This window comes from Procambarus clarkii, chromosome 55 (assembly GCF_040958095.1).
Source record: "Procambarus clarkii isolate CNS0578487 chromosome 55, FALCON_Pclarkii_2.0, whole genome shotgun sequence".
Taxonomy (NCBI): domain Eukaryota; kingdom Metazoa; phylum Arthropoda; class Malacostraca; order Decapoda; family Cambaridae; genus Procambarus; species Procambarus clarkii.
This window is the reverse complement of record NC_091204.1, coordinates 21,993,865-22,065,953: the sequence shown is the minus strand read 5'-3', so window position 1 is coordinate 22,065,953 and position 72,089 is coordinate 21,993,865. Positions and strand designations below refer to the sequence as shown.

At 42.8% G+C, this 72,089-nt stretch overlaps 1 protein-coding gene across 1 annotated transcript; it reads right to left on the bottom strand.

Moving 5' to 3' along the window:
* Positions 1 to 12,898: 12,898 nt before the first annotated feature.
* Positions 12,899 to 56,840, bottom strand: LOC123756248 (galactoside 2-alpha-L-fucosyltransferase SEC1-like). The gene is made up of 5 exons (XM_045739330.2): positions 56,757 to 56,840; positions 36,683 to 36,786; positions 32,439 to 32,920; positions 24,771 to 24,856; positions 12,899 to 13,962 (listed from the first exon to the last, which is right to left on the bottom strand). Exons 2-5 carry the CDS (start codon positions 36,761 to 36,763, stop codon positions 13,694 to 13,696), a joined length of 918 nt encoding a protein of 305 aa, XP_045595286.2. The 5' UTR covers positions 36,764 to 36,786; positions 56,757 to 56,840; the 3' UTR covers positions 12,899 to 13,693.
* Positions 56,841 to 72,089: the final 15,249 nt, after the last annotated feature.

Here is a 72,089-nt window from a genome sequence, read left to right as displayed (position 1 = left end):
AGCCTAACGTCTATTGTGGGAAAGTTACTCGAATCTATAATAGCAAATAAAATTCGTCTTCATCTTGAAAAACATAAATTAATAATTGAGTCGCAACATGGTTTTATAAATGGCCGTTCATGTTTAACAAATTTGTTATCTTTTTATTCTAGCATTGTTGAGGCAGTTGATAGTGGTAAGGATTGCGATGTTGTATACCTTGACTTTAGCAAAGCTTTTGATACAGTGCCACATGAAAGACTGATTAAAAAAATAGAGTCTCATGGTATTGGGGGTGCTATATTAAGCTGGATTAGGGCATGGCTATACCAAGGAAACAGAGAGTTAGTATAAATGGAATCAAGTCAGAGTGGGAAAATGTTGTAAGTGGAGTGCCTCAAGGCTCTGTCCTGGGACCTCTGTTGTTTATAATATATATAAATGATTTAGATTCAGGTTTGAGTAGCAACATTTGCAAGTTTGCCGATGATACGAAAATCGGTAGGGAAATTAATTCGGAGGAGGACTCACTATCACTTCAAGTTGATCTAGATAGGGTTTTGAAATGGTCAAAGGATTGGCAGATGCAGTTTAATGCTGATAAATGTAAAGTTCTGAGGTTAGGTAATGATGATAGAGTTACAAGATACGAGCTAGATGGTGTTGTGATTGCGAAGTCGGATTGCGAAAGGGATCTGGGAGTTATGATTAGTAAGAATTTAAAACAAAAGGATCAATGCATAAATGTTCGTAATAAGGCAAATCGGACACTTGGATTTATTAATCGCAGCGTTAGTAACAAGACACTGGTGTGGTTCTCAAGCTATATCTTGCTCTAGTTAGGCCCCATTTAGATTATGCAGTTCAGTTTTGGTCGCCATATTATAGAATGGATATAAATTCACTTGAACGTGTCCAGCGTAGGATGACTAAGTTAATTCCCCAAATTAGAAATCTTTCATATGAAGAAAGATTAACAAAGCTTAAGTTGCATTCACTGGAAAGGCGAAGAGTTAGGGGTGACATGATAGAGGTTTACAAGTGGATGAATGGACATAACCGGGGGGATATTAATAGGGTATTAAAAGTATCAACACAGGACAGAACACGAAACAATGGATATAAATTGGATAAGTTTAGATTTAGGAAAGACTTGGGTAAATACTGGTTCAGTAACAGGGTTGTTGATTTGTGGAACCAATTGCCGCGTAACATTGTGGAGGTGGGGTCCCTCGATTGTTTCAAGCACGGGTTGGACAAGTATATGAGTGGGATTGGGTGGTTATAGAATAGGAGCTGCCTCGTATGGGCCAATAGGCCTTCTGCAGTTACCTTTGTCCTTATGTTCTTATGTTGATAGAGAGGTGATCATCCACACCCAAATTACACTCCTTCCGCGCCGTGGGAAGAGCCTACTTTCAAAATAGTAATAGAAAGTCTCCCAATGAAAAAGGCTGCCTATGATCCGACAATCCTAAGGCGCATAATAGAAGAGCAAATGTATAGCAGTAGCAGGAGCCACCCACATCTTCACAGACGGATCGGTGGACACAGAATATGAGAGTGCTGGCGCTGCTCTTTGCACGGCCAGCGTACAGGCATATTGGAGACTGGGAGGACTTGTATCATCAACCCAAACTGAGCTGTTTGCCATACAACAGGCATTCGCATATGTGATTGCACAAAACACTCAAAATGCAATCATACACACAGACTCAAAAGCTGCACTTCAAATACTAGGACAAAAACAGTGGAAAGATAATGTGGAAATAATTACCACCATTTTGTATCTTGGAGCAGTCGCTAAAGGCAAAGGACTCAACATAACATTAAACTGGATCCCATCCCATATTGGAATCCCATTAAATGAAAAAGCTGATGAAATTGCTAAATTGGCAACTCGTCATCCAGTAATACATAAAACAATTCAACCCAGCCTAGAGAACATAAAAAACATCATCACCAAAAAACTCTCACATCTCAACAAAGCCTACCTACACCAGAGAATAGCTGATGATTCGCCATCTGCAACATGTTATCTTCAGGCAACCAAATTAGAAAGGTTAAATATCCACAGGGAAATAGCAGTTAGGTTATAAAGACTACGTCTAGGTTACAGATGCAACTGGGAGATTGGTGAACCCTGACAGAGAGAGTGCATCTTCTGCCAAACTGTCACAGAAAAGCCATTACTTCACTATCTTCTGGAATGTGAAGCAACCAATGACCTTAGAAGAGCTTTAAGAGTTCCTGAATCATGCAGTGGCAACCCTGAAGCCATCAACACAGCCACTCTCCTGGTCAACAAAGATGTTCAGCAGCTGGACACCCTCATAAAGACTGTGAAGCAGTATCCTCCCCCGCGATAACACCTTGATGGTTAAATGCAAACTCAGAATACTGAGAAATTTTTTTTTGCCACTTACGTGCTATTCATGCCCGTGCCACCTCTTGGGTGGCTTAATCTTCATCAATCAAGACGTGAACCCAGTGATATGTGATGTAAAGGTGGATTTCGATGTGGATTCAAAATATAACTTATTTATAAATATTCTAAGCAAAGCACAGGAAAGTAGTATACCTTACAAATTGGGAAGATCAAATACAAATGACCCGAAATGGATAACAAAGGATCTATAAAACCTTTTAGGTAGAAAGAGAGCTTGGTACAAAAGGATTAAGAATGGGGAAATCAGTTTAGAACATGAATTCGTACAACTTTTAATTCGTACAGTCAGTCAGGTGCTGTCACAGTGAGAGGTTGTGTTAGCTGGAGCTCTGGAGTAACATTATTATTGCAATAATGGAAGGATTAGTGAAGGATTTGGTGAGTCTGGTTGGAGCTCTGAGAGCAGAGATGGATTCCCTGTGGGAGGAGGTACGACGGCTGAGACTTCGGGAGGAGACCAGTGTTGACGAGTCCTCATCGTGGAGAGTCGTGAAGGACAGGGGTCTTAAGAAGACCTTGACAAGGCCGCCTACAGACGCCCTAAGGACAGCAAATTCATTTGCCGTGTTGGAGGGCGAGTGCTGTGGTGCGCCTGCAGCGAGGAGCGGCGGAGCGCAGGCCCCTCAAGTTGCTCAGAAAGTTAAGGAGGTACCGAAGCGAATTTTGGTTGTGGGAGATTCCCAGGTGAGGTATTTAGACAGAACGTTTTGTGCCAGAGATAGGGGGAACAGATTAAGGGTTTCCTATCCGGGAGCTGGAATTGGTGATATTGTTGGAAACATGAATGATATTATGACGGGAAATGGGAACAAACCCATTATTTGTATTAGTGCTGGGGGTAATGATGATGGGCGAGTTAGGAGTGAGGAACTAATACAGAGATTCAGGACAGCCATTGAATTAGTTAGGAGCAAGGGAGGAATGCCGATCATATGTGGTATTCTTCCAAGAAAGGGAGTGGGAAATGAATGGATGTCGAGGGCACTTGGTGTCAATTGCCGGCTGGAATGATATTGCAAATCAAATGCAATATCTTTCATAGACAACTGGGAACACTTCTATGGAAGAAATGAAATGTATGCTCGTGATGGGGTGCATCTATCGAGGGCTGGGGTTGTTGCTGTTGCGAACTCGTTGGAAGAAGTGGTTTGAGGTGTTTGTTTGGGTTTAAACTGTTAGTAGATAGTGGTATGGGAATTGGTTTGGAGGAAGGAGGTAATAAAAGTATGTGTTCGTGGGAGAAAAGAAGTGGCAAAATGATCAGGGAAAGAAAAGGGCCTCAAAATAACAATTCACTTAGGATATATTACACTAACAGTAGAAGTCTAAGAAATAAAATTATTGAATTAAACGCTCTTGTCTGCACAGAAAAAATAGATATTATTGCACTTACCGAAACGTGGATGAATGTAGAAAATAGAGAACTATTAGCTGAATATCAGATAAATGGATTTAAACTATTTCACACAGATATATTAGACGAGGAGGGGGAGTAGCCATATATGTTAGGGACAATTTGAAATGTAGTTTCAAAGAGGGAATCAAAACTGAGCCACACGCAGAAACTATTTGGATAGAATTAAACGAAAAAGCATAAAATATTATAATAGGAGTTATATATAGGCCACCAAATTTAGACAGAATGGAAGCAAAGCATCTATGGGATGAAATATCTAGAGCATCTAGATCTAACAGTATTTATGTCATGGGTGACTTTAATTTTAGTGGAATAAACTGGGTGAACAAAACAGGGAATAGTGAAGCAGAAGATTTTCTAGAATTAATTGACGATTGCTTTCTTACGCAACACATTAAGGAACCAACGCGGGAAAATAATATTTTAGATTTAGTGTTAACTAACAGGGAAACACAAATTAATGACATCGAAATAGGGAGTGAGCTAGGGAACAGTGATCACAAAGTAATCAGATTTAGCATAGAATGGAACAGACCTGTAGGAGAAAATTCTGTTAAAGTGCCAGATTTTCGAAAAGCTGATTTTAATAGCCTAAGAAATTTTTTGGGTCAAATAGATTGGAAAGTCTTGGGTATGGGGTGTGGGCCGGTCTTAGAGCGAGACATGAACCCAGCGATAGGTGACGTAAAAGGGGATTTCGATGTGGATTTAATATATAACGTATTTAAGAATATTCTAAACAAAGCATAGGAACTTAGTATACCATACAAATTGAATAGATCGAATACTAATGACCCAAAGTGGATAACAAATAATTTAAAGAACCTTATAGGTAAAAAGAGAGCTTGGCACAAAAGGATTAAGAATGGGGAAGTCAGTTTAGAACAGGAATTCATACAACTGGTTAGAAATGTTAAAAAAGAGATTAGGAAAGCAAAAAGAAACTATGAAGTTCGCATAGCAGAGCAAGCAAAGTCAAATCCTAAAGGTTTTTTTCAGTTATATCGAACTAAGACTAGGGAAAGGATAGGTCCATTAAAATCTGAGACAGGTCAAATAACGGATAATGACAAGGAGATGAGTAGTATTTTTAACAAATATTTTATATCTGTATTTACTAAAGAAGAACTTAACAATATGCCTTCAGCCGAACGAGTCTATGTGGGTGGGGATGAGGACAGGTTGACTAGTTTAGCAGTTACCAGGGAGGATGTAATTAAACAATTAGAAAAACTAAAACCAAACAAATCCCCAGGGCCGGATGAAGTGTTTGCTAGGGTGCCTAAAGAATGCAAAGAGGAGCTTTCCGAGCCACTGTCTACCATATTTAATAAATCAATAGAGTCAGGCAGGATGCCTGAGTCATGGAAGGTAGCTAATGTGGCACCAATTTTTAAGAATGGAGATAGATCACTTGCATCAAACTATCGGCCAATTAGCCTAACGTCTATTGTGGGAAAGTTACTTGAATCAATAATTGCAAATACAATTCGTCTCCATCTTGAAAAACATAAATTAATAAATGAGTCGCAACATGGTTTTACAAATGGCCGTTCATGTTTAACAAATTTGCTAACTTTTTATTCCAGCATAATTGAGGCAGTTGATAGTGGTAAGAATTGTGATCTTGTGTACTTTGGGTTTAGCAAAGCTTTTGATACAGTGCCACATGAAAGACTAATTAAAAAAATAGAAGCTCATGGTATTGGGGGTGCTATATTAACTTGGATTAGGGCATGGCTATTCCAAAGGAAACAGAGAGGTAATATAAATGGGGTTAAGTCCGAGTGGGAAAATGTTGTTAGTGGAGTACCTCAGGGCTCTGTCCTGGGACCTCTGTTTTATATAACATATATAAATAATTTATATGCAGGTTTGAGTAGCAACATTTGTAAATTTTCTGATGATGCAAAAATCGGTTGGGAAAAAAACACGGAAGAAGACTCGCTATCACTTCAAGTCCATCTAAATAGGGTTTTGAAATGGTCAAAAGACTGGCAGATGATGTTTAAGGCTAACAAATGTATGGTTTTGAGGCTAGGTAATGATGATAAAGTTAAAAAATACGAGCTAGAGGGTGTTCAGATTGCGAAGTCGGAATTCGATAAGGACCTGGGAGTTATGATTAATAAGAATTTAAAGCCAAAATATGAATGCAAAAATGTTCGTAATCAGGTAAATAGGACACTGGGATTTGTTAATCGAATCGTAACTTGTGGATAACAAAGGATCTGAAGAACCTTATAGGTAAAAAGAGAGCGTGGTACAAAAGGATTATGAATGGGGAAGTCTGTTTAGAACAAGAATTCGTAGAACTGGTTAGAAATAAGAGATAAGGAGGGCAAAAAGAAACTATGAAGTTCACATAGCAGGGCAAGCAAATACTAATCCTAATTTTTTTTTTTCAGTTACATCGAACAAAGATTAGGGAAAGGATAGGTCCATGAAAAACTGAGACATGTCAGATAACCTGTCTCAGTAATCTTACGTAACACATTAAGGAATTAACGCAGGAAAATTTTTTTTTAGATTTAGTGTTAACTAACAGGGAAACACAGATTAATGACATCGGAAGAGGAAGTGAGCTAGGGAACAGTGATCACAAAGAAATCAGATTTAGCATAGAATGGAATAGATCTGTAGGAGAAAATTCTGTTTTAAAGTGCCAGATTTTCGAAAAGTTGATTTTAATAGCCTAAGAAATATTTTGGGTCAAACAGATTGGAAAGTCTTGGGCATTGGGGATGGGCCGGTCATGGAGCGAGACGTGAACTCAGCGATAGGTGACGTAATAAGGGATTTCGAGTAGTATTTTTAATTAATTTTTTATCTCTATATTCACTAAAGAGGAACATAATAATATGCCTTCAGCCGAACAATTCTATGTTGGTTGGGACTAGGACAGGTTGACTAGTTTAGTACCAGGACCCTGGGTACAGTCTTGACTGTACCCAGGGTCCTGGCACAGTCCATAACCCAGGGTCCTGGCACAGTAAAGAACCCTGGGTCCTGGTACAATGTTACAATATCAACGCTTTGTATGGAGCGAGGTGTGGTGATATCAACGCCATCCATGGACCAGCACGCCAACTCTAAAGCATTACATGAGACGAAAGCAACACCACCTGTTAGCGGAGGTGTTGCATCTGTGAAAGGCTCATGTTTCACACCTCAGTTTGATGAAGTCAATAATGATGACCTCTTGTGAGTGAAGTAACGATATCAACGCCATCTAGTTTGTGCATTCGATTACAATTTTAGTTTTCCGGTGAAAAATTGGCATCCAATATTCTCCCTGTATAGCTTCTGTCTGGCTAATGGCTTTTATGTCTACAGAGGTGTCATGGAGAGTCTATTGCGCGTTGGAAATCAGTTCACCTCGGGCAGTCCAGAACTCTTAACTTAGTCCTGTGAGAGAACAAGTGGCCGCCATAGGTAGTAAGCAGTGTTAGCTGTTGTAATTATGTGGTGATTGTGTGCACCAACGTATCCGGGATTTGGCCATGAGGAATTACAAGACGTCAGTAGTGGCTGTCTGTTGAGAAGTGCTGCTAGTTTCTTGCTAGAGACTTCTGCCAGGGTGTTAGAGACCCCTGGAAGAGATTATTTGTTACCACTGTCAGCGTGTTGCTGATGTCCGTTGCTAGTGTGTTTCTGGAGAACAAATGTGGGGTATTGGGACATCATGACAATACAATGTATGTGGACTGGCTTGTGTTGAAAAAGGTGAACTTGTCGGTGATTACCATTGAGCGTGGACGATGTACATTTGATGATAGTGGACTCAATGAGATTTGTAGAACACTGCAGATATATTAAGTGTCCTGTGTGATAGAGACACTGTGTACATAAGTGTAGTAATACTCCAATAGATAATATATTTTGGTGAAGGTGTTATTTGCGTCTTGTTTGACACCCCTCCCCTTTATTCCTTACACTATTATTTGCTATCGCCAATTCATGAGAACTTACCATTGACGTGGGGTGGGATCATAGAAGAGGAGGCTCTAAGGCACATTACGCAGAAAAAACCTGGTAACTAGCTCAAGCAGGCTGTAACACCAGGGTCCTTGGTACAGTCAGGTGCTCAGGGTCCTCGTTGTGAGATTCTACATTCGGCTAGTGGAAAATTTACTTTACAGAGTAAACCCACGTTCTAATCCAGAGTTGATATTATGTCTCCACCGGGTTATGGGAAATTACTTTGCTGTTAACTGCCTTTGTCCCTGATTAAGCCAGAAGTGAGATTCTACTTCCGGGTTGAATGCTAACTCACAACCAGGCTCCATGCCGGGAGGCCACATGTGGACTGAGCAATCCGAATGGAGAGATAAGCGAGAACAAACGCCAAAGATCCAGTAGTAAAGGAAAAGGATGAAGACCAAGATGGTCTTCCCCCTCTACAATGCACCACACGACCTTCTCTCACTAGGTCGTTCTCTCTGCAACTCCCTTGTAGCGAATTGAGCATGTAAAGGACGGGTTCTCATACTAATAATGTATAATTATTATAAGGTGATTGGAGCTATAATTATAAGGTGATTGGAGCTATGGGCTGGGATCTGAGCCAACTCAATCCACATAGAATGATTAAGTAGCAAATTGAATAAGGGGGCGGGGCAGAACCGGAGAATGGGGAATGACATAAAAGCCTGTGTAAACAAAATAACAATTTATTCAACAAACTTATTGTCTAATACATAGCTCCTATACTTTACGTTAAACCAAGAGTGTCACTTAAGATCTGTCAAACACGACGGTTGCTGTAAGTCTCCTGACCCACCACCTGACAGGTGTATCGAGACACAAGGTCTCGACCCACTGGACAGATCATCAACAACAATGAACTAACTTAAAACATTTCGTGTACACTCTTGTCAAATCAACTACCAAATCATGACATGAACACGTGAAATGGAACACAACAATGTCACAAGGACAATTAGTACAATTTTAACACTAAAAGTAATTTACTCCAGCAAATGCTATAATAATCCATGTCACTAAGACATTCAACTATGTTAACGCACGTCACTTGGACGGCACTCAAAGATAATTACAAATTACTCTTATAATTTACGTTACTGACACACTGACCTCACAGTTGTCAAAGAGTTATGCAAATACCCTGTCTCACTGACAATTAGCAATCACTTCAATACATTAAATTCAAGTTTATCACTTGACACATCAATTAAGAACTAGATACACTGTCAAACTGACAACTAGCAATCAACGACAATAATGACTTTACTAATTACATTACTGATTTCACTAAATACGTTAGATGTCTTTAAATATCGTGTAACCAGAGAAATCTCTAACAAGGCTATCACTCTATACCACAACACAACTTACACACATACATGAGAAATAATCCAAAGAGTAACAATCAATGACTGACTCTTACCGGTCCTCTGGAATGAGATAGAACACTGTATCATACAGACATGTACTCATTAAACACCTAATACAAACAAACCTGAATGGTCCCCAGGACTATATGCAACTGAAAACTCTCACCCCAGAAGTGACTCGAACCCATACTGCCAGAAGCAACGCAACTGGTATGTACAGGACACCTTAATCCACTCGACCATCACGAGTGATCGAGTGGACCTAAAACACTGAATAGATGTTAATAGCCTAATTGTCAATGTGTTATAAAACACTTGTACTCGCACACAACACGTCACCTGTCACTCTCACTAGTGACAGGTCAAGGAAGGTTAAGAGCTGTCACCAGAAAGATAAACACCCCCATTATCCCTCTTTACTTCTGACACAGTGGTCTCGTTGCGAGCACACGCTGATAAATCAGAGATTGAGTGGTTTACTGTACCACCAAAATGACTGTACACAATACAATAACCCGAGATGTATTTAGTCAGTCACGCCTTACACGCTTGATGTAGAGCTGCTCCTGAATGACGTCTTTGGCTGCCGGATCGACTGTAGGATAGCGAGGGGACTTGGCATTTAATCCTTCAATGGTAGATTAAGTCCACACCTCCAGCTATCAGGTGATAAATGTAAGTGCTAGGGGTTGCAATACGCAGGGCTGATCAATCACAGAGATCAGATCATCAGAGCCCCAGCGCAAGTTGCAACAGTCACTCAGTCACTGTTCTACTGCTTCTTGCGATATAATTTAACCTCTTCTTTAGTACATAACTAGTATGACGAAGTACTCCCGTTAATGACTCCCGTTATCTGTTCGTTAACGCACCAGATACATACAGCTCCTCACAGTCCCCGTTTCCTATAGGTGGCACGCGCGGCTCGTGAACACGCGCACCCACACAGGAACGCACGACCACACCCACAGCCTCAGGCGTAGTGAGGGAAGATATACTACACTCCCTTATCACACACCCGCGAAATACCACAATCTCGCTATGCCCAAAGCTATATACACTTTTGGGAATATTCCACACTTGATTGTTTCACAGATGACTGGACAATCACTCCCAGTCAGACTCACAATGACAGTCTTTCAACACTTGGCTTAGTACATGATCACACAGGACATAGTCTTCCTACAAGCTGTTTAATCATCAAATGGGCGCCGGTGGCCGTGTGGACAGTGCGCTGGACATGTAATCTTGTGGCCCGGGTTCAATTCCTGGCGCCAACAAGAAACAAAAATGGGGCTGAGTTTCTTTCAGCCTTATGCCCCAGTTACCGTGCAGTAAATAGGTACTTGTGAGTTAGACAGCTGTTACTGGTTGCTTTCTCGGTGTGTGTGTGTGTGTGCAAATAAAAATAGTAGTAACAGTTGATTGGCAGTTGAGAGGTGGGCCAAAAGAACAGAACTCTACCCCCGCAAGCACAACTAGATGAATACAACTAGATGGAATACATTTCGTGTTGCACCTGCCACCTTCCTTAAGTGATCCTGACACAGTCCACTACTATGCGACACACGTGGTCTCCACGTCTCTGGAACTGGTGTTAATCTCCTCAGATTCTTCATAATGATATAAATTTCACCCTCAGGCTACCTGCAATTATCCAGTGATCCGGTAGCTGGTGTAATTACTGGCGTCAGGAATATAATGATACTTAGGAAACACAGAACAATGGGCTTGATCTCACAGCTCACGATATAGTTCCCTCCACCCACTAGTGCTCCTTCCCGTGTAACACCTCCTTTTTGTACCCGTGATCAACCCCCAGCTTAACACAGCTGGGGGGTTGATCAGCCCACTTTGACCCTGAGGTGGACTTACCAGCTCTGTTAAACTGAACTAATTAAAACACAACTGGTGTTATGACTTAATAATTACAGCTACCACCACCCTCTTGTCTATTGAACGAATGAGACTGCATTTACCGATCTTCCAGGGACGAAGAAAGACTAATAATTATGAACTGGAAGGACATAGGAATCTTGGAAATTAATTACTGGAAGTGCTTTATAACAACTCTTTAGTTTAATTACTTAGAATCAAGGGACAACTTTAATACCGAATGGCATGGTCCCAACACAGCATCTAATGAAGAATTAAGGACTCAAATTAATAAGAAGGGGAAATTAGCTAAACACCAAAATAAATCAATATGAATTTTTATTTAATAAATTGATATATATATCCTAACTGTAATTAAATGCTAACGAAGCAATGGAAAATAATGATATAACATGAAAACTCAAGAAGCACATTACCAAATCCTGCAATATCCAGCCTTTTGATGTTGAAGGCTCCACCCCTAAGGCTATCTAAGCTCCTTAAGTCACGCCCCTTAACAGAGGCCTAATCCAGTCATTTCAAACCTTGCCAGAGGTCTGGCACCCTGACGTTTCAGTGCTCGGCCACTCTTTGGTCCTCCACTAATACGCGGCTCCTAGCTGGAACACTCTTATATGTAGTTAATCATAACCCTGGGTCATTTTGGCTAGAAATTCGAAGAGGTACATTTTACTCCGGCAGATTGTGTCACTTATACACTGGTTGAGTTTTGAACAAGCTTCCTCTGTACGCAGGAACACAAGCCAGACCTTGGCAGGTTCGCCTGGCCTCGTGGTAACATGAGAACCCGCATGACTGGAACGGATGATTAATGTTCCAGCCTGGCATAGCCAAGGTACGGCACGGAGAGGGATGGGGGAGTGGAGATGTGAAAAGTGAGAGAGGAGAGGGGCTGGTATTGAGAGTGGAAGAGTGGGGAGGAACTTTCACAGATTATGAACAAATCAAATATCAAATATCAAGTCAAATCAAGAAGAAAATACTCCCAACTATCAAAAGTCGCCACAGAGCCAAAGTAGTGGAAGGAAGATCCACTGCGATATGGTACAAACAAGCCACTAGGTATTGCAGTAGCCATACACAGACTCAGACTTGGTTACAAGTGCTGCTGGGAGGTAATAAACCCAATAGTTAAAGAGAGTCATATCTGTGGAACAGAAACAGAGGCGCCATTATTGCAAAACTTACTGGAATGTGAAGCTACTGAAGCCCTGTGCATCAAACTAAACATTAATCCAACGACAGCAGCTGCATTAGATGCACATTCCACAGCCACTACAATGATTAGAAACGCCGTTAAAGAATGGAACTCACTAGTGAACATTCTGCATCTACATCTGTCACCAAGATAATATTATTAAAACACGACTAAAACAGAAGCGAAAAAGAAACGGAAAAAGGAGGGAACCCCCATCTCCATTTAAAACTTTGACCCAAATAAGGTTATCGCGAATAATCAAACTCAATTACGAGTTCACCATAGCCCGTGCTACATGGACATTTCGTTCTGAGTAGCTAAATCTAAAACAACAACAACAACAATGGGGAGGAACGCAAATATAGACGGTCTTAGCAACCTCACTTGAAGAGGTTATGATATGGAGGGGAAGAGGAGCAATGGGTGAGGGGGGGAAGATGAAACAAGGGGGAGGGGGGAAGATGAAACAAGGGGGAGGGGGGAAGATGAAACAAGGGGGAGGGGGAAAGATGAAACAAGGGGGAGGGGGAAAGATGAAACAAGGGGGAGGGGGAAAGGTGAAACAAGGGGGAGGGGGAAAGATGAAACAAGGGGGAGGGGGAAAGATGAAACAAGAGGGAGGGGGAAAGATGAAACAAGGGGGAGGGGGGAAGATGAAACAAGGGGGAGGGGAGGGAGAAGTTAGGCCTGTACAGCAGGCCGTTACAACTCTCTCTCTGGAATTAAGAAATGCGTATGTAAATTGCTTTAAAGAACGAATTTCTTATCCTGCCCTACTATAACCATGAACTAAAAACAAAATTTTGTAACAGATGCCTCGAAACAAAATTATTTAATCCTATCAAATTCCATTACAATCATTAACATTAATGACACTCAATAATGTTTAAATACATAATAACAATACGAAATAACAAATGGTACATAGGAAAAAAAGAAGGACGAAGGAGACAGTCCCTATGATCCACTCGCTCCTAGTGGCATAACATCTGGTGCCATCAGCTCCCAGAACAATGCCCCACTGTTTCTAAGGAGGTTTGTTGGGGAGGGGGGAGCTGGTAATAACAAATGCAACGACTTTGTGATGGGAAGGCTGTTTCTCCCCCCCTTACCCATCTCACTTCAACAATTTCTCCCCCTGGTAGGATGTACCCTACTTCCTAGAGTCCTGCATTCTGCATTGCAGCTGACCCAGGTGACCCAGGTCATAACTGTTGACCTCATTGTACTTCTCTCGATGTACCGAGAGTTTTGATATTCAACTTGATAAACTTCGTTTAACAAATTACGGAATTGCCTCTTTCAAGCATCACCTCCTTAGCATCACTCAATAAGTTTTTGCTCTGAGAGTGCACACTCTCACACTGGTACAGGTTGGTGTGGGATAACTGGATATATTAACAACATTGTACCTGCTGTAGTAGCATATAAAGTGTGACAGAGTGTACCAATACTGACACATGAGGGGTTACGAAGGTCGCATTGTTCCTGGTGATGGGTTGAAGGATAGAGGAGTTGAAGCAAGGGTAGAGAGGCCAGCCATTGGGGTAAGGGTAGACGATGATGCCTCTCCCAAGGAAGGCGCCGATGAAGCCAAAGGTTCCATCAGTAATGATATGGTGGTCGCCCAGGGACTGCAAGGCCAGGTCCACTACAGGGTCCGTCCCTCCTGTGAATTAAACAGCAGCCTCTGCAGTCATCATAAGTTTCAAAACAACACGTTATTAAGGGAGTGTCAATTTAGAAATCCCTGGCAAGAAACTTTGTATATATAGGACAGTGAACTCTACGGCCCATGGCTTCTAAACTAAGGTATATTTGATCTAAGGTTTCGCATCAAGGAATGCAAGGTCAATTATGACGTCTTATTCTGTAAAGTCTGAGGTCACAAGTCTATGATCGAGAAGTCTGAGGTCACAAATTTAAGAACGAAAAGTAAGAGGTCACAAGACTATGATCGAGAAGTCTAAGGTCACAAGTCTAAGACCGAGAAATCAGAGATCACAAGTCTTAGACCGTGAAGTCTGACGTCACAAGACTAAGACCGAGAGGTCTGAGGTCATAAATCTAAGATTGAGAGGTCTGAGGTCAGGCCTCAGACCAAAATGTTAAGGCGATAATGTACCATTTATAAATAATACAATTATTTTCATAATTTTAATGAAAGTATATTCAATGACATTTATTACATCTTTAGAAGTGAACAAAGTTTATTACTAAACAGTTGAAGGAAATGTAAAGTAAATACAATTAGATGGCATGATAAATAAACAAATATTGGGAAGAACAGGCACGAGACGAGAACCTTCAGGAACCCAAAGAAAACATCAACGAGGTCAACCTCCAGTGTTCTGCTGGGGGAACAAAGATATCAACCGGAAGTGAAGTCTTTCAGTCAAGAAGAAGAATTCAGTAGTCAGCATCAAGAAAATTCAGTAATTCTTCAAGAAAAGCCATCAACGGGGTGTAATAAACCGTTTGTGATCTGATGGTCAGATAAAGATATCAACTAGAGGTTGGGTAAACCATCACAGGTATTATGGCCAAGTAAAGACATCAACTGGAGGTGAAGTAAACCATCAGTGGTCTTCTGACCAGGTAAGAACATCAACAAGACGGGAAGTAAACCAGGTGAAGTAAACCATCAGTGGTCTTCCGGTCATGGAATTACATCATCTGGAGGTGAAGCAAATCATCAGAGGTCTTCTTGTCACAGAATGACATCAACTGCAGGTGAAGTAAACCATCAGAGGTCGTTGGGTCATGGGGAGACATCATCTGGAGGTGAAATAAACCATCGGAGGTCTTCTGGTCAGGTAAAGAGGACGGGAAGTAAACGTTCACTAGTTTTCTGGCCAGGTAAAGATAAAAAAGTTGATGTCATGGAAAGACATCAACTGGAGGTGAAGTAAGCCATCATAGTCTGGTCAAACAAAGACACGAGGGTACGAATTCCATTTTTAGATTCCAGCACCAAAATCATTGTAACTAAACTTTATTGGTAAAATAACATTTTGTGGAATAATATATTTCACTATTTTTCATGGGTGTTTTTGGGGCAATTTTTCTTGGCCTACAATAGCCTGTGTAGAACCTTGATTTCTTCCTAACTCAGCTAATATTTGTTGAATACATTCCGGATAACAATTTTTTTTAGTGTAGAGTCGTAGGCTACTAACGAGGATCTTCATATCACCCTCCTGCAGGATCACCTGCACCATAGTCAGAGTGTAACAACTATCACCCACTACCACTACCTGCACCGTAGTCAGAGTGTCACCACGATCATCCACTACCACCACCTGCACCTTAGTCAGGGTGTCACCACTACCACCACCTGCACCATAATCAAAGGGTCACCACAAACACAACCAGCACGATAGTCAAAGTGTCACATTAAAACCACCTCCAACATAGTCAGTGTGTCACCATTACCAACACCGGCACCATAGTCAGAGTGTCACAACTACCACCACCTGCACCATAGGCAAAGTGTCACCACAACCACAACCTGCACAATAGTCAGGGTGTAACTACTACCACCACCTGCACCATATTCAGGGTGGCACCCTAACCTCAACCTGCACCATAGTCAAAGTGTCACCATTATAACCACTTGCATCATAGTCAAAGTGTCACAACTATTACCACCTGCACCATAGTCAGGGTGTCACCACTATCACCACCTGCACCATAGTCAAAGTGTTATTGTTACGGTATCGACACTATCATCGGAGTGTGGAGTGGCAATGTCAACGCCATCTATGAGTCTGCCCTCCAACTCCCCTAGTATTAGGCGCTATGCAGGCAACGCCATCTGTTGGTGGTAACGTAGCAGCGAATGGCTTCAGTTTCTTGCCCCAGTCAGAAGAGGAGATCGATGTGGATGACCTCTGGTGGGTGGCTTATCAAGATAAGCACCATCTTAGTTGTGGCTACAAGTCACAATGTCAAACCCCCCAGTCAATGAGTGTTATTCCAGGTTTACCCAGTGTACTGTGCATCTGGCTAATGGCGTTTTTATGTGCACAGAGGTTACATATGGAGGCGATTGAGCTGAGAAGGGCAGTTTACCTTGGGCAGTACACAAGCTCTAAATTAAAAGTTGTTCAATGTCAACAAATATTTTTTGACTAGTCGTATATGAAAAGTGCTGCAATTGTTCCAAGTTTCAGTACTGTAGCCTAAATAGAAAGAGAGATTTAATTGTTTTTTTGTTCGACGAATATTACACAATTCAAGTGTGTATATACAACCACACGTTTCAGATATAATAATTCTATGACACTTTTCTGACACATTAGCATATAATAAAGGATTTGAGGCCGGGGATTTTCCAAAACATGTTAATTTTTCTAATACAAATAGTCAAAGTTCCCCCCCCCCCCCAAAAAAAAAAAAAAATTAAAATGTAACATGTTTATTGCTATTATAAAATCAATAAATGAACTTAGGAAAGAACGCTTGATCTATATTTTAGAGACATAAACTATACATATAAGGTGTAAATTTCATGTAAATTTAATAAAAAATGAAAAAGTTATATGAACATTTATGTAACTTGAAATAAATAAGTAAAAAATAAAGTCCATGGTGTTGCCATCTGTGGCTGAAGTTGACATCAACCAATTTCTTCCAAAATTGGCACCCTTACAGATAGGCTTACGTGCTGTCAGGTGTATAAGTTTCACGCAAATCGTCCGATAAACAAATAAGAAAAAATAGAAAATTTTAACTTATTTTTTAATAAACATAGTTATAATTTTTTATACATGCGATTGTGATAGCTGAGAGTCATAGACATGATTTCAGTTGACACTTGTGTTTGATAATATCTTTTGACCATTTTAGAAAATGTTTGAAACCTACTTCAATATTTTTTCTCCCTTCCTATTTATGCTACGCTGCTGAGACTTGGACCAGATGGAACCCTTTTCATATACAACTCGTCAAAAAAGTTTGATTGAAATCGAGCAATTTTAAACAAACTACCTATTGGCCCCTTAACTTGGTCCTGCGAGAAGACTAAGTCGTTGTTGATCCGAGCAGCGTGTGTTAGCTGCTCATATATGGTCAAATCCACAAGGGCCGTGACGAGGATTCGAACCTGCGGTTGGGAGCATCCCCAGACACTGCCTTATTCGACTGAGCATTATTGTTCATTTGATGCGTCACGTTAGTGTGATCTCTGTGTGTGATCATATATGGTGTTGTTGAAGATCGACGTACCCGGGATTGACTTCTGAGAGTTAAGGAAGACAGTGATGTGTCTATTTGTGAAGTGCTGCTAGCAGGCTGCTAGAGGCATCTGCCAGGGAGTTTGCTACTCCTGTGTATGGTTGTTTGAGACCCCTGTCAACGTGTTGCTGAAGCCCTCTGCCAGTGAGTATCTGGAGAGCAAAGAATGGGTGTAGACACATTATTATACTGTCTGGGTGGACTTGCCCATGTAGAAGGTGAACTCGCCAATGTTTGCCAGTAGACAAAGTACACTTGGAAAGTGGGTTCACTGGGCTTGACGAACACTGGTATTGTGTTGTGCCCTGAGTGAAAGAGGCAGATGTACATAATTGATAATCAGTAGGCTGAGAAGTGCGTTCTGGCTACTAGGTACGACATATGTATATATATAAATATAAATATATATATATATATATATATATATATATATATATATATATATATATATATATATATATATATATATATATATATATATATATATATATATATGCGAACAAGCCTGAATGGTCCCCAGGACAATATGCAACTGAAAACTCACACCCCAGAAGTGACTCGAACCCATACTCCCAGAAGCAACGCAACTGGTATGTACAAGACGCCTTAATCCACTTGACCATCACGACCGGACAAAATGAGGTGATAGCCGAGGCTATTTGAACCACCCCACCGCCGGCACTCGGATAGTTATCTTGGGCATAGCATTTTACCAAATCACCTCATTCTTTGGGGCACACGTGAGGAACACAAATGCGAACAAGCCTGAATGGTCCCCAGGACAATATGCAACTGAAAACTCACACCCCAGAAGTGACTCGAACCCATACTCCCAGAAGCAACGCAACTGGTATGTACAAGACGCCTTAATCCACTTGACCATCCCGACCGGACAAAATGAGGTGATAGCCGAGGCTATTTGAACCACCCCACCGCCGGCACTCGGATAGTTATCTTGGGCATAGCATTTTACCAAATCACCTCATTCTTTGGGGCACACGTGAGGAACACAAATGCGAACAAGCCTGAATGGTCCCCAGGACAATATGCAACTGAAAACTCACACCCCAGAAGTGACTCGAACCCATACTCCCAGAAGCAACGCAACTGGTATGTACAAGACGCCTTAATCCACTTGACCATCACGACCGGACAAAATGAGGTGATAGCCGAGGCTATTTGAACCACCCCACCGCCGGCACTCGGATAGTTATCTTGGGCATAGCATTTTACCAAATCACCTCATTCTTTGGGGCACACGTGAGGAACACAAATGCGAACAAGCCTGAATGGTCCCCAGGACAATATGCAACTGAAGTTTTCAGTTGCATATTGTCCTGGGGACCATTCAGGCTTGTTCGCATTTGTGTTCCTCACGTGTGCCCCAAAGAATGAGGTGATTTGGTAAAATGCTATGCCCAAGATAACTATCCGAGTGCCGGCGGTGGGGTGGTTCAAATAGCCTCGGCTATCACCTCATTTTGTCCGGTCGTGATGGTCAAGTGGATTAAGGCGTCTTGTACATACCAGTTGCGTTGCTTCTGGGAGTATGGGTTCGAGTCACTTCTGGGGTGTGAGTTTTCAGTTGCATATTGTCCTGGGGACCATTCAGGCTTGTTCGCATTTGTGTTCCTCACGTGTGCCCCAAAGAATGAGGTGATTTGGTAAAATGCTATGCCCAAGATAACTATCCGAGTGCCGGCGGTGGGGTGGTTCAAATAGCCTCGGCTATCACCTCATTTTGTCCGGTCGTGATGGTCAAGTGGATTAAGGCGTCTTGTACATACCAGTTGCGTTGCTTCTGGGAGTATGGGTTCGAGTCACTTCTGGGGTGTGAGTTTTCAGTTATATATATATATATATATATATATATATATATATATATATATATATATATATATATATATATATATATATATATATATATATATATATATATATATATAAAGGTGAAGGTGTGAATATATTGGTGAAGGGAATTGTGTCTTGCTTATTCCGCCATTATTTATGCATTGCACTACTGCTTGAAATAACCAGTTTCATGAAAGCTTACTACCGACTTGGGGTCGGATATAGAAAAAGAGGTTATACCATCAAGAACCCGGTAACTGGCCCATAGTGGCCGTAACAGTCATAACTACCACCACCTGCACCATAGTCAAAAATTCACTACTATCACCACCCGCACCATAGTCAAAGAGTAAACACAACCACCACCTGGACCATAGTCAGTGTGTTACCACTATACCCACCTGCACCATAATCAAGGATTCACCACTACTACCACCTGCACTTTAGTCAAAGAGTCACCACTACCACCACCTGCACCATAGAAGTAGTGACACCACTAACACCACATACACCATAGTCAAGGTGGCACTGCTAAATCTACCTGCACCATGGTCAAAGTGTCACCAGTACCACCACTTGCACCACAGTCGGAGTGCCACCACTACCTCAACTTGTCCAATAGTCGAAATGTCACCACTACCACCACCTGCACCATAGTCAAAGACTCACCACAAACACAACCTGCATCATAGTCAGAGTGTCACTGCTACCAACAACTACACCATAGTTAAAGTGTCGCAAATACCACCACCTGCACCATAGTCATGGTGTCACCACTACCACCACCTGCACCATAGTCAAAGATTCACCACAAACACAACCTGCATCATAGTCAGAGTGTCACTGCTACTACCACCAACACAATAGTCAGAGTTGCCTCTACTACCACTACGAACATAATAGTCAGTGTCCACACTACCACCACCTGCACCATAGTCAGGGTGTCACCATAACCACCACCTGCACCACAGTCAGATTGTAACCAATACAACCATCTGCACCATAGGCAAAGTGACACCACTACCATCACCTGCACCACAGTCAGAGTGTCACCACTGCCACCACTAGCACCATAGTCAGAGTGTCCCCAATACCACTACCTGCACAATAGTTGAGTTTGAGGTGTGGAGCGCCCGCTAGCTGGGGATCTGGCTGGCAGTATGGCTGTAGCTGGTGATACCCATGTTCGGCGTGTAGATACTGTATGGCTGGATTTTTCTGGTGCAGTGGACTGGCCCATTGTGGAGATTTCTCTCCTGGACGTGCTCCATGTCGACGTCTCTGATCTATTGGGGCTGGAAAAGATCTCGCCGACCCGTGTGGCGGTGTCGTTTGCCATGTCGCTGCTTTACCAGGAGTTCGTGGCACACGCTCGCTTCCTATTCCTGCTTCTGCTATGACTGTGGAGATCTCGGATCCCAGGGGGCCCTTGACCATTGTGAGTGTTCACGGTGTGCCGGTGACCTTCCCCGAGGCAGAGCTTGTGTTGGTGTTTACGCAGTATGGTGTGGTGGTGAAGCACCGGTTCACCACTTTGAGTGCGGGCCGGCTGAAAGGGGTCCGTCTGGGTGCTTGTACGCTCATCATGCGGGTCACGAGCCCTATTCCTTCCAGGAGTTTCGTTTCGTGGGCTCTCTCTGCGGATATTTTATCAGGGTCCGACACGAACATGTTTCCGGTGTGGCGCTGAGGGCCACGTGGCGGCCAGCTGCGACGCTCCTCGTGCTGAGGCCTCTTCAGTTTTCCTGGAAGATGACTTTACCTGCTTGTCTGTGATTGGGGAGTCCCTGGCGAATCCTCGCTCTGTCCTGGTGCTAGGTGTGGTTCCTGCGGCGGTTCCAGCAGGCGTTCCGTCTGGCCCTGATCTGGGTGGCCCTGGTATGTCTGCCCCACCGGTGAGCTCTGAGGACCTGGGGGCACCTGCTTCGGATCTTCGACGTTTGGTGGTTGCGGAGGTGCATCCGCAGCCGGTTGCTTCTGTGGAGGCCTGCTTCTCCTGCAGACGGACATGTGCTTCCCGGAGCTGTCGGGGTGGTGGTGTGTGAGACTCCCCCCCCCCTCCCCCCGCCCTCTGCCTCATCACCTTTGGTAGTTTCCTCGTTCCCACGTGCCTCTTCTTCTGCGCCGTTTCCGTCGTCCCCGCTGGATACCTCACGTGTGCTGGAGTCTACCCTTCTGTCTGCTGTGTCTCTTCCTTCTCCGATTCCGGTCTCCTTGAATGGTAGTGGCTTTTTGCCCCGTGTTGTTGAGGCTGCTATTCTGCGTGATCGTGCTGCCCCGGCTTTGGGGCCGCCTGCCGTTGGTTCTTCTGGGGCACCACTTGCTTGGGGTGACAGCTCCGACGATCACCCGCCTCTTTTTTAAGCACCGTCGGTCGGCTCGGGATGCATCACCTCGCCGGACGTGGGCAGAAAAGCGTGATGCGATGGATGATGATGCTGTGGACGACGCTGAGTTGCTGCTTATGGTCCCTTCTGTGTTGGACACTGTGCCCCCTGCTGGTGGCTCTCCTCAGTGGGTGGTTGCCCCTGGTGACCTCGTTGTGGTGTTGTCGAAGGATGTGCGACGGGGGGACCCTGCTCCTATTCCAGTTGGTGGGGACTCTGGGGCGCCTGCAGTGCCGCCCTCCGTGGGACTCGGCGTAGAACGAAGTGCGCGCCCTAGTAGACGGCCAGATGTGCGGCCCGCTGTGCAGCCTAGTGTGCTTCCTGGGGTGCGGCCCTGTGACCAGCTTCCTCGGAGGAAACCCTTCCCTATCATCCTTCCGTCCGGTGAGATGGTCGACGATTCTGGTGCAAATATGTGTGTTGAATTGGATGACCGAGTGCGTCCTGTACCCTGGTGACCATCTACCATCTGGGTTCCGCGGGTGCGGTGTTTCATCACTGGCGTGCCGGATTTGATGCCTCGGCCTACTGCGACTCCTGGACGTGCGATTCCTGACACGGACCAACTTGTTTGGGATGCTTACTGCCTACGATTTCCGGCTCGGGAGTACCCGGAGAAGTATGAGTGGTCCGTGTGGTTGGTTTCTGACTGTGTTGTGCGTGTTGTTTCCCAAGTGCCTGCGTGCACAGTTGGGCGTTTATGTCTGTGCGTGTGTGTGGTGTGGGTGTATGTTTTTGGCTTCTGTGTGGCCTGTTTTGTTGTATTTGCGGTTTGTTTTATGCTTTGCCTTTGATCTGTATGGGTGTTTGTGCTGTGGTTGTGGGTGTTTGGTGTTCTTTCTTACCTGTATTTGTGTGCGCCCCGTGTGTTGGGGTGGCGGGCGTCTGATGTGGGGTGGTGTGTGTGTGTGCTTATATCTATGTACTTGTCATTGCTTTATTCTTTGTATATGTTTTATGTTATTTATGTTCTTATGTAAATTTTTTGGTTTTATTGTTTATTTGTTGTTGTTGTCCTCATTTGTCTCCGGTTCTGCTCCTTTGTGTGCGGAGTCGGTCTGCCCGTGATTGTGTTTTCATTTAATCCCCTCTCTGCTCTAGGGGGGGTTGGATTTCTGTCCGTGTGTTGTAATTTTTGTGTATTTTTTCTTGTACGTTTTTGTTATTTTTTCTTGTATGTTTTGTTATTGTCCTTATGTCCTTTATTTGTTGTATTGTGTGCATTCTTTGTTCCATGCTGTTTGTGGGTTCTTTCTTTGTGTCCTGTGTGCTGAAGAAAAAAAAATATTATTGTATAATTGTGTTATATATATATGAATATGAGTGCTTTCCTGTGACCTCTTATGTGTATATTATGTCTGTTAAATTGTGTTTGCTTTGTTTCCTGTATAAGCCGGATGGTTTTGTTTTTATATGTTGCTTTGTTCTTTGTTCCCTGTTTTTGTACTTTGGTTTTTTATATATATAAAAAAAACTGCACCATAGTTAAAGTTTCACCACTACCACCACCTGCAACATAGTTAGGGTGTCACTACTACCACCACCTGCACCCCCATAGTCAAAGAGTCACCACAACCACAACCTGCACCATAGTCAAAGTGACACCACTACCACCACCTGCACCATAGTCATGGTGTCAACACAATTCCAGTCTGCACTATAGTCAGGGTGTCACCATTATCACAACCTGCACCACAGTCAGGGTGTCACCACAACCACAACATGCACCTTAGTCAATGTGTCACCACTATCACCACCTGATCTATAGTCAGTGTCACCACTGCCACCGCCTGCACCATAATCAGGGTGTCAAAACTACCACCACCCGCACCATAGTCAAAGAGTCACCACATACACAACCTGCACCATAGTCAGTGTGTCACCACTACACCCACCTGCACAATAGTCAAAGTGTCACCATTACCACCATCTGCACATAGTCAACGTGTCACCACAACCACAACCTGCATCATTTTTTGGGTGTCACCAGTTCCATCAACTACATAATAGTCAGAATATCACCACTTCCACCACCTGCATCATAGTCTGAATGTCACTACTCCCACCTCCTGCACAATAGACAAAGAGTCGCAACAATCACCACCTGCACCATATTCTGGGTGTCACCATCACCACCACCTGCACCAAAGTCAGTGTCAAAACTACCACCACCTTCACCATAGTCTAAGACTCACCACAACCACAACCGTCACCATTGTCAGAATATTACCAATACCACCACCACTCATCATAGTCAAAGAGTCACTATTACAACGACCTGCACCAAATTCATTGTCACCATTATCACCACTTGCATCAAAATCAAAGAGTCATTACTACCACCATCTGCATCATATTCTAAGTGTCACAACTATCACCACCTGCGCCATAGGCACAGAGTCACTACGACCACCTGCCATGAGCACTGCTCTGCACCATAGTCAAAGTGTAACAAATACCACCACCTGCACCATTGTCAGGGTGTGACTACTACCACCACCTGCACAATAGTCAAAGACTCACCACAACCTGCACCATAGACAGAATATTACGAATACCACCACCTGCACCATAGTCAAAGTGCCACCACTACCACCACATGCACCATAGTCAAAGTGCCACCAGTTCCACCACCTGCACCATAGTCAGAATGTCACCACTACAACAACCTGCACCATACCCTGGGTGTCACCACTAGCACTCCCTACATCATAATCAGAGTATCAACACTCCCACCACCTGCACTATAATCAGATTGTCACCATTACTACCACCTGCACCATATTCAGAGTGTCACCACAACCACCACCTGCACCATAGTTAAAGAGTCACCACTACCACCAGTTGACAATAGTCATAGTGTCACAACTACCACCACCTGCACCATAGTTAGGGTATCACCACTGCCATCACCTGCACCATAGTCAAAGAGTCACCACTACCACCAGTTGCACCATAGTAAGAGTGTCACCACTACCACTACCATTGCATTACTCACCAGCGTACACAACATCGTGGTCAATAAGATTGGTCTTGCACCACTGCGGGTCATCGCTGGTCACCACGAATACCGGAAAGTCAGTCCTGTGGGCACCACCAACACGATCAGTAATCCCAGGTTGGTCACCACTCTCCCAAGTCTTACACTCAAAATTATCCTCATCTATAATTATTAAATATACATTTATACATGGGTTCTCCCTCTGCTAAAATTGTGGGGACCCATAATCTCAGAGAAGACAATAAAAGATTGCCAGAGAAAACCTTACAGATTTTCCATGTACACTTTATGAATATGTTCTCCTCCTGCCATCCCTACTTTTAATTATTTCATAAAATACGATGTTTTCATTTTTTTTTTACTACATTGTGTACAGAATGCACACATATATGACACATCTATCTATTTAGAGAATCCACACAACACGGACCATTGTGACAATATTGGTGATTGTGGTTTAAGCCAGTCAACTTTGGCTGGGGGTATTATATATCCCTGCGTTAACCCTTCCCCAGGTGAGTCATATACACTTGGGAAGGGTCTCTTAAGACACTTGGCTTCGTTCTCGATTCACACTCGCTAATCCCGGTTTCCTTTTACCTAAATACCTCTGTTCACCTATAAGTGAATAGTCACCCAGGAGTTGAAAAAGTCTTGTGGGGCTGCAGCCTGTGGAAGGTCAGTAGTTCCACCTTGTGGGGGCCTCGATACAAGCCTAAAGTTTATATTATAAATATATATATGTCTGAAAACTCCACACCCCAGAAGTGATTCGAACCTGGACCGCCAGGAGCACATTGCAATTGGAGTACACGGTGCCTTTATCCACTCGACCATCAGTGACCGTACAAAAGGTGATGATAGCCGAGGCTATTTGAACTACCACAGCGACAGCACTTTGATGGTAATCTTGGGCGTAGCCATTTCATCAAATCACCTAATCTTTGTATGGCCATGTGAGCAACGCAAATGTGAACAAGCTTGAATGGTCCCCCAAGCATATATGCGTCTTAAAACTTCACACCCCAGAAGTGACTCGAACCCGGACCACCAGGAGCACATTGCAACTGGAGTACATGGTGCCTTAATCCACTCCACCATCAGTGACCGTACAAAAGGTGATGATAGCCGAGGCTATTTAAAAAAACACCCCGATGGCACTTTGATGGTAATCTTGGGCATAGTTATTTCATCATATCACCTCATTTTTGTGTGTCCACGTGAGCAACACAAATACGAACAAGCTTGAATGGTCCCCAAGCTTGAAATGATGGTTGAGTGGTTAAGGTCTCCTGTACACCAGTTGCATAGTGCACCTGCCAGTATGGGTTTGAGTCACTTCTGGGGTGTGGAGTTTTCAGTTGAATATATGCCTGCGGACCATTCAGGCTTGTTCACATTTGTGTTGCTCACGTGGCTCCAAAATATTAGGTAATTTGATAAAATAACTATCCCCAAGATTACCATCAAAATGCCGTCGGGATGATGGGCAAATAGCCTCAGCTACCATCATCTTTTGTACGCCCTATTAGACTGTTTTACAGGAACTTCTTTTCAGCGGCTCATAAAACGGAGGAAAGGGTCCTGAATGAGATTACTGAGAGGAACGTTATCCCTACAGACAAAAATCAGAAAATACAATTGACAATATTCTACAAAAAAAAAAAAACGGCCAACCTACTCATGAAAAACTCCCCAGACACTAAACAGAACGCCCTGAGGGAAACCAATGTCCTCTATGTCTTAACATGCCCGCTTGAGGAATGTAAGCCGCAAAGAACTCAATATATAGCCAGACAACAACGTCTTTTTCTAGGCGATTAACTATGCACAAACAACAGGGCTCCGTAAATGCACATATAATCTCTTCTCACAACCAGACCATCACCAGAGAAATCTTAACAAGCAACACAGAAATCATCGATATCATCGATAAATACAGCGATAGCAGGAGACTCGACATCAGCGAGGGACTACACATTAAAAAGTCAATACCAGCAATCAATAGCCAATTAATGCACAACTATATTCTACCCACTTCAAGACTCTGAACCAACATAGAAGTAACAAGAGGAAGTGTGGGCCAATAGGCCTTCTGCAGTTACTTCCATTTTTATGTTTTCATACCCATTGTTTCGTGTTGAGTCACCTCACCCAAAACTTTTGTGCCATATCATCTCACCCAAAACGAGTATTAGCATGATGTATGTAATGTGTAAACTAGTCTTTGAAAATGTAAGAAGCTTAAGAAACGCGTTCAGGCGTCAGACCAAAAACAAAAATGTGATGAATGAATTTTGGAGAGTTTATTTTTCAATTACTCTCGACAGTGAAGAAAAGTGTAAAACATATATATATATATATATATATATATATATATATATATATATATATATATATATATATATATATATATATATATATATATATATATATATATATATATATATATATATATATATATATATATATATATATATATATTACCTCTGAACTTCTTACAGCTTCGTCTTGTGCTTGACAAGGTACGAGATCCATGCTGGGTCTGCATACTGAATACAATTCATACTTCAGGATTGGCCTTACATTTGTGCTACCAGTCACAGGATGAGTATGGGGTACACAATAAACTAGCCGCCTTTGGCGGCAACAATCAATTTGTGGTGTTGTAATGAGGTCATCAGTATGTGGGTGGGGTTTGGAGTGTGTTATTGTGGTATAATGAGGGAATCAGTGGGTGGGCAGGGAGGTGGGCAGGTTCCCTGTGAGCAGGCTCTTGCTCAGAGGGAACCTGCCCACTGTCTTGGTGAGAAGGAGAGGCATCAGGCTGGTCAGAGGGAACACTCTTCGTGAGGAGAGGCAAGAGGCTGCTCTGAGGGAACACTCAAGGAGAGAAGGAGAGGCAGGAGGCTACTCAGAGGGAACACTCTTGTCGACAAGGAGAGGCAGGAGTGTAACAGGGGGGGTAAGAGGCTCTCTTTTGTCAATTAGCCCATTAGGTCCCAAACCTGCACACAAAAATAACATCACATGAGACAAGAAGGCATGGCAAGAAGTGCAGAATACCCCCGTTGAAAAGCTGAGGTGTAACAGGTACTCTGAGAGAGAATTCTATCTACATCAGAGGCCTGAGACTGTTCAACACGCTTCCACTACACTTAATGGGCATAACTGGCCGACCCCTCGCAATGTTCATGAGAGAACTGGATAAGCAACTCCAAAGGTTACCTGATCAACCAGGCTGCGATTCATACGTCAGGCTGCGAGCAGCCGCGTCCAACAGCCTGGTTGACCAGTCCAGCAACTAGGAAGCCTTGTCGACGACCGGGCCGCGGGGACGCTAAGCCCCGGGAGCACCTCAAGGTAACCTCGAGGTATGGTAGCCCGCCTTAGTTAACTATTTCTAGAGTTTCCCCAGAGTTCCTACTGCAACCTCACTAGTTCAACATCTTGTTACCTCGGTATTTAATTACCAAGGTGCTACAACCACAAGGCATTGTACCTGATCAGCTACCAGCAACTCGAGAGAACTCCAGAGAATTTCAATGCCACGAACGGAAAATAAAAATAAATAAAAAGGATGGGGTTAGTAAATGGGGTGAGGGAGGTAGAGAGGTGGAAGGAAGGTTGGAGGAGTGAGGAGTATGGGAGTTGCCAGGAGTGTGGTCAGGTGAAAGGGAAAGTTCGAAAAGATGCTGAGGGAGAGACTGAGAACACGGAGAGGAGTAGAAGTTTGTAGAGTAGTAGAAAAGGTAGAAGAATAGAAGCAGAAAGTAGAAAGGGCTGCCACCATCCATTCTAGTTCAGTTCATCCAAGACAAGGAATGGAACTTGTCTGTACTCTAGGCTGTTATCAAAGGTATTTGCTATAAGCATGTACTCATACTCTTTAAGCCAGTGAACTCAGAGTGCTCCACACTCTAGCGTGCAATATATCAGGAAATCCAAGATCTAGGGAACACAATTAAAGTCAGATTAAAAAAGTAAGTTAATCAAATATATATTTAACATGATAAGTATTATAATTCAAGCACTCGAACTTAATGTTCACTATGTCAGGATAAATATACAATGTGAGTCATTACACAAGACATTAAGACCACTATTAAGACACAGGCAGAGTCCTCCCCCCCCCCCCCTCCGTCCGGCCAACAGCCTGTCTCGGCTGCTGTTCAATTGTCCAGCCTTTCTGTCTTCTCTCTTCTCTGCTGATGCTCTATTCTCTCGAATGTACAGTTCCATTGATATGTATGGGGAAGCTTGGAGCTAAACCCCGCCCACTAAGTAGATAGCCTCAGGCCATCTACCTACCACGCCTTACACAGCGGCTTGTTTGAAGGACATACCCGGCTATTTGGCTACAAATATCAGCTTAGCAAAAGCAAGGTCAAGTCACACGACTTGACCCCCTGGTCAACTTGGGGTCATTATCTCCTCTAGGTGTGACTTCTTAATTACTAGGGCCAGACAATCCGGCGCCCCAAGTATCCTGTCTGACTGAATCTCGTTGTATGCATAATATTAAATAATTTACAACTAAACACCTTTATGATGTTACAGGAGGCAGCTCAAAGGGAACACTTTGAAAGGCAAAGTGTTCCCTTTGAGAACACTTTGAAGGAAAGGAAAAGAACAAAAGAAGGAAAGGCAGGACCCTACTCAGAGAGAACACACTTAGTGAGAAGGAGAGTCAAGAGGCTGTTCTGAGAGAACTCACTTGGTGAGAAGGAGAGGCAGGAGGCTGCTAAGAGGGTACGGTCTTCGTGAGAAGGAAAAACAAGAGGCTGCTCGAAGGAAACACTCTTTGTGAGAAGGAGAGACAGGAAGCTGCTCAGACGGAACACTCTTGGTGAAAAGAAGAGTCAGGAAGCTGCTCAGAGGGAACTCGCTTGGTGAGAAGGAGAAGCAGGTGGCTGCTCAGAGGGAACACTCTTTGTGAGAAAGAGAAGCAGGACGCTTCTCAGATGGAACTCTCTTGGAGAAAAGGAGAGGCCGGAGTCTGCACTTAGGGAACACTCTTGGTGAATAGAAGGGGAGGCAGCTGTCTGCTCAGAGGTAACACTCTTGTTGAGAACGTGAGGCAGGAAGCTGTTCAAAGTGTACACTCTTTGTGAGATGTAGAGGTCATAGATGTAGCAACCATTGGAGACGAAGACATAAAAGAAATGATTCTGTAATGAACTTATCCGTAAGGAACATCTGCACTGGGTCCAAGTGTTTTTGGATTGTTGCCCGGAGCATGTGAAGACATGCACTGTGGCAGCCCGTCCTCATAAACAAATGCCAAAATCATTTGGTAAGTTTATGAATGTTTATGAATGAAAAACGGCTTACACACGACTCACAACTGATGACGGCCGAACACTTCCGGAACAAGTGCTTCGTTAACGACTTACGTTTGAACCACAACGCTGTAAATGTCTGCGTATTACCCACGAATTACAAGTATCAATAATCGCCAACTGAACCTAAACACCTAACCTAACAAATCCAATGCCTAAATATGCACAATATATATTGTAGCATATTTAGGGTTGTGGTGTTGTAGCCAGATTATTGTATAAAATTTAGTTAGTAGTTCTCTTTCAATGTATTGGCAACATGAGCAATTTAAGCATGTATATGAGTGTGGTGAACGCATTCGAGACGGTGTGGTGGTTGGCTCCTGTACTTTGGGGGGCATAATTTAGGAGAGTGTCACCAGTCATGGTAGGCCGGGTGGCTGTCCTCGGGCGGCATCCCAAAGAGGTGACTGGAAGTGACTTTTAGGGGAGGTCTGAGACATGGACAGAGGGCTTGTGGGTGTTAAAGCACGTTACATGTGACTGAATGGGGTTTGGACAAATTGAGTAAATTGTGATGCACCTTCTGTAAGCTGTAATAGACAAAAGTGAAAGCAAAGTTTGATGGGAATAAATGCAATTTTCCACAAACGCAATCTTTCAACAAAATAGCACTTTTATCCTTGCTTTTCTTTGTTCCTACAAAAAAAAAGGCAGCATATTATTTTGAAAATAAATTACAAATGAATATGTCTGATACAATTTAGAGGTATATATTGTGGATATAGAACATAAATATATATGTGTTTAATATGGAATAGATATATGTATTTTAAATATAGATCAGATATAAGTTTGTTGGATGTAGATTAGAAACAGATTTGTAGGATATAGATAATAGATAGATATGTTGGATATAAATTAGAGATAGATATGTTGGGCATAGATTAGAAATAAATGTGATTAATGTTGATTAGAGATATGTTCAACGCGGATTAAATACATTTGACATAAATTAAAGAGATACATGTTGGACATAGGTTTGAGATAGGTATTAAGGATGTAGAATGAAATAATATATGTTACATGTAGATTATATATAGACATGTTGGATAGAGATTAGAGATACATATGTTTGATATGGAGTACATATAAATATGTTGGGCAGTGATTAGAGTTAAATACGTTGGAAATAGACTACAGATATATGTATGTCGGATTCAGATTAGTGATAACTCTGTTGGATATAGATTAGCTTCTATATAGATATAGATATCTATATTGGATATAGATATAGATATCTATATTGGATATAGATATATCTAACTAACATTAGATATAAATAGATAATAATTTTTTTGAATATAGATGAGAGATTTACATGTTGGATATAGTTTATAGATTGGTTGAATTAAGATAACAGATATATATGATAAGTAGGTATAAGAGCTAGATATGCTAGATAAATTCATGTATATATATATATATATATATGTATATATATATATATATATATATATATATATATATATATATATATATATATTTATATATATATATATATATATATATATATATATATATATATATATATATATATATATATATATATATGTCGTACCTAGTAGCCAGAACGTACTTCTCAGCCAACTATGCAAGGCCCGATTTGCTTGATAAGCCAAGTTTTACGAATTAATATATTTTCTCTAATTTCTTTCATATGAAATGATAAAGCTACCTATTTCATTATGCATGAGGTCAATTTTTTTTTATTGGAGTTAAAATTAACGTAGATATATGACCGAACCTAACCAACCCTACCTAACCTAACCTAACCTATCTTTATAGGTTAGGTTCGGTTAGGTAGCAGAAAAAGTTAGGTTAGGTTAGGTAGGTTAGGTAGTCGAAAAAACATTAATTCATGAAAACTAGGCTTATAAGGCAAATCAGGCCATGCATAGTAGGCTGAGAAGTGCGTTCTGGCTACTAGGTACGACATATATATATACATACATATATATTAGAAATAGATATGTTGGATATAGATTAGAGATGGATATGTTGGTATAGCATGTAAGAGTTGGTAGCACAGAGCCCAGTTCGACCAGCAGTAAGAGCAGCTGGGAAATGGTTTTCAAACTTATCACGGTTTGTGTAGATGAGTATACTAATAATAGTTTACAACGTTATCTGTAGAGTGAGTCTGGTTTAATATTTAATCAATTGGTGGTGTACTAACATGTACTGAGAGTCAGTTTGGTGGATATTTATATAAGGTTTACTGGTTTAGTAAGACAATGTAATGAAAAATACCACAAGATTATTTTATAAAGTGCTCGGGCATGCAGCCTTTATGTTTCAATAACAAGACATTGCTACTCACCTGTTTCTGAAGAAATTAAATGCTTCATGAAAATATATCATATCTACGGGATATTCTTTATAAAAGTTCTTGACGTGTTTGAGGTAGTCGGTCCTGCGAATGTGGACCGTAATTATTGTGATGACTGCTGAGGAGTCAGTGTAAACTCTCTTAACTGCATCGTCAAGCGCAATTCTTGCAGTTTTAAGAACTTTCTCTGAGAAAGCGAACTCGTGACGAAATTGGTCCCTTAGGGAAAGGAGTAGATGCGCCGGGCACGGGTAGTCCGAGACATAAACAGACTCCATGAGGGGGTAATGTTGCAGCTGCAAGTCAAACATCGCCCTACTTCTGCTTGGGGTCTTGGCCGCAAGCTTCTTGTACAGCTGGATGAAGGTGTCTTGTGCAGCGTGGCCCGGGAAGCACTTGTGGTTTTCAACCGGCAGACTCAGCTTGGGGAAGATTGACCCAAGTTGACTGTTCATATGTTCAGTAATTGCAGCCTGCGCAGAAATATACAGTAGTCATAATACTCGAATTTGTTATAACTTCAGAGTCATTCTGTTAAACATTTACTTGCACTAAGTATATAGATGAAGATATAGTGGTGATACAATGACACCTAAACACGTAGATAATACATATTGATAGCTGTTAATTTAAGAACCTTATATAAGTCGTCGGCAATGTCTTTATCTCAAGCTTGGCTCACAAGAAGCTTATATTAGATAAATCAAACGTTTTTAAAACCACTTGGACTTGACGCAAGACCGATGGTCTTGCGTCTTGCAGATCGGTGTTCAATCCCCGACCGCCCAAGTGTTCGACACCATTCCTTACCGGTGTATTATATCAAACCCTTAGTCTCATGTTCCTCCCAAGTGCTACTTAATCGTAAAGGCCTAGCGTTCTCGTCTCATAATTATCTTAATAGGGAATGATAGTTTGTTTTAAAGGAATACCTTTAAAACAAACTATCATTCCCTATTATGTCACATTCTTAGTTCCTTTGTTAATACAGAAACAGACCATATTTGACCACATCTTTCATTTTCACATTTCCTGCTGCGGTTATTATGAGAGGAAAATACAACTCAACATCATCCTACCTTGTACACTGTTACAACACCCTACCTTGTACACTGCTACAACACCCTACCTTGTACACTGTTACAACACCCTACCTTGTACACTGCTACAACATCCTACCTTGTACACTGTTACAACACCCTACCTTGTACACTGCTACAACACCCTACCTTGTACACCGCTACAACACCCTACCTTGTACACCGCTACAACACCCTACCTTGTACACTGCTACAACACCCTACCTTGTACACTGCTACAACACCCTTCCTTGTACACTGCTACAACATCCTACCTTGTACACTGTTACAACACCCTACCTTGTACACCGCTACAACACCCTACCTTGTACACTGCTACAACATCCTACCTTGTACACTGTTACAACACCCTACCTTGTACACTGCTACAACACCCTACCTTGTACACTGTTACAACACCCTACCTTGTACACCGCTACAACACCCTACCTTGTACACTGCTACAACACCCTACCTTGTACACTGCTACAACACCCTACCTTGTACACTGCTACAACATCCTACCTTGTACACTGTTACAACACCCTACCTTGTACACTGCTACAACACCCTACCTTGTACACTGCTACAACACCCTACCTTGTACACTGCTACAACACCCTACCTTGTACACTGCTACAACACCCTACCTTGTACACTGCTACAACACCCTACCTTGTACACTGCTACAACATCCTACCTTGTACACTGCTACAACACCCTACTTTGTACACTGCTACAACACCCTACCTTGTACACTGCTACAACATCCTACCTTGTACACTGTTACAACACCCTACCTTGTACACTGCTACAACACCCTACCTTGTACACCGCTACAACACCCTACCTTGTACACTGCTACAACACCCTACCTTGTACACTGCTACAATACCCTACCTTATACACCGCTACAACACCCTACCTTGTACACTGCTACAACACTCTACCTTGTACACTGCAATCATCACATGAGTGGTGTTGCAGTCATAGGATATCCTGAGATGATTTCGGAGCTTAGCGTCCCCGCGGCCCGGTCCTCGACCAGGCCTCCTTTTTGTTAACCCCCCCCCCCCCCACACCCCCAGGAAGCAGCCCGTAGCAGCTGTCTAACTCCCAGGTACCTATTTACTGCTAGATAACAGAAGCATCAGGGTGAAAGAAACTTTTTGCCAATTTAGCTCCGACTCCGCCGAGAATTGAACCCGGAATCTCAAGACTACGAATCCGAAGCGCTGTCCACTCAGCTGTCAAGCGCCTCTGACTTTTGTCATCACAAGGGTGATGAAACATTTATCACAAGGGAGATCATAAGTAATCTAACAGTAATGATACAGTATCATATTAATGGAGATAATACAGTATCATATTACTGGAGATGATACAGTATCAAATTAATGGAGATGATACAGTATCATATTACTGGAGATAATACAGCATCATATTACTGGAGATAATACAGTATCATATTACTGGAGATGATACAGTATCATATTACTGGAGATGATACAGCATCATATTACTGGAGATAATACAGTATCATATTACTGGAGATGATACAGTATCATATTACTGGAGATGATACAGTATCATATTACTGGAGATGATACAGTATCATATTACTGGAGATGATACAGTATCATATTACTGGAGATGATACAGTATCATATTACTGGAGATGATACAGTATCATATTACTGGAGATGATACAGTATCATATTACTGGAGATGATACAGTATCATATTACTGGAGATGATACAGCATCATATTACTGGAGATGATACAGTATTATATTACTGGAGATGATACAGTATCATATTACTGGAGATGATACAGTATCATATTACTGGAGATGATACAGTATTATATTACTGGAGATGATACAGTATCATATTACTGGAGATGATACAGTATTATATTACTGGAGATGATACAGTATCATATTACTGGAGATGATACAGTATCATATTACTGGAGATGATACAGTATCATATTACTGGAGATGATACAGTATCATATTACTGGAGATGATACAGCATCATATTACTGGAGATGATACAGTATCATATTACTGGAGATGATACAGTATCATATTACTGGAGATGATACAGCATCATATTACTGGAGATGATACAGTATTATATTACTGGAGATGATACAGTATCATATTACTGGAGATGATACAGTATTATATTACTGGAGATGATACAGTATCATATTACTGGAGATGATACAGTATTATATTACTGGAGATGATACAGTATCATATTACTGGAGATGATACAGCATCATATTACTGGAGATGATACAGTATCATATTACTAGAGATGATACAGCATCATATTACTGGAGATAATACAGTATCATATTACTGGAGATGATACAGTATCATATTACTGGAGATGATTCAGTATCATATTACTGGAGATGATACAGTATTATATTACTGGAGATGATGCATTAATAAATTAAGCTTTACCCAAGATTTAGGTAAAGTTTGCCACGAGCTCTGGGAAGGGTAGGGTAGGTCGGGTTGGGTAAGGTTTATCACGAGCTCTGGGAAGTTTAGTGAAGGTAGGGTTGGGTAAGGTTTACCACGAACTCTGGGAATTTTAGGGCAGGTTGGGTTGAGTAAGGTTTACCATGAGCTCTTGGAAGGGTAGGGTAGGTTTGATTGGGTAAGGTTTACCACGAGCTCTTGGAAGGGTAGGGTAGGTTAGGTTGGGTAAGGTTTACCACGAGCTTTTGAAAGAGTAGGGTAGGTTAGGTTGGGTAAGGTTTACCACGAGCTCTTGAAAGGGTAGGGTAGGTTAAGTTGGGTAAGGTTTACCACGAGCTCTTGTACGGGGTAGGGTAGGTTAGGTTGGTTAAGGTTTACCACGAGCTTTTGAAAGAGTAGGGTAGGTTAAGTTGGGTAAGGTTTACCACGAGCTCTTGTACGGGGTAGGGTAGGTTAGGTTGGTTAAGGTTTACCACGAGCTTTTGAAAGGGTAGGGTAGGTTAGGTTGGGTAAGGTTTACCACGAGCTCTTGAAAGGGTAGGGTAGGTTAGGTTGGGTAAGGTTTACCACGAGCTCTTGGAAGGGGCTAAACTACTAGGAGTGAGGAGTGGCCAGGTGTGGGAAGACTATTATAAGAGTGTTGAGAGTGACTCACCCGGACGCCGAAGACCTTCCTGATGACGGCCAGAGACATATACTGGCAGATGTTGTTGCCCAGGCGGCCTTCTGCATTCATTGTGACATATGGCAGCCGGCACTCTGTAGGTGGGGACCACAGGTGATCATCCGTGCTGACACTCTGCTCATTTACACTCTGCTCACTCACACTTTCCTCACTCACACTCTGCTCATTCACACACTCTGCTCACTAGTTGGGGTAAAGAGGACTACGACCATGTGCATTATTTGGATGATGGTGTGCAGAACCCGTAGATTTAAATTTGGGTTGAGAATCCATATATGATATCCTCAAAACGAACCCAGAGTCAGTGCATTTCAGACTTCTTATCATATGCCTCTGTATGACTAACCATCCTGTGTGATGGGGATTTGTTAGCATCATGTAGCTAGCTTTTTGACACTGTACTCCCCTTCATATAGTCTAGCGTAGCTGCACAAATGCAGATGTACCTAAATGTGTGAATAAAAAAAATTATTTTTTTATTTTTTGTTATAATGTGTGCAAAGCCGTAAGCTAAAATGAGAAAAGGTGCCCAAAGTCCGTAGACTTAAATGTGCACTAGTGTGTAAATCTCATAGACTAATATTTGTGTTGACTTGTTTTTCTTTTCAAAATGGTGTTCAAAAACTGTAGACTAAAAGAAGAAGAGGTGTGCAAAGACTATTGACATAAATAAGAACTAGTGAGCAAAGCCTGTAGACTTGAATAAAAACTAGTGTGCAAGGTTGAAGAGTAAAAATGAGAAGTAGTGGTATCTCATTAGTTAGGAATAGCTACTAAAAAAGCAAAATAGTTCATATCAAAATAGAGTGTATAGAGAAAAAGGATGAATTAGTGAAAGTAGATGATTAATATATGCAGATCTTTGTCAGGTGAGATGTATCAGGTTAAAAAATGTGAGGAAAAAAGGTACAAAATGTGATTTAGTAAATAAGAAAACCTACATATATCATATTCACTCACTCACTGGAGACTGCAATTCACATTTCAGACAGACCCTTCACATTTCCACTCACTTCAGTAGCAAGGAGAGGACAAACTTTACTGCGCCTATTAGCTCATTACTACCACAGTTACTCTGGGAGACATGATTAACCTCGCCTACCCCCACCTGCTAACATTATAGCTACCACCACCACCAGTGCACTGGCATCCTGCTCTCGCTTGATCACTCCATGATCATCCTTTATTACTACAATAATGTTGACATCAGACACAAAACCTCGCATCTCGTTTTTTTCTTGCTTTGACTAATCTAGTAATTCACGCTTGACATGTGAATAAATAAATAGCATTATATATACTTCACACATGTTTGTAAAATATGCCTCTGCTCAAGCCTGCTCTACTACACATAGACTGGCTGGGTGAGCTGTTGATAAGAGCATCCCCTCCTCAATTGCCTAGTCTGTTATGTCAAATTGGAGAGGGAGAGAGAGAGAGAGAGGAAATAACTTTATTACATGATAATAAAGTTATTTCTCACCTAAGCCTACCAAACACGACTTTCCCCTCTGGCTATCAGCCCACCACTATGAGTCAGCTACCAACATCACCGAGAGGAGGTAGCACCCTACCACCGCTGCACAGGCTACCTGCCCGCCAATGCTCCTACCACCACTCCCTTCCCACAAGGGAAATAGTCTTTAAACTGATTATCATTAATTCTTTATAACATCTTATATCTTAACTAATTTTTATGTAAATAATTATTGATAAGCAGTGAGTAGAGATATTCATCAGCCAACTATTTTCATCTCTGTGATTAAAAATTGTCTGTCCCTTTTTGTTTTCACCTGCTCATCGGTCTTTGTCTCCCCCTTTAGGGGATAATAACACATATTAGATACAAATCATTTAGAGACAGACTAAGAGGTTGAGAAAGAGTAATGCAAGCTTTCATTTGTAAGATCCCTTAATCCAATCAAGGACTCTCATGAGCACATCAGTCTACCAATACCCCATGCAATAGATAATGTCCGTCTTTATCCATATGCATTTTATCTGCACACTTCTAGATAGCCAACGCGCTTTGACCGTACTAGTAATTAAGAGCTTAACATAGCGTAAATTACATTAAAGAGTTATAAAGATGTGTCTCGTTCCTCCTGCTGAGAGGATAATGGGATGAATTAATTATTTGCTGAGCGCTAGTGGTCTACTCCAGCCATAGCTTGCACCCCACTTATATAGGTATGTATTTCATTATAATTCACTTCAATCTCTCCCAGTCCAAGTTCCACAGGAAGCTTTCAAATTATTTATTACAAAGTATTTATTGTTATAAATTATTTACTGCAAATATTTATTTAGTCATTTAATAAAGTTCATTTTCAAAAACTACAACAATGCATTTCTGCTTATCAACTTATTATTTATTACTAACACTGTTCTTAAACAAACTATGTATAATGCAGCAACTAATTTACTAAAACAATCTTTGTTTCATGATTCTTAACTAAAATGACTATTCAAAAATGGTGAAAGGAATCTTACATCACTTTTTCTTAATTAACATTATACTTAGTGGGGTAAGAAAAATAGTCATAGGTGATTTCTTCATAACTAAACCTATTCTATGGATCATTTTTACACTCCAACATTACACGTAATGTTACCAAGATCATTCATCGACTCACCAAGGTTACTCCTGTTGTCATCAAAGATCATCTCAGACATCAATATTACACTCAAAACCATCAAGAAATACTCTTCAAGTTATCAAGAATACACTCAGGGACATCAAAGTTAACCTCAGTGACATCAAGACCACACTCAGTGACATCAAGAGTACTCTTCATCAACTCAAGAATATTTTCAAGAGTGATCAACGTTGATCTCAGATCCATCAAGGTTATTTTCTAACTTACCAGCAAGTATCAAAGAAAAAATCTAAGACTTCAAAGGATGTTCGTCAAACATTTTTACATAACAAGCATAGTATCAGGTACATCTTTTCGTACTTATGGATACGATCCAGAACGCTAACCCATTATTTCAATCAACTTAAGTCAATCTTTTCAGATCACATCTTAATTACAAATGGAACTTCAATAGTCAAGGATATCGTTCCTGCATCATATGTTAACAATAGTTTGTGTTAAACTTACTATGTCATGTCATTATGTAGTCACAATCAGCTTAAGCTATTATTTCAAACTAACATGTACCACGTTTCTTAACATTTACATTATTTCTTATTTATGTAACTTCCATTAAGGAGTAGTTTTTCTGTCATATTTATTATTATTAAGAAAAAACTTTTACCAAAGTCATAGCTTGTAACGTAGCTTGTTATTCAATAACTTTTTCATAACTATATATCTCTGACCAAACTTTCTGTCAACTTAATATAAAGGTGCTAAGACTAGCATGTTATCTGCACTTATTATGTTCACATCTCTGATAATAATATTTCTCTCACACATACAAACAAAAACTATTATTTAACTAGTTTAACATATCATAATTTATGTAATTTATGTTATTATTTTTTCTGTTAAAAATGTATTCTCTTATCTGATTTATCTTAAACTATTCTCTGAACAACAATGCATTATCCTTCCTACTGTAATTTACGTAACTTACCAAAACATAACTTACATAGCATATCGTATTTAAAGCTCCATTTTATTCTCCCAAATTCATCAACTCTTCAATTATTTACCCAGAAAACTCCCTTTCCCACTTACAATTACATTCCTAAACTTTAGTAACACATTTACAAATATATACAGACTCACATAAATACCCATGACACATACACTCTAACATAATTTGCATTAATAATTGCACAAATGTATGTCACAATCTTATCTACACATACAATTACATTAGCAAACTAGTATAAACTTATACTAATTCTTACAACTCTCACGAAACACGCTTACACTCTTATATCAACTTCCAAAACCCATGCAGTTAACTTTATAAACACAAATTCTTACAACTCTCACGAAACATGCATTCACTCCTACAACAACAACTTGAAAATATAAATGCCGTTCCATGTATGAAAACAAATTTGCATATACAAACCTACTCAAGCACTTTCACCAACTCGCAGCTTCAAACACCAACTTGTTCATCAACCTGCTTATATATGAAATATGTCGTAATACACACACGGATAATTTCATTCACAAACTTTTTATACAACTTATAAAAATACTTACTTCATAATTTACTTTCACATACCCACTTTTATTCTTTTACAATCTATCTTGTGTATACTAACTCTCAATCTTACACAAATTATATAAACTTAGCTAAACATGCAAATACATGCATGTAAGTACTCTTAGACTAACTACCAAAACTTTTTCAATCTAAATTGTGCATACAAATTGGTAAATAATCTTTTCCACTATGAATCTGACTTGATCATTCATTTATGTTTTCCACACCTTTTGTAAAGGAAGATTAAGGTTGGATTACTCACTGTATTCACGAGTTTAATTTTTTTTTGTATGTCAGTTTTAGTGTGTTTCATTCTCACTTTGATAATTCAAAGTGATGATCTTTTCATTTTCACTTACCTATGGGGGTTTGCCTATCCTTGTATTATTTTTTTTTAATATTCTCCCCCCCCCCCCATTGCCCACACTATTCTTGTAACCATGCTTTGTTTATCTTTGTTATAAATTCACTATAAGTCCATTATTTCATATATACCAAGACAAACACACTCATGCAGAAGTATTGTTTTGAACGCATTAATCATCTTTAGATATACTCCATACTCTCTCACCTTGTTGCATAGTACACCATATAACTAGTCAATCTTTGCATTTCCTTATTTACTTAAGCGGAGTGTAGATTTGAAATTTGGGTAAATATTTCTTGTCTAACAAATAATATTAATATAGCAGTATTAGACAAACCCCTACTTATCCTATGGCTACTTATTGCTGATTTTTTTGGGCGAGCAGTAAAATAAAATCAGCAATAATAAAAATAAAATAATAAAAAACCAGCGTTGAATGTAATGAAACGCCATTTTCTGGGTGAGTCCCGGAGGCTCCCCGGAGCTATTCCAGGCTGATATGCTAATGTCAGACTTTGGCATCAGTCATGTGTATGGAGTTCTTAGGCCTACCGGGGACCTCGGCCAGAACCGGGCCCCCTCAGAGAGGCAAGGGGAGCAATGGCCTATAGAAGCCCCCGTGTAGTTGGAAGCATTCTATGTCTGCCATCGACCGGAACAGGCACCCAGAAAGGTAAGCGCCCCAAAACAAACCCCTATTCTGGTTAAAATTGCTACCTAAAACCGAACTAGTGGATAGAACTCCCCAACCGAAAACAAGCAAACTAGTGTGACGTCACACACTGCCGCGCCGCTGTCTGCGCAGCTCCCCCCTCCCCGGGAGGGGGAAGGGGGAGCCCCAGACCCCCCGCGCCGGCTACCCACACCTCAGTTCTTGAGGCTGGATGTCAAAAACGCGAAAAACCGCCGACCGGAGGGAGGGAGGGATGCCGGGGAGCCTCCGGGACTCACCCAGAAAATGGCGTTTCATTACATTCAACGCTGGTTTTCTGGGGGGAGCCCCGTCGGCTCCCCGGAGCTAACTACCCACAGACAGAAAAAGAGGGACTTACCCGGGAGGCGGTCGTCGCTCACCCCTCAACTCGAAGCCGAGACAACTGGCTGCAACCGCCGACCCAAAGCAACACAGGCCCGACGAGGCCTAGGGACATTCACAAGGTAACGAGCAGCCAGGACCCTGTTCGACCGCCAAAATCCCCGCGCCCGAATATCAGACCAAGACATATTCCCAAAGACGGCAGCAAGAGCCGCGAACTTACGAACGTCATGGGCACGGGGATAGACCGCAGGCTGGCTGGATCTAATAACCCTGCGGACGACCTGAGAGACCCGAACCCGCGAACAGGGAAGAAGGGAAACCGGATCAACCCACAGCGCGTCCCCGGACACAGAAGCTGTGGCGCGCAAATAACGGCGAAACGCCGCAACCGGACACAAAACATGATGCACCCCCGGCCTGACCAACCAAGCATCAACCACCCATGGACCCCTCCAGAACGCAGCAGTCTCATTCTTCGCCAGAAAAGAAGGAGGCGGCTGCAAACGAACAAAACTATCACCACGACCAAAAGAGCAGAAACCCCTGCGCCGGAGGAGAGCATGAAGCTCCCCTACCCGACCCCCAGAGGCCAAAGCCAACAAGAAAAGTGCCTTGGAAAAACAATCCTGGACCGAAGGGGCCACAACGAAACGAGGAGATGAAAGGAAAGCGAGCACTCTGTCCAAAGACCAGGACGGCTCAGGCGACGCATGAGCAGGCCGGAGGTGAAACAATGCACGAGACAGCTTGCGAAACGGCGCAGACGTAACATCGATACCGAAAGCAAGCTGAAGCGGCTCCGCCAGCGCCGCACGATACGAAGCGACAGTGTTAGGCATAAGATGACGGTCCTGAAACAACCACGAGAGGAAGGACAAGACCACCCGAACAGACAAGGAGCTAACACGACGAAGACGCAAAAAGAAACGGAAGGACCGCCAGGAAACTTCATACTGCCGCCGAGAAGAAGCCCTCAGGTGGGACACCAACAAGGAGGCCACCTGATCACCATAGAGATGATGATAGACTCGAGTCAAAAAAACCATACGCGAAGACTCGAGGAGAAGATCGAACCAACTACATGACGTACCGGCCCGATCTGCTGAAAGAGGCGGAGCCGCGGGAAAACCCTCGGGTTCGGACACCGAGCAACCAGCGCCTGAAACCAAGGCTGGGCCGGCCACCAAGGGGCCAGAAGGACAACTCTCCCCCGGTAAGTCTCTAAGCGAGTCAGGACCTGGAGCAACAGCCGAACCGGGGGAAAGAGGTACAGGAACCCCCACCTCGACCAGTCTAGCCGAAAGGCATCGACCCCGACGGCCTCGCAATCGGGGAAGGGCGCCGCATAAACGGGAAGACGCCGCGACCACGCCGACGCGAAGAGGTCCACTTCGGGGCGCCCGAACGTCTGGCAAAGCCAACGGAAGTACTCGTCGTCGACCGTCCACTCCGTGGAGAGGGGAACGAAGTGAGACAGGGCGTCGGCCAAGACGTTGGACACGCCCCGTACGTGAACCGCCAGGAGAGCCAAACCCCGAGAACTCAGCAGACGAGTCACCCGAAGCGACCAACCCCAAAGAGACAAGGACCGCATCGAACCCCCGCGGTTCAGGCAATGAACCACCGGAGAGCAGTCCGAATGGAGCCGAATCGTGGATCCGCGGGCCACCCGAATCCTCCCCAGAGCAAACCACACTGCCGCGAACTCCCGCACCGTACTGTGAGCTCGACGGAAGGACGGATCCCAACGCCCCTGGCCGGCCTGGTGAGCACTGGTCACAAAACCCCAGCCGAGAGACGACGCATCCGTGTACACATGGAGCGAGGGCTCGGGTAGGCGCCAAGGCACTGAACCCCGAAAAACCCGAAGAGGAAGCCGGTGACGCAGCAACCGACGCAAGTCCCCCGGGGGTCGAACTCTGCGATCGCGAGAGAGGCGGAAGGGGGAACCCCGAAGGAACCAGAACAGCCGTCGAAGCCAAACCCGACCCGGCGGGTAGACCACCATCGCGAAGTTCAGGCTCCCGCACAGCCCCTCGAGCAACCGCCGGGTGACCCGAGAGCCCTCCAGAAACAGACGAAGGCGGGACCGCAGCCGCAGGAGAGACTCCGGAGGGAGAGACAAGGAGGCGGTTCGAGAGTCCCACACGAGACCCAGCCAAGTCCGAACCTGAGAGGGAACCAGATGGGACTTCCTCCAGTTCACCAAGAACCCGAACCCGGCGAGCTGGGAAAGAACCAAATCCCTGGCTAGCAAGCAAGCTGACTGGCTGGGAGCCCAAACCAGCCAGTCGTCGAGGTAGGCCAACACCCGAACACCTAGGAGACGCAAACGAGCCACCACAACCCGTGTAAGGCGTGTGAACACGCGAGGTGCCAGGTTCAACCCGAACGGGAGACAACGAAAGCGGTAACTCAGACGCCCCACTACAAAACCGAGCCAGTCCCTGAACCGCGAATGAATCGGGACATGCCAATAAGCGTCCCGGAGGTCCAGGGACACCATCCAAGCTCCCGGCTCTAAGAGGAGCCGAACCTGAGACAGCGTATTCATCCGAAAGGAGGGGCAATGGACCCAGGGGTTCAGACGGGACAAGTCCAGAATGAACCGCAGGTCCGCGCAGTCCCGTTTCGGAACCGGAAACAGACGGGAAACCCATCTGAGGGACGACGTCGTTTCGACGACGCCCAAGCATACCCACTCCAAGACGACTCGACAGAGCGCAGGGGAAGAAGCCTGCCCTGCCAGCCCCGACCCCCCAAGGGGGGGAGGGGCCACCCAACGCCACCGCAGGCCGCGAGACACGACCCGAAAGGCCCACGAATCGTGGGACCAGGCGCGGGCGAACAGCGCAAGCCGCCCCCCCATCGCCCCGTCAAGGGGGCAAACCGCGAAAGGGCCGGCGACCCTTACGAGACCCAGAACCCCGCACAGCGCGAACACCGCGCCGACCAGACGAGGGAGGGTCCGCAGGAGGAGCCAACCCCAAACCTGACACCAGAGGCCTACCACGACGAGAGGAACCCCGAGCCCTGGCACGACCTTTCCGGGAAGACCCACCCCGGGACCCCCGGAAAACCAACAAGTCCGACATCGGACGACAAGCCGCTGACGCAGCCTGAATAAACTGCGCCACGGCCGACTCCCCAAACAGGAGAGGACAAAAAGGTGAAGAACGCCTAAGAGCCAGAGCCCAAGCAGATTCCACGGAGGAACCCAGCACCGCCTGCCGACACGCGAGACGGGAAGCATAGAACAGGGAAACCGCATCCCGCAAAATCGGCGTGAACAGCTTCAACAAGGCAGCCGACGAACGCGCAGCCGAGGACAAGGTGCCGGACCCCGGGACGGACCCAAGCGTCTCCACATCCTCCACGAGCCAATCCGAAGACAGCTCCAGGAGGGAAAAGAACCGCAAGGCCGAACACAAAAGGCCCCGGGCGCGCAAGTCCTCCGCCACGAGCGCCGCCGAAAGGGAGGGAACCTGCACATGGAGCTGAATAACGCCCACATCGCGGGGAAGGGCAGGGGCAAACAAGCACTCATTCAGGTACTCAAGTTCACCCCCCAGGAAAACCTGAAGCACCGTGGAAGCTTCCCGCCACTCCAGCGTGCGGGAACGACAGAAGGAATGCCAGGAATCTAGACCAAACAAGGGGCAGTCTGCTAGCCAGGACGACTCCGGAACCTCGTAATGGAGCCAGAAAGGGAACGAAGTCCCAAACCTGAACGTGGACGGATCCATTTCCGAGGAATAATCCGGGTCACGCAGGAGGTAAGCTGCAAAGGCCGCTCGCACCACACCAGGTTGGATGCGATAAGCCGAAAACCTCCGGAAGGACGGAACCGACGTACCCGGGGGAACACGGAACCGAACCCGGGGAGGGGCCGACACCAAATCCAACTCGTACGCAGAGGGGGGAAAAGAAAACCCCACTCCTTGTAACAATAAGCCCCGCTCAGTGGGAAGAAAAACCCAGGCGGGGTCCAGCGGGGCCCAAGGCCCCCAAGTCAGCCCCTCCCCAGCCTCGAGGTCCGTCACCACAGGACCCGAGGCCGAGTCCTCTCCCCAAGCCCCGACCCCACAGGACAAGGACGGAGCAGCCGGAAAAGCTGGAGGAAGGGGGGCCCACTGGTCAGACCCTGAAGCTTCGGCCGGGAGACAAGACTCGAATGCCTCTGCCGCCCCCCCCCCCCCCGGAAGGGGCAACCCCCGAAGCTGCCCGAGTCTCGAGATCAAGTAACCCCTGCTCCGACCCCGAAACCCTCAGACGCTTCGGGGCCGGAAGCAGGGGCGGGGGACCAGAACGAACAGAAGGGGAAGGACGAGGAGGTGCGGACTGAACCAGGATCGAAGCGACCCCCACCCCCAAGTCTGGGTCTCGAAAAGCAAAGCGGGGCAGCCCCGGGGCATCCGGGGAAGCAACCAACCGAGCGCATTGCAACAGACGAAACCTAGACTGCAACGCACGTGCCGCCTGTACCCGAATAGAATCATCAGAGGATTGGGTAAATTGAGTCACAAGCAAGCAGCAACACTCACAGGACTCAGGGTCGAAAGTATCACCGACCCAACAGGCAGCGTGGCAGAGGCAAAAACAATGAGGGTCACCCTGAGACAAGGGGACCGAGCAACCCTCAAACTCGCACACAGCGAGTGGGGACTCCGGGGTCACATCCATCGGACCCACGCGCCCCCTAGGGGATTCCCAGGGTCCTGAGCGTTTACTTTAAGAGGACTCGCGCTCAGGTAGTCCCAGGCAGGGTGCTGCAAACCGGCGCCCAAAACTACCAAGCAAACTTCTAAAGCTGAACCCCAGGGACGTGTACACTCACGGGGACCTAGCAGGGGGCGCCACCGAGGAGAACAGTGGAAGGGCAAAAACAAACTGAATAAAATGACAGAACCCCCCACCAGGCAAAAACAAAAAGAAAAACAAAACCCCGCAAGAGGACAGCGAACCCCAAGGAACAGAGCCGGCCGCGATGTCGGGAAATACAAGCTGAGCAGCACCCTGCGCCCCTACCAGTGCAAACTGCCTCTTACCTGCCGGTAACAAGGGAGAACAGAACACCCAAGAGCCCAACAGGCGGCCGAAAAACCGAAAGGTAAAACGGACCAGCAGAGGCAGACCCCGAGGAGCCTGTGGAAGGTGGCCCCAAGCCCCAAGGGCAGTACTTACAGGGCACCTAGGGAAGGCAGCCCTAGGCGCATGCAGCCCGAGTACTGAAGATAACTCCTGGCTCTCGCACCCACAAAACTAACACCACACGCAAAGCACAGTGCAGTAGCGACACCGGAGCCAGAGCACACGACCATCGCCTATAGCATCAGCCTCAAGAACTGAGGTGTGGGTAGCCGGCGCGGGGGGTCTGGGGCTCCCCCTTCCCCCTCCCGGGGAGGGGGGAGCTGCTCAGACAGCGGCGCGGCAGTGTGTGACGTCACACTAGTTTGCTTGTTTTCGGTTGGGGAGTTCTATCCACTAGTTCGGTTTTAGGTAGCAATTTTAACCAGAATAGGGGTTTGTTTTGGGGCGCTTACCTTTCTGGGTGCCTGTTCCGGTCGATGGCAGACATAGAATGCTTCCAACTACACGGGGGCTTCTATAGGCCATTGCTCCCCTTGCCTCTCTGAGGGGGCCCGGTTCTGGCCGTGGTCCCCGGTAGGCCTAAGAACTCCATACACATGACTGATGCCAAAGTCTGACATTAGCATATCAGCCTGGGATAGCTCCGGGGAGCCGACGGGGCTCCCCCCAGAAAAATGCAGATTTCCAACCCCAATTTAATCTACAGCTTTTGCATGCCCACCTCCAAATTACAAGCACTGTTGTAGTCCTCATTTCCCCTACTCTAACTCTTGCTGACACTCTGCTCACTCACACTAGTTTGGAGGACAAGGACCACAGGTGATCATCCATGCTGACACTCTGCTCACTCATCTACTTTACTCGCCCACACTCTACTCGCTCACACTCATGCTCACATTCTGCACACACTCATACTGGCACTCTGCTCACTCATGCTGACCCTCGACATTATGCTCACTCACACTCATGCTGACACTCTGTTCACTCACACTCTTGCTGACACTCAACTCATCCATCATTAACACTCATGCTGACACTCAACTCATCCATCACTACCACTCATGCTGACACTTAACTCAACCATCACAAACACTCATGCTGACACTTAACTCATCCATCACCAACACTCATGCTGATACTTAACTTTGGTCACTATAACACTCATGCTCACACTTAATAGGAAATGACATTGCAGATGAAGCTGCAAAACTTGCAACTAAGATATGAAATGTAGACATATATATACCACAGAGTCTATCACAGATTAAGAAAGTAATTAGAAACAGAGCAGTGCAGAAGATGTACAGTGACCACAACACAGCAGATGCAACATCAGGATCTACGGGTTGGCACAAGAATTGAACCAACTACGAACCACTTAGTTTGATTAAAGGGAGCAGTAGAACAACAGAAGTACACTTACATTGCATCAGGTTCGAGTACCCATGTGCATTGGAAATAGACTTACAGGTTTCGGAAGATGAGAGGAAATGTCAGCACTGTGGAGAAATGCCCGGCAGACCACTGAGACATTATCTAACACAATGTACAGTTACAAGCTCATTAAGATTTCAACTTAGATTAAAAAAATCAAAGAAAAAAAAGCAGAAGTTGTTAAACACATGAGACAAAATCATACTGAAGCGACCATACAAGTCATAAATACTCATACTCTGCCAAATTAAAACAGAAATAAGCAACACTCAGTGGGCCAGCCAGAGGCTTAAGGTCCGCACAGGAATATCTCCTGCCAATAAAAACTCATTCATCACTAAAACTAATGCCGACACTTTACTTCAGTCACAAATACTAGCGCTGACTCTTAACTATCCCATCACTAACACTCATGCTGACACTTAACTCTGGTCATTAACACTCATGCTGACACTTAACTCTGGTCATTAACACTCATATTGACACTCAACTCATCCATCACTAACACTCATGCTGACACTCAACTCATTCATCACTAACACTCATGCTAACACTCAACTCATCTATCACTAACACTCATGCTGACACTCAACTCATTCATCACTAACACTCATGCTGACACTCAACTCATCCATCACTAACACTCATGCTGACACTTAACTCATCAATCAACAACACTCATACTGACACTCAACTCATCCATTACTAACACTCATGTTGACACTTAACTCATCCATCACTAACACTCATACTGACACTTATCTTTGGTGACTAACAATTCATGCTGATACTTAACTCTGGTCACTAAGACTCATGCTGACACTTAACTGTGACAGTGTGACACAACTCACAGTGTGAGAGGACAGTGTGATACAACACACAGGGTGAGAGGACATTGTGATACAACACACAGTGTGAGAGGACAGTGTGATACAACACACAGGGTGAGAGGACAGTGTGATACAACACACAGTGTGAGAGGACAATGTGATAAACACACATTGTGAGAGGACAGTGTGATACAACACACAGTGTGAGAGGACAATGTGATAAACACACAGTGTGAGAGGACAGTGTGAGAGGACAGTTTGACACAACACACAGTGTGAGAGGACAGTGTGATACAACACACAGGGTGAGAGGACAGTGTGATACAACACACAGTGTGAGAGGACAATGTGATAAACACACAGTGTGAGAGGACAGTGTGAGAGGACAGTTTGACACAACACACAGTGTGAGAGGACAATGTGACACAACACACAGTGTGAGAGGACAGTGTGATACAACACACAGTGTGAGAGGACAGTGTGACAACACACAGAGTGAGAGGACAGTGTGATACAGCACACAGTGTGAGAGGACAGTGTGACAACACACAGAGTGAGAGGACAATGTGACACAACACACAGTGTGAGAGGACAGTGTGATACAACACACAGTGTGAGAGGATAATGTGACACAACACACAGTGTGAGAGGACAGTGTGATACAACACACAGTGTGAGAGGATAGTGTGATACAACACACAGTGTGAGAGGACAGTGTGACAACACACAGAGTGAGAGGACAATGTGACACAACACACAGTGTGAGAGGACAGTGTGATACAACACACAGTGTGAGAGGATAATGTGACACAACACACAGTGTGAGAGGACAGTGTGACACAACACACTGTGTGAGAGGATAGTGTGATACAACACACAGTGTGAGAGGACAGTGTGATACAACACACAGTGTGAGAGGACAGTGTGATACAACACACAGTGTGAGAGGATAGTGTGATACAACACACAGTGTGAGAGGACAGTGTGATATAACACACAGTGTGAGAGGATAGTGTGATACAACACACAGTGTGAGAGGACAGTGTGATACAACACACAGTGTGAGAGGATAGTGTGATACAACACACAGTGTGAGAGGACAGTGTGATATAACACACAGTGTGAGAGGATAGTGTGATACAACACACAGTGTGAGAGGATAGTGTGATACAACACACAGTGTGATACAACACACAGTGTGAGAGGACAGTGTGATATAACACACAGTGTGAGAGGATAGTGTGATACAACACACAGTATGAAAAGACAGTCCCAGCAAACACAAAACGTCCCTGAAAACTTCACCAAAGTTTCAACATGGTTTTGGGGAGAAATAAGTTTCATGTGTGGTTCAACAGGCAAATGAGCAACTTTAACCCAAGAATTGTAAAAGTATTTTTCTATGTGATATGGCAAATGCTGCCTTTTCTTACACTAGTTTCACCTTTATTTATTAAAAAATATTTTGTTCATGATTAAATATTAAATTAATGTACATTATACATATAAATTGTGAATGCTGTGACTTAGTTGTATGATAGGTGTGCGAAACATTTAATTTTTATTATGATCTTGCTAAAAATTATTTTTATAACCCTGTTTGCTAAATGATGTATTTAGTAATACTGTATTTATGTTTTAATGATATTTTGGTACTTTATGCATAATACATCAACATAAATGGAAAATACTGCTTCATAGGTGTATGAAGGACACACACAACATTTAATCTACCATTTTTTCAAATAAAAAATTAGAGTGCATCAAAATACCTCTTTATCACATGCATCTGTATTATAGTAGATTTTACATTAAAAATCACTGAAGTACAAATAGGAGAGCACAACTAGGCAAGTACAACAACATGAGTGCAACTAGGAGAGTACATGTAGCTAGGTGAGTACACCTTGGTGAACACTGCTAGGTGAATCCAAGTAGGTGAGTACAACTGCATGTAAACAACTAGGGGAGTTCATGTAGGTGAGTATAACTTGGTGAATACTGCTAGATGAATACAAGTAGGTGAGTACAATTACACGAGAATAACTAGGAGAGTACAGGTAGGTGTGTATAACTACATGAGAACAACTAGGAGAGTATAACTTGGTGAGGACTGTTAGGTGAATACAAGTTGGTAAGCACTGCTAGGTGAATACAAGTAGGTGAGCACTGCTAGATGAATACAAGTAGGTGAGTACAACTACACAAGAACAACTAGGAGAGTGCATGTAGGTGAGTACAACTTGGTTAGCACTGTTAGGTGAATACAAGTAGGTGAGTACAACTGCTTGAGAACAACTCGGAGAGTACAACTTGGTTAGCACTATTAGGTGAATAGAAGTAGGTGAGCACTGCTTGATGAATACAAGTAGGTGAGTACAACTACATACGAACAACTAGGGGAGTGCATGAAGGGGAGTACAATTTGGTGAACATTGTTAGGTGAATACAGGGTAGTATGAGAGTACAAGTAGGTGAGTACAACTGGGTGAGCACTGTTAGGTGAATACTGCGTAATGTGAAAGTACAAGTAGGTGAGTACAACTGGGTGAGCACTGTTAGGTGAATACTGCATAATGTGAAAGTACAAGTAGGTGAGTACAACTACATGAGAGCAATTAGAGTAGTGCATGTAGGTGAGTACAACTCACCAACATTTCAGAAGTCAAGGAAAAGAAGGGGATAGAGTGGAGGTGGGATGGGAAGGGAGTGTAAGGGGACCTGAGTGAGGCCTGGTGCATATACAATGTAAGCCTACAGAGTTGCCATGATGTGTTAGGGCGCTGGATTATACAGGCATGTCTTGGTAGTTGAATATGGTGTGTTCATCTCCATAAAATACATCAAGAAAGATAAAGAATCAGATAATAATGTTTTAAATAACTTTATCTCTGATTTTACTTTTGAATTAAATTATTATTATAAAGTGATCAATGGTTGATCGGGCAGAGACGGTTGACAAGACGGTCCCAACAGGCGACGTCCAGTACCCAGCTGGCCCGTGGTGGGCCAGCATTTATACTAGCGCATAGTGACAAACCCTCCCCCTGCTCCTCCCTTTCCTTCTCTTTCCCCTCCCCTCTTCTCCTTCCTCCTCATCCCCCTTCTCTTACCCCTCCCCTCTTCCCCTCCCCTTCCCATCCCCCCCTTCTTTTACCCCTTCCTACTTCTCTTCCCCCTTCTCTTACCCCCTCCTCTCTCCCCCCTTCTTAAAATTTTTTAAAAATTTTGCCCCGAGGGGCGAGTTTATTGGGCAGCGCCACTCATCTTGTGAGTGGACACACTGCCATAGCAGCATGTACAACACTCCCCAATAGGAAGAAAACCCGCTGGGTTGTTCTTCCTGTCACTTGTACCCAGACACAGCTGGGACTTGCTTAACTGTCTCAATTGAACAGCTCCTCAAACAAGAAGATTACCATCTATCAACCCTTAAAAGCTTACGTTATCTTACGGGTGCAAAATGGGGAAATCTTTTAAGAACAGTATCAATATTTGACAAATAGTGTTTTCCTAACTCAAACAATGTAGGGTTTATTATTCTACACATACTTCTGATGTCTCTCAGGTGTTCACATTCACGTAGATAGTGGTCAAGGCGGTGTCCATCACTCTCACCACAGATTCTGCAACTTCGCTGATCAACTGTTGTTTCCATTCCATATCTCCATGGATATTTGTATCCAAGACGGATTCTCGCTATTACTGATTCTCTCCCTCGTCCTCCTCCTCTTCGGCCATAATGATTGGGATTGCCAGCTGCAACCATGTTGTACCATCGTATAGATTCACTGGTTTGTGCTTCTATCCTCCTTTCCTCAGTTACCTTGTCACGGTGATGTTGCCTGACAATACCTCTAATTTGTAGTAGAGTCTTGGGTATGAAGTATTCAATATGGTCTCCTTCAGCAGCCAGCACATCTGCTCGTTCATTCCCACATATTCCAACATGGGAGGGGATCCACAGAAACTTGATGACTCTTCCCTGATTGGTAAGTACTCTCACAGCTCTCTTAATTTCAGCGACTATTGCAAGATTTTCTGCCCGATTTTTACTTAGGCTTTGCAGTGCTGCTTTTGAATCGGTGCAAATCACTGCACCATTAGTGTTCCGTTCAAGAAACTTTAACGCCATAACAATGGCAGTTAGCTCTGCTTGCGTTGAAGAGGCATAGTTCTCAATACGTGCTTTTTCTTCATTTCTGCATTGGAAAGTATTATCCTTGATTACCGTGTATGCTGTACTAGCCCTTCCATTGACAGGATTAGATGACCCGTCAGTGTAGATTTGATCTAGTTCATCTCCGGCTTCTTTATAAGTTTTCTCGAGATACTTGTGCCTCATTTCTTGTGGTATTATGTTGGATTTTTTCGTTGCCATTTCATTGATGATGATCTTGCATGAGTCATCCTCCCAGGGAGGTAACCTCTCTACAGGCAGGAGCTCACGGGCTTGCTCAAGCAGGTGAAGCTCTTCGAGGTAGCAGACTGATCTGTGATGCCATTTTTTGCTTCTCCTGTTTCCCCCTGAAAGTAGCACAGAGCTCAGTTTTTTTCTTAGCAATATCATTGTAATGGGGATCTCTGGCTATCCTATCTTTGCATTCAGCTCCTGAATTCTGCTTTTACCACTGGGAAGGGACAACTCCTCTCGTAGATTACACGTTTTGGCAGTTCTTGGAACTCCAAGAATGATTGTCATGGCCTCATTTTGAATGCTTTCAAGCCTATTCACATCGCTTTGGGAGTAGGTGCACAGAACTGGTGCGGCATATTCTATGATGGAGCGCACATAGGCTGTGTACATCATTTTAAGCACGGCAATAGAGGCTCCATGTCCATTCCAGATCATAGCTTTCAGTGCCCTGAGTCGACTTTTGCATGTTCCTATGAGTTGATTGAGCTCCTCTTTCTTTCCCTTGTTAGAGCCGAGAGTGACGCCAATGTACCGATAGTGGTCAACCCATTCAAGTGTTACACCATTAATTTGCAGTTCTTCATTTGCTCTCCGCTTGTGATGGGAGTATGCCTTCGTGTTGTAAGTGGAGAGAGTGAAACCGAGCTCAATACATTTCCTTCCAAGGAGTTCAATGAACTGTTCAAATTTTCCCAAGGTGGGAGCTTTTATTAGGACATCATCTGCATATCCCACTTGTTGTGTTCCTTCCGGAAAATCTATATTTGCAATGGTGTTCATAAGTACATTGAATAGTATAGGGCTTAAGACTCCACCTTGGGGGGTCCCGAGTTCCATATTCATTGTTATGGACACTGCTCCATTGAAGCAAACCTTGGCTTTTCTTCCTGTGAGGTAGTCTTCAACCCATTTCATGAGTCTCCCCTTGACACCCATGCATGCAAGCTCGTCCAGGATCGCAATCCCCTGTGCTTTGTCGAAGGCTCCTTTGATGTCAACAAATACAGAGTAATAACCGTGTCATTAGCCAAGTAATTAACTATACAATTTGCTATGCTCCGTACTTTAACAAATCCATTGACCCCGTCCCCTAACCTGCCTATTTTGTGCCACAGTCGGTTTAGGATGATCCTTTCAAGCATCTTGCAAGTGCATGACACGATACTGATAGGTCTGTAATTACCCGGGTCATTAGGCTTTGGTATGGGAACAATTATTGCGTGTTTCCATTGTGTGGGCAACACTCAACTTAGGAATGACTTGTTAAACAGGTGGAGTAGTGGATTCCCAGACACTTCACAGAGTGCATTGAGTATGTCGTAGGTGACGCCATCTTCACCAGATGCTGTACTTTTACCCTTTTACAATATCTTTCAGGATACAACACACGTTTCGTGTAAAACGTTTTGGAAGCCTATTCACATCCACACAAAATTATGCATATAATACTTGAAAACAAATGTTGCCACTACTTTCCAACACTTCCCAGATACATTGTGGCAACCTTAAAGTGTTTCCTGGGGTGTGGCACTACACACAGTGTGAGAGGACAGTGTGACACAACACAGTGTGAGAGGACAGTGTGACACAACACACAGTGTGAGAGGACAGTGTGACACAACACACAGTGTGAGAGGACAGTGTGACACAACACACAGTGTGAGAGGACAGTGTGACACAACACACAGTGTGAGAGGACAGTGTGATACAACACACAGTGTGAGAGGACAGTGTGACACAACACACAGTGTGAGAGGACAATGTGATACAACACACAGTGTGAGAGGACAGTGTGATACAACACACAGTGCGAGAGGACAATGTGATACAACACACAGTGTGAGAGGACAATGTGACACAACACACAGTGTGAGAGGACAGTGTGATACAACACACAGTGTGAGAGGATAGTGTGATACAACACACAGTGTGAGAGGACAGTGTGACACAACACACAGTGTGAGAGGACAGTGTGACACAACACACAGTGTGAGAGGACAGTGTGATACAACACACAGTGTGAGAGGACAGTGTGACACAACACACAGTGTGAGAGGACAATGTGATACAACACACAGTGTGAGAGGACAGTGTGATACAACACACAGTGCGAGAGGACAATGTGATACAACACACAGTGTGAGAGGACAATGTGACACAACACACAGTGTGAGAGGACAGTGTGATACAACACACAGTGTGAGAGGATAGTGTGATACAACACACAGTGTGAGAGGACAGTGTGACACAACACACTGTGTGAGAGGATAGTGTGATACAACACACAGTGTGAGAGGACAATGTGATACAACACACAGTGTGAGAGGACAGTGTGATACAACACACAGTGTGAGAGGACAATGTGATACAACACACAGTGTGAGAGGACAATGTGACACAACACACAGTGTGAGAGGACAGTGTGATACAACACACAGTGTGAGAGGACAACGTGACAGTGTGACAATGTCACAGCATCGTTAGGGTAATATGGCCCTTTTCCATTCTTTTGAGTCGTTACAATTCGGAAAATTTCAAATGCTACAGGAACACACATTGTGTTACACTGTGCAATTTACCATAATATGACCCATGAGGCAGCATGAGAGAAGACTCACCGTGTGACCCATGAGGCAGCGTGAGGGAAGACTCACTGTGTGACCCATGAGGCAGCGTGAGGGAAGACTTACCGTTTTGGTTGTCTGGAGGAAGGGGCAGGAATCGAGGCTGAGGAACACACCAGTCAGCTTTCGGCAGATCTGAGTTGAAGCCCGCACCTGTATATACCACATCAAATATTCATATACATCTGTATATATATATATATTCTTATATATAAAAAGTTGTAAGTGTACCACCTCTGGTGCAATTATAGCGACCCATAGCCTCATGGAAGAAAATATAGAGTATTCATATAAGACCTTGTGAATTCTCACTGAACACTTTAATATTTAATTCTACCACTCCAATTCTTTCTATATATATATATATATATATATATATATATATATATATATATATATATATATATATATATATATATATATATATATATATATGTCGTACCTAGTAGCCAGAACGCACTTCTCAGCCTACTATGCAAGGCCCGATTTGCCTAATAAGCCAAGTTTTCCTGAATTAATATATTTTCTCTAATTTTTTTCTTATGAAATGATAAAGCTACCCATTTCATTATGTATGATGTCAATTTTTTTTTTATTGGAGTTAAAATTAACGTAGATATATGACCGAACCTAACCAACCCTACCTAACCTAACCTAACCTATCTTTATAGGTTAGGTTCGGTTAGGTAGCCAAAAAAGGTAGGTTAGGTTAGGTTAGGTAGGTTAGGTAGTCGAAAAAACATTAATTCATGAAAACTTGGCTTATTAAGCAAATCGGGCCTTGCATAGTAGGCTGAGAAGTGCGTTCTGGCTACTAGGTACGACATATATATGTATATATATATATATATATATATATATATATATATATATATATATGTCGTACCTAGTAGCCAGAACTCACTTCTCAGCCTACTATTCAAAACCCGACTTGCCTAATAAGCCAAGTTTTCCTGAAATAATATATTTACTATAATTTTTTTCTTATGAAATGATAAAGCAACCCTTTTCTCTATGTATGAGGTCAATTTTTTTTTATTGGAGTTAAAATTAACGTAGATATATGACCGAACCTAACCAACCCTACCTAACCTAACCTAACCTATATTTATAGGTAAGGTTAGGTTAGGTAGCCAAAAAAAGCTAGGTTAGGTTAGGTTAGGTAGGTTAGGTAGACGAAAAAACATTAATTCATGAAAACTTGGCTTATTAGGCAAATCGGGCCTTGAATAGTAGGCTGAGAAGTGCGTTCTGGCTATTAGGTACGACATATATATATATATATATATATATATATATATATATATATATATGTCGTACCTAGTAGCCAGAACTCACTTCTCAGCCTACTATGCAAGGCCCGATTTGCCTAATAAGCCAAGTTTTCATGAATTAATGTTTTTTAGACTACCTAACCTACCTAACCTAACCAAACCTACCTTTTTTGGCAACCTAACCCAACCTAACCTATGAAGATAGGTTAGGTTAGGTTAGGTAGGGTTGGTTAGGTTCGGTCATATATCTACGTTAATTTTAACTACAATAAAAAAAAATTGACCTCATACATAATGAAATGGGTAGCTTTATCATTTCATAAGAAAAAAATTAGAAAAAATATATTAATTCAGGAAAACTTGGCTTATTAGGCAAATCGGGCCTTGAATAGTAGGCCAAAAAGTGAGTTCTGGGTACTAGGTACGACATATATATATATATATATATATATATATATATATATATATATATATATATATATATATATATATATATATATATATATATATATATATATATATATATATATATATATATATATATATATATATGTCGTACCTAGTAGCCAGAACTCACTTCTCAGCCTACTATATATATATATATATATATATATATATATATATATATATATATATATATATATATATATATATATATATATATATATATATATTTATATATATATATATATATATATATATATATATATATATATATATATATATATATATATATATATATATAGCCGACAGTGTGTATCGTGATCCAGCCTGTACTCCTCTTGACATACCAGAAAATATCCTAAGGAAACTACTCCAAGCTTGTACTAAAGAGGCACCCTTCTTGAGCCCGGATGGGCACATGTATAAGCAAGTAGATGGGGTCGCCATGGGTTCTCCCCTAGGTGTCCTGTTTGCAAACTTCTACATGGGTACCATCGAGCAAAAAGTCTTAGTCGACATGAACATGAAACCGGCCATATACTGCAGGTAAGTTGACGACATTTTTACACAGGTACCTGATGTCAGACATCTGCAGGAGTTGAAGGAGGCATTTGAGCGGAGTTCCGTGCTGCGTTTCACTTACGAGATGGAAAAGGATGGGAAGCTGCCCTTTCTAGATGTAACAGTCATGGAAAAGAGCGGAGGTTTCCACACTGCAGTCTACACTAAGGAAACGAACATAGGAATGTGCCTAAATGCCAAAAGCGACTGCCCAGATAGGTACAAGAGGAGTGCTGTTAACGCATATGTCGACCGTGCTCTCAGCCACAGCTCAGAATGGAAGCAAGTCGACGAAGAACTCTGTAGGGTAAGGTCCTAGTCAACAACGGCTTCTCCAATGGTTTCGTCGAAGACATCATAAGAAGGAAAGTGAAACGCCATGCAACCTCTGAAGAGACAACCAACACAACACCTATACTCCCTATTAGACTATTTTACAGGAACTTCTTTTCCACAGCTCATAAAACGGAGGAAAGGGTCCTGAAAGATATTGTTAATAGAAACGTTATCCCTACAGACAAAAATCAGAGGATACAACTGACGATTTACTATAAAACCAGAAAAACGGCCAGCCTACTCATGAGAAACTCTCCAGACACAAAACAGAACGCTTTAAAAGAGACTAACGTCGTCTATGCCTTCAAATGCCCTCTTGGGGACTGTAAGCTCCAAAAAACCCAGTATATAGGCAAGACAACAACATCTCTTTCTAGGCGTTTAACGATGCATAAGCAACAGGGCTCCATTAAGGAACATATAATCTCTTCCCACAACCAAACCATCGCCAGAGAAATCCTAGTAAACAACACAGAAATCATCGATAGATACAGCGATAGCAGGCGGCTTGACGTTTGCGAGGCATTACACATCAAGAAGTCAACACCAGCAATCAACAGCCAATTAATGCACAACTATATTCTACCCACCTCAAGACTCCGCTCCAATATAGAAGCATCAAGAAATATGGACCAATAGGCTTTCTACAATCACTTCTATTCAATACCCATTGTTTCATGTTCTGGCTTGTGTTGATGAAATTAATACCTTATTAAATACCACCTCACCCCATCCACCTCACTCAAATGTAGATATAAACAAAATCGGAGATGCTCTATTCTATTCAGTAAATTCTATTCAGTTGTGTATATGTTAACTAAAGTCTTTGAAAATGTAATAAGTTTTACGAAACGCGCTCAAGTGTCGCGTCAGACTAGAAATAAAAATGAATTTTGGAGAATTGATTTTTGAATTACCGCCAACAGTGAAAAGAAATGTACGAAAGATTGAGAAAATTCGTGTTAGAATTATTAATCTTACTTTTTCGGTCATATTTAATAATATATATATATATATATATATATATATATATATATATATATATATATATATATATATATATATATATATACATGTCGTACCTAGTAGCCAGAACTGGCTACTAGGTATATAAACTGGCAGCAGGTTTTCTTTTAAACATGTCTCATTGAATATGACCGCATATTCTGTATTTACTATCTTCTGATTTAGGGCTTCTTTCCCTCTAACTATTTTCCTAGCATCAGGGCTTAGCTGAAAGAGGAGTTCTCCAAACCTCATTTTCGGTATTTCAGAGTGAAGAAAAAAGTGAATTACTATAGAATGTATTACACTTATTTATACAATTTGCACAACGTTTCGAACCTCCATGGTTCATTCTTAAGTGAAAATAAATTACAAAACTCGTTGATTTATACCCGTACGGGGTCAGGTGATAAGGCAAGTACAATAAAGGTAAAAACAAGGGGGATACATATGGGATAAATGGGGAGGAAGCACATAAGAACATAAGAATAAAGTTAACTACAGAAGGCTTATTGGCCCATACGAGGCAGCTCCTCTCTATAACAACCCGATCCCACTACATACAAAGATTAATCAGGTGTAATTGGCCTGGTATGTTAAACAGTGTCTTCGGTGTTGGCATTGTTATGTTCTGATCTTGACTTTACTCTCATGGTGGGTAGAGTAAATAGTTCCATGATTTGGGTGTTCATAGTAGGTTGTTCTATTCTTATGTGAATTGCTTCAAGAATTTGTAATCTTCTTGCATCTTGGGTTTTGTCTATTATACAGGTATTTTTGTTCAACATTTCTCTTGTTAAGGTGATGTCATAGGCTTGTCTCATGTGATTCCTGGGGGCACCGGATTGAAGATGATATGTCAAACGCCTCGTCAGCTTGGTCGACGTCATATCTATGTACTTAGATTGAAGGTTATATCCTTCGTGAGGGAAAGTGTACATGTATACAACGCTTGACTGCTGTAGAGAGTTCTCCGTCGGCTTCGGGCTGTTTTTGATAAGGAGTTCGGAAATCTTCTTCGTTTTGTAGCATATGATCAGGTCTATGTTTAGGTTAGGAGTAAGGCTTTTTACTCCTTTACGGATTATTTCTTTCATTATTCTTTCCTCTTTATTATGTTCACTGTGCATGGCTGATTTGTAATAGAATTTTATTGGAGGTATTGTGGTTTCTGTTCTAGGTTCAGGATTATACTAAGCCTACGAACATAAGATTATGCCTGAACGGTAGAAGTGAGTGCCCCCAAAGATACAAAGCCAGTTTTCTCAATGCTTATATTCGTAGAGAGCTTACCCACTGCTCCGAATGGAGCAACGTGAGTAGGGAGTTTGAAAGAATAACACAGGTATTGGTGAACAACGGATATAGCAACAGGGAAATAAACGCTGCTATAAGAAGACACTTGGACCGATGGTATAAACCTGAACCTAGAGCAGAAACCACAATACATCCAATAAAATTATATTACAAATCAACCATGTACAGTGAATATAACAAAGAGGAAAGAATAATGAAAGAAATAATCCGTAAAGGAGTAAAAAGCCTTACTCCTAACCTAAACATAGACCTGATCATATGCTACAAAACGAAGAAGATTTCCGAACTCCTTATCAAAAACAGCCCGAAGACTACGGAGAACAGAAATTGGAGAATATACCGACAGAGACCATACATCCCAGAATCCCTGCGCTGCTTCAGATGTCAGAAATACAGCCACCATCAATCACGCTGCACAGACAGGAGATTGCACCACATTCTGCGAAGTGTGCAACCAGAGGCATCCAACCAAAGACGGTATAGTCAAGCACAAGGCAAACCAAACCACAACAAAGATCCAAATTGTGGAGGCAAACATCGCACGTGGAGCACAGCCTGCTCTGGATGGAAAGCAAAGGCACAGACAGGTAAGGCCAGGATAAACACACAGACCAGCACAACATACACCAGCACCAAAGTTTGAAGCACTCATGCACAGCCACAACTTGAACCCGCTCTCACAGAACAAATTATCCCGAATCTATCAATTCTAAACAAAAAATACACAAAAATACGGCAGAAATACAAAAGACGCAAAAAAAAACAAAAAATAATCACTTTTGAAATCAACACAAAAATTTTTAAGTTTCACCGAGGTCCAACTGAAAAACATCGTAAAGGTCATGGTAGAGACCATTATCAATTGCATACGTATGACACAACACCTCACAACAACAGACGCAAGAAATCACTTGTGTAATAATGGACAAAATCGTGCAGCAAACCCTAGTTACACAAGAAATAGACAGTCTGAGACCAGACAGAGCATAAGAGGACAAACAACGTGACATAGACATACAGACTACCAACAACAGTTGGGTAGTCAAGGCACCAGACCATCAAGATCCATAAAAGCAACTGCAGGACGCAGTGGCCGTCAGAGGACGGGAGAGACATCTCCCGCCAACACATCACAAAGGCGCAGTGTGGTCACAATGCGACCCAAATGTCTTAAGGTCAGAGCTACTCCACTGGACGGTCATGCTATCGGAAGAAGCAATACTTTAAAGGTCCTGAAGGACGTAACTGGCCTCAAACCCGCTGACATTAGTCAGGAAGGTGAAGATATCGTGCTCTACTTTTCATGTGAAGAGGAGCTAGAAAAACTCCTCACTAACGATGCCTTTCTTCGCAAAGAGCACTACCTACATCCTCACTTCCCACGTCAGTTCCTGGCCGGAAGAACTGTTTTTACCAGCAGGACTAGCCGGTGGATCGCTGAGCGACCTCAACATCATATCATAAACAATATCGAGGACGAAAATCCAAACCTGTCGGTATTCAACCTAGAGTTCTGCAACACCGACAAAACATCAATGAAGATTACGGTCACCACCATAGCTGCGGCCACCCAGGCTGCCACACGAGGATTCTACTGCTTCGGCCTAAAAATACCACCCCACCAAATAAAAAAGGAACGATACTATGAGATCCAACAGTGCTTTAAGTGCTACGAGCTCTCCCACCCGACCAACAAGTGTCAGCACCCTGTCCAGAGGTGCAGCCTGTGCGCACTGGACCATCACTACTCCATATGCAAGGCAACAGTCCATCACTGCTTGCTCTGTGATGGCAATCACCCCGCAATTTCTTACCGCTGCCCCCGCAGACAGGAAATCATCAAGGCCAAGGTTGAAGCCAAAAAAAAACAACTCATCTACCTCCTCGACCAGAGCCCCAAGCGTTCAACTCACCACCTTAGCTCTCACTAGTCGACCAGAAGACTTTCCGGTCCTACCAACATGTGGCTCCTCCCAGCAGGCGACACAGCCTTCTCATTGGGAACCCAAGGTCCCCAAGGTTCCCACAGGCTCCTTCACAGCCCCCTGCATCACGTGCAGGCATTATCCCTGGTCTTCTTAAACTAGAGGAAAGGCTTGCAGGACCTGGCAACCAGCGCTTTGTCAGTGAACTAAACGCATTATACATAGACAATGGACTGGCCCCTATCATAGCCACTAGCGTAAATCTCACTGCCTCCTCTACCACTCCGGAGACTACCACCAGGACGACCATGCGGTCAACTTCAACACCGACTCCAGCACCGCCCATGACCCGGGCGACACAGACAGAGGTAATTCCTTCTCCAGCTCCCAACACTCCTACCATCACTATCTCAGCAGCCGCGCTAGCAGACGTGCTGTCTACAAACGATAACAGCACCACCAGCGCTCCTGAAATAGCTACAACCACCAGTCAACGACACCTAAACCTACCTAAGGCTGCGAGGCAAAAGACAAAAACGCCCACTACAGAGGTTACGGACTCCTCAGACGAGGAAATCATAGTAGGAGCTCCACCGCCGCATCACAAACACAACACCAACACGGTTCAAGACTTCCTCATGGAGGCCACGTCACCAAACTCTAACGACAGCACTGCTCAGCCAAAGTCGCAGGCAAAGAAAAAACGGAAAACCTAGAGGTCTACGCTAACCCCACCAACTCCATAACTGGTATAGCCAGCCCTCCAGGCTGAAAACCATCATGAAGACCATCGCCACATCTCTAGTATCAGCCACTGATACAGATAATGGCTCCAAAGAGCCTCCACTTACGGGCTCACCATAGCCCGTGCTACTGGAACTTATTGTTCTGAGTAGCGAATCTTAAACAACAACAACAACAACGCAGTGGCCACCAAAGATCTACAGAATCTTACAACACAAGAGACAGACATCAATAGCCAATGTTGTCTGATATGCAACAACACCAACAAAGAAGTATTAAACATGAGAGACGCACCTCCCAGCAAACACAAAACGTTGTTGCAACCTCCACTAACGTTTCCAAAAAATTGTGGGAAAGAAAAGTTGCAAGTACGGTTCAACAGACACATGAGCAACGTTTAACTCAAGATTGGTAAAAGTATTTCTTTATGTAATTTGGCAAATTCTGTCTTTTCTAACACTAGTTTCTCCTTTATATTAAAAAAATAATTTTTCATGTTTATATATAAAATTCATGTACATTACATATATAAATTGTGATTGTTGTTTAATAGCTGTATGAAATATTCTTAAAACATCTAGTTACTCAAAGATATTGGATTATAATTTTGTTTTGACATAGCTTATATTGGATTATGTAACACTATTTGTTCCCTTATATATTAAAATGATTTGTTCATGTTCATTTATTAAATTTATATAATTTTGAAAAATACATTATAAATATTGTGTCTGAGTTGTATAAGAGGTGTGCAGAACATTTACTTATAGTAAATATAAATAAACATAGGTAAAATATGTTATATCTTCTATAAAACTTATACAATCTTCTGAGAGCTATATGATGATATATTTACAAGGGGGTATATTAAGAAAATTTCGTGTAAAATCGTAAAATTATATGATATATTTATAAAATTACTACGTAGTTCTGGCAACACTTTGGTGCAAACAGAATAATTTTACGATATAAATTGATGTATTTATGGTGCATTTGCATTCGTAATTGTGCAGAATCCGGTGCCCAGCGGCTGTGGTGCGCAAAAGGTATTGCGTCGTACGTTCTAAACATCAAATTTTTCGTAATAACGTCGGAAATAACTCTGTATGTATGAATAATAAATATACACTCATTGGCAAGCGTCTCCTTCTAGTGGGGTGAGTGAGGCAGGGTTGCCAGATTAGGCTACAAGTAGCGAATTGGTCTACTTTTGAGAGCCCCGAGCTCCCAAATTTTTAATTTCGCTACTTGCGACTTCTTGGGCTAGTTTAAAAGCAAGTTGGGCTATTAATATTAAAAAACCCAATGATGATTATTTATGCTTCAATAATATAATGTGTACAAATCACAGCTGCGTCCAACAGCCTGACTGACTAGACCACTTACCCCAGGAGGCTTGGTCCCAGACCGGCCCCCTGGGGACATTGATCCTAGGAACCTTGGAAAGAAAAAGTAACCGCAAGGCAAGGTAATCCTCCCCAGGGGCCATAGATTTCCCAACCTTAATTGTCATTAATACTTCATCCCAAAAGCTACACCTGGTTAAACAGATCTTCATTAAGGGGAGAAAGTTATCTAGAAATTTCCAGATTGATAAATGATTTGAAAGATCCCTTACAGTTTACACTGTGACGATAATCTCTTTCAAGAGAGATTGAGCCTGCTCTTCCCTACATATTTACGTCTTTCAAGTACAAGATAATATATTGAAGATACGTCCACCAGTATCGCCAAACGTTTTGCCCAGGAAGCAAAGCGTACCATGCACAACCCGACACACCGGCTACCGCCGCCGTAAACCAGCAAACTACTCATTCTCCGCCTGCCTGTTGCTGATTGGCTGGTGTCTCGCCGCACCTGCACTCACGCCACCACAAGAGTCAACGTCTGGGCCAGCAGCACGCCGACTCCTCAGAATATCTCTGTGCTCCTTGGAGTTGACATCTCTCTATTAGTAGACTCAGCCCTGGCTGTCGTGTACTAAGGGAGGTGGCAGCTTGAAGCCAGTATTCCCAGCACCTCACTTATTTGATTTATTTTAACTTGCACTTACTTGTCTTAGAGTAACTTTTCATTGCCAGTAATTATTCATGTTGTTTTGTTTGTTGACTTGTTTTGAATTTTACGAGATTGTCTTTATTCATATCTTGTTTTCTAGAGTAATTAAAAATTTCATTGTTTATACTTTGTGTTTTGTGTGTCTTCCCATTACCTTACCACATACAAAAGGAAAAATTTCTCTTTTTTTTTTGTTATGTGACGAGGCCCTGCCCCCAGCTTTTGAAACAGCCGAACACCAACGCTTTACCGTCACAATACCTTTGTCAGGAAGACGAGGGTTGGCAAGGAGCGGTAGTGTAAAGCGGCTGTTAGATCAGTGGGATTCTCTAACTATTCATTACCAAATAGCTTTATTCCTCTTGTGATAAATATGTTGCAAGGCAACTATTTTCAATGTACGCTGATCCCTTCAATAAGCTATATTTCACATGTCTCAAACCAGTCCTAAATGATTTTGAAACGATGAATTTACTTTATCAAAAAGATGAAGCAGATCAGTGCTTCACACTGTCTTAGAAAACATCACTCTGGGAATACTCAGAAGAATCGTGCATCCTCATCATGTAAAACTTCATGTTAATTTGGACTACAATTCTATGTATCTCCCCCTGGAGAAAGGTGACTTTGGTTATGAATTTTCAACACTTCGGGCCACTAACAGACAAAACAATTTTATAACCCAGGAAAAGTTTCAAAATATTCAAGAAAGATGCGATAATTTTTTAGTGAAAGCTTGCAAATAGCTTCTTTCTCGTATTTTTAGTAATGTTGAAACTTTAAAAAAGGTGAAAAATCTGTCACCTGTCATATGCCTTAGCCACACATGGACACCATTTTCAGAACTTCCATTAGTATTAGCACACCAATGTAAGCTTAGTGAAATTGAAAGTCAGTGGCGCCTACCGTTAACCACTGACTGATCCAACATTTGTGAGGGACAAATTCCAACATCTGAATCGTCATTTTAGACCAAGACAATAACTGTCAAGAACGCTGCTGGCGATCCTATACTGATTGACCTCGCCCAGTTTGCCTTGAAAATATACAGCTTGCAAATCAGTAATGTCCTGGTTGAACGGGTATTTTCGAGAGGAACGTCTGTGAAAACTAAACTGAGAAATCGAATGAGACTTGAACTTTTGACATCAATCTTGAGAATTAAAACATATCTTGAAGAATATGTAACTGGTTGCTCGTCATTTGAACCACTCATGTCAATGCTTAAATATGAGTCTGCAATATACAAGTACGAGGTTGTGGATGCAGATCAAGATCTTGATAATCTTCAACTGTAAAGATGTGGAAGGACTCCACACCCATTAGGCTTCATACAGTAAATATTGATAAGTTATCCTATTATCATATTGATTAAATATATATATGCAGAGATAATATTAACAAAACAATTAAAATTGTTTTATGTACTCTATATATCATAATATATTACTTTGAAAGCCGTATTAGTCACTAAATAAAAAAAATGGGCTACTCTTATTACAAATTCGCTACTTTTAGACCGTCAGCTCACTACCTTCAACAGTTTGGATCTGGCAACCCTGGAGTGAGGTAGAACGCCACCAGTTCGTGTGTCTGAGTTGCTGCTTGACTGGTGTTAACGTCGCACGCTTGCGATGGGTGGCATTCTCCCTCCTGTGATGAGAGTAAACTCCGTGGGACTGGAGTTTACGGGCGTGTTGGCCATCCTCTAGTTGAGCTTGTCATGTGTGACATGCTTCATGTCCCGGTCGACGACGTCTACGGAGTTAAGCTGGTAACTGCTCACCGGGTTATTATCAAGTTGGCGGGGAAGGAGGTGTACCGTGCGTTCCTCCGCCGTTACGAAGGGCGTTCCTTGTCGATGCCGGCTCTGTGATCATTTCAGACCGTAGTGGTGCCCTGACCTACGTGAGTGTGCATGGGGCGCCCTTGGAGTTTCCCGAAAACCTACTCCGGCGTTACTTCCAGCAGTTTGGCGCGGTCGTCAGTGTGCGGGTGCACACGCTGTTCTCACGGAGGTATAAGGGTATGCGGACGAAAATTCGTACCCTTGGGATGCGCCTGTCGGAAAATCCGACACCATTTAATAAATCATACAGACAGATAATTGCTGCTGTATTGTATAAACAAGTTACCCATAGAAAACATAACTTGTAGTGGAATTACCGTCTATAGAAAACGGGATATCATTACCACACACTATTATATATTCACCACCTATTATGGTGGGAATTATTCTTAAATACATTAGTCTTTGGACTTTACCATCATAAAAACATCTCATATAAATTAACTTAATTATCAGAATTAAAGTAGAGTAAATGTGACCCTTCTATCACTTATTGACATCTGGACAATGTAGGCCAGTGGCGTCAGGGTGAGGGAGGGGCAGCCATTGTTTGTACTGAGACCAGAGGCTCACGGGAGCAAATACGGCTCCTGTTAATTTTACTTGGACGAAGTGTTATGGAAACCAAAGGTGTACCATTATCAACACGCTGTCAACAAATTCAAGTTAAGTGTTCTACCGAAACCCATTTATCTATCATTAATGTCATTGGATAGGGTGAGCCGGTTAGAGCATAAGATCGCCTCATACTAAAGGTAATTAAGCCAGGTCTTCATTGTTCCATGTGCAGTGTTTTCTCTGATATAGCTTGTCATATACTAGGATTCTGGCTTCACAGCTAGCGCCCTTTTGACAGGTCAAGACGAGGAAGCATGCTTTGTGCATCAGTTACCAGGGTGATGGAAGCTACCTCAAAGAGGGAAAATGTGGTGTCTACATTCTGGTTATACCTGGTGGACTAAGGCCTGCTGTACAATAAGATAAGGAACCTCTTCAATGTATGTAGTCTAATACTGTAGTTTGATTGGCTGCATATATATAAATTAAATTAATATAAACCCCCCCTAATGTGTAGAGGATCGATTTGTGAGATTATGACATTATTGCAGAAATACAGTCCATTTATCATTACACAAATTGCTTTCGAAGTATATAAATTAACGTAAATATAAATTCATATAAATTAAATAAATATAAATCTCACAGGTCGGTTCCCACAGCGCCTGAGGTCTGACATCCCTTCTTCGGTCCGGCTTCTGGGATACTACGTCCGGGTTTACTATGCACGGCAACCCTGTACCTGCTTTCGGTGTGGCCTGTTGGGGCATCAGGCTGCCAGGTGCTCGGAGGCTGCTGTCGCTCCTGTGAACCTGTTCCGGGAGGATGATTTCCCGCCGCTCCCTGTTGGGGTGGATTCCGTGGGCGAGGATGTGGACGTCCTGTTGGCTGCTGCGTCGCCCGGCAGTCCTCCTGACGGTGCGGCTCCTCCTCCGGGTGTTCCGGTGCCGTCGGCTGATCTTCCTGTCGCTGTTGGCATTTAGGCACATTCCTATGTTTGTTTCCTTAGTGTAGATGTGCCTAAATGCCAACAGTGACTACCCAGACAGGTACAAGAGGAGTGTTGTTAACGCTTATGTCAACCGTGCTCTCAGCCACAGCTCAGGATGGAAGGAAGTCGACAAAGAATTCTGTAGAGTAAGGCAGGTCCTAGTCAACAACGGCTTCTCCAATGGTTTCATTGTAGACATCATAGGAAGGAAAGTGAAACGCCATGCAACCTCTGAAGAGACAATTAACACAACACCTATTCCCTCTATTAGACTATTATACAGAAACTTCTTTTCCACAGCTCATAAAACGGAGGAAAGTGTCCTGAAAGATATTGTTAATAGAAACGTTATCCCTACAGACAAAAATCAGAAGATACAACTGACGAATTACTATAAAACCCAAAAAACGGCCAGCCTACTCATGAGAAACTCTCCAGACACAAAGCAGAACGCTTTAAAAGAGACCAACGTCGTCTATGCCTTCAAATGCTCTCTTGGGAACTGTAAGCCTAAAAAAACTCAGTATATAGGCAAGACAACAACATCTCTTTCCAGGCGATTAACGATGCATAAGCAACAGGGCTCCATTAAGGAACATATAATCTTTTCCCACAACCAAACCATAACCAGAGAAATCTTAGCAAACAACACAGAAATCATCGATAGATACAGCGATAGCAGGCGGCTTGACATCTGCAAGGCACTACACATCAAGAAGTCAACACCAGCAATCAACATCCAATTAATGCACAACTATATTCTACCCACTTCAAGACTCCACACCAATATAGAAGCATCAAGAAATATGGGCCAATAGGACCTCTGCAATTACTTCCATTCTTACCTTCAATACCCATTGTTTCGTGTTCTACCCTGTGTTGAAAGTTTTGTTCACCTCATCCAAAACTGTTGTAACATATCACCTCACCCAAAATGTGGGTATAAAATAAAAAAATGAAAGCTGTTTATATCATAGCATAAGTAAGAACTCTGTTTAGTGATTGCAAAATAATAGTTGTGTGTGTGTAAACTAAAAGTCTTTGAAAATGTAATAAGTTATTACGAAACGCGTTCAAGTGTCGCGTCAGACTAGAAATAAAAATGAGTTTTGGAGAATTGATTTTTCAATTACCATCAACAGTGAAAAGAAACATAAGAAAGATCGAGAAAATTCGTGTTAGAATTATTAATCTTACTTTTTCGGTCATATTTAATAATATATGTCTACAGCAAAGACTGCTACCAAAATATACTAATATATATATATATATATATATATATATATATATATATATATATATATATATATATATATATATATATATATATATATATATATATATATATATATATAAATAATTTTGTTTTTCAATTTTTTCCCGTTTGTTATCAGGGGATTTGCATGGAACTTACACACCTTGCTGAACGGATGCCTATCTGCAAGGGTGCCAATTGGTCGACGTCAAGCTCAGCTACAGGTGGCCAAACTTTGATCTTATTTTACTCAGGTAAGTAATTTACAACTTCAAGATGTTTCACAGCTTTCATTTATTAATCAATTTGCATGGAAATTACACGTTATATGTAGAGTTTGTGCTTCTATAATACTACGTTGACACTTTAGTCGAAAGTCCATTTATTGATTTTATATATATAAACATCATATATTGCATATTTTTGGAATGGGAACTTTGAATAATTGTATTATTGCACTAAACACTTTTTTGATAAAACTGCTTGTTACGGCCCTCTCGGGACGCAACGGGGTTCTTACTCTGATGTTGTTAGAGGAAGTTGTATCCGACCCCAAGCCAGTAGTGGCTTTCAAGGGATGTGATCCGTGACGCAAGAAAACTTAAAGGGGGAAGGGAAAGAAAGTTAAGAACTTAAGACTATAATTGTTACCATCACCAAATAATATATATATATATATAAAAGAGTGCACAGGGGGAGGGGTATTAACACTGTACAGGGGAAACACACAATCGTCTTCTGCTGAAGACTCTGGATCCAGACTCTCGGTGCTGAGTCCCCGGTGCTCTTGATCCTCGTGGTCTCTTGACGAATCCTTCGACCAAGCTGAGTCTACCCCAAACACAGGTCAGCCAAAACACAGGTCCACTGGGGGCACCGCCGTGGAGGCCGTCAACCACACGTCCAGCAGGTCTGCTGGCAGGTTCTGGATCAGCAAGGCTGGTTAGGCCACTCCACGAACGATATAAGGGTAACGCCCTAGACAGGAGCCTCGTGTGATACCACAAATCACTCTCCTGTCCTCAATACCCCAGTGGATAATCGTCTCCAGCAGTCGGTCCCGGGTATTCCTTCTACTGCCA

Bases quoted from the DNA above. Each gene is read 5' to 3' on its own strand.
- LOC123756248 (XM_045739330.2), bottom strand. From the start codon at position 36,763: ATGAATGCAGAAGGCCGCCTGGGCAACAACATCTGCCAGTATATGTCT. The intron at 32,921-36,682 runs GTGAGTCACTCT...ATTTCTGCGCAG, and splicing joins GGAAGGTCTTCGGCGTCCGG to GCTGCAATTACTGAACATAT. The intron at 24,857-32,438 runs GTGAGTAGCAAT...TGGTGCCCACAG, and splicing joins TTTAATTTCTTCAGAAACAG to GACTGACTTTCCGGTATTCG.